General features: G+C 40.4%; 1 protein-coding gene across 1 annotated transcript; it reads right to left on the reverse strand.

Annotated features, from left to right (window-relative positions):
* Positions 1 to 9072: 9072 nt before the first annotated feature.
* LOC118837111 (glycerol-3-phosphate dehydrogenase [NAD(+)], cytoplasmic-like) lies at positions 9073 to 44123 on the reverse strand. The gene is made up of 8 exons (XM_036744093.1): positions 44017 to 44123; positions 40909 to 41086; positions 35916 to 36056; positions 17366 to 17504; positions 16179 to 16291; positions 15643 to 15876; positions 13989 to 14095; positions 9073 to 9178 (listed from the first exon to the last, which is right to left on the reverse strand). Exons 1-8 carry the CDS (start codon positions 44121 to 44123, stop codon positions 9073 to 9075), a joined length of 1125 nt encoding a protein of 374 aa, XP_036599988.1.
* Positions 44124 to 53313: the final 9190 nt, after the last annotated feature.

A 53313-nucleotide genomic window follows, 5' to 3' on the forward strand; every position in this document is an offset into this window, starting at 1 on the left:
CTTTGGGAGCATTGTTTCAGAGCATGGTGCTTTTATACTTGAAAGATACCTTGATTTATTTTTATTAATATAATTATATTTGCACTAACTACTTTCTTGATGATATAGCTGACATTTTTACTTCTGTGTATATTTATTACATTTGCAATCTGGTAACCCAGTGTTGTGTCTGCACAAATATGAACCCTGATAAGCTTGGGGTGGAGTGTTGACTTCCCTAAGTAATGAGCTGTATTGGTGTCTTCCTCTCTGTCAGATGATGGCTTGAAAAGTGGTTATCACTTTGTATTGTGTTCTGCTAGTTGTAGAATATGTGTCAACCGTGTTTAGAAGACTAACCCTCTATAGCTTTTCCAGGGAGGTTTTAAGAAGCATTTCTTGATCTGCTGGAGTGTAGCAATGGAATAAAGAATGGTTTTAATAACCTGATATTTCAATTCAGGTTTTGTGAGAATGTTTCCTTTGGGGGCTAGAAATCCTGAAAGCTAGAAGATGGTAAATGGCTCAGCTCCTGTGGAAAACACATATCCCATGGCAGGTTATGTCACATTAGAAAAGACAAAAACCAAGTTGCTATGGGGATAGCAGGTAGGATGAAAAGGCTGCGGCTATAATGAAAAGGAGGTGGGGATGGGGGGAATAGTGGAGAGCAGCAAAGGATCGATTCAACTGCTTTCTCACTTAGGAAGGGAAATGTCCTTGTAAAACTGACTACCTCAGTTTTCCTTGCAGTCGTAGATTCATTTTACTCATGTTAACTTCTAAATCATTTAAAGTATGAAGTAAAGTCTCAGGTTTTAAAGAACAGAATTCATAGGAAATAAAAGCCATTTTAGCAAACAAGATTTGAGTTGACTGCTTTGGAGAAACAAACAGGTATAGAAAGAATTTGACGTTGAAAGGGATGTTAAAGGTCATCTAGTCCCACCCCCTTCCCAGTGCAGGAACCTCACTATAACATCCCTTTCAAGTGGTCATCCCACTGCTGTTTGAATACTTCCAGTGACAGAGAATTCACTACCTCAGAAGACAACCCATTCCATTTTTTTCTGATAGATTTTAGATAGAAAATTTTAACGTAATTCCCTCTGCTGCCCACATAGAATTATCCCTTTGTCCTTTGTCCCCCACCTTTTCTTTAGTTACCACTGTGTACCTTCATTCCCAACTGGGCTTCTTTTTTTAAAGTTATAACAAAGGAATTTCTGATCCTTCTCAAAATAGTTTTAGAGAGAAGCAAGGTTCACCAGGATATTTCACAATTGGAATCTTCAATATTAACCTTGTGATAATTGAGAAGAAGAAGAAAAAAAATTAGCTGGTCACATGACCTTGAACGAATCATCTATTCTTTCTATAACCCAGTTTCCTTGCGTACCTTACAACTTCGAAGCATCCACAGAACAAAGATGGTTCTGCATCCCATTTCTGGAATATCCCTTACTGGCGTGCTATATTTGATAAAGTATGCTGTTGGTTTTATAGTGCTACCCTTTTTCAGCCATGATGTTCTAAGAAGTGAAATGGGAAGAAGGAAGATTATTAGCAGCTGAACAGGAGTAGTATGCTTTCCGCACTGGTCCTGAAGGCCCCATTGCTTGAAGTGAACTAGCCTTTAGTGCCAAGACCTTTCTGACCATACAGAAAAATGTCGGCATTTTAATGAAGATCATTCTACAGACCAAGGATTCTTTTGAAGAGGGAACAGACTTCAACAAGATTGTTTACTTTTTTTTTTTTAGCATAAATTACATTTGGGGTAAATTATTCTAACTTAGGGTTGCGTTTTTTAAACAAGATTGAAGATTTAAGGGATAATTTTTATTTATGGGGAACTGTAAATTTAAGATATTCTTGGGTAAAATGTATCTGTAACATTGACGTAATAAAATTAATTAGAAAGTAACTTGCATCTTGTATTTCCTAAGCATCATCATTTGTTTTAAAATCCGAATAAGGAATACAAATGCAAGCAATGTATTTGGAGGAAGAACAGGTAGTTTGCTTATTATTCTGGATCACAATTCAGCATTTATATCTTAAGTCTAACTGAGGACCCAGTTCTCCAGCCCAGAGCACAAAGAATTTTGTATAGAACTGTATAGAATTTCAGTGGGCAAGCCACCCTCAAATGAACAGGAGAGGGAGTGAGCAGAAGGAGACAGGAGTGGAGTAATACTGGCTAAAACTATTCCAGGCCCATTTCAAGACCCAGTTGGGTATGGTAATGGACAGTCTCTCAGGAACCAGCAGCAGAAACCAGGTCACTGACACTTTAGGAATATAGGAAGGTTATCATAGAACCACACCTTATGATGTAAGCACCACGTATACTGATGGGCACTGGCTCTGGAACAGACTTTTCTCCTTATAGCGGGAGTAAAAGAAGGGAAGGGGATCTAGGACACGTCTCTTATTTCTTTAAGGCAACTCTTTTAAAACCTCATCATAGAGAGGAGAACGGAACCAGAAGTACTTGGTGTGTACTTTACAAGGACATTTTTCTGCCTTTAATAGGAAAGTCAGTGTGGTTGGTGAAATTTACAGAAATTCAAAATGCCCTTTGATCTTAAAGTCTGACTATGGCCTTGAGTGTTTTATTTCAATTTTTTGTGTTAATATCAAAATAACAAAAACAGTCAATAATGCAATTTAAGGGATCTAGTGGTTGTTTGGCAACAATACAGCAAAGGTAAGAGTAGAGATACTGTTATTTTGTTGCACAGGTATGCTCCCATTGCCCTTTACAGGTTTAGACTATATGACTGTTCTCGTGTAATTATTTGATTTTTCCTACCAATAAAATTTAAGAAAGGCATCCAGTGTTCTAAGAAGAGAAAATGTTTTTGGGATGCAATACATTGCTGGAATCCCATATATTGCTGAAGCATTTGGATTATGAGCACTTTCTTTTTTATTCTCTTGCCAGGCTAGACAGAATTTCACAGCTATGGAAAGCAATGTGATGACATTCTCTTTGGAAGGTGAGCATGTAGGGTTTTGCTTTGTATATGTAGTAGTATTTAAACTGGTTCTAAGATACTGTTGTTCCAATAATGGACTTCTATGCTCAAATATTCTCAGCAGAAACTTAATTACCTTGGAATATCACCATTGTATCTGATAAAAACAAACCTTATCTCTAGCAATTTTGTTGAAATAGAATTACTTCTATGAGATAGACATCTCTGCTGCTGTTCCAGACCACTGGACCAACATCTTCAAGGCTTAGGTCTTTAATGTTCAAAGACCAATTTGTAGGCCATTGAATAAAATTTATGTCCAAGTATTCTCACTCAGGAGTCATGAATATCTTCCATTTTGCCATGTATTTACATAGATCTTTAATGGTTTACCTGCAGATAGTTGTATAACTTTGAAAATACTCTGTTGACTGTTCAGCACTATCATGGAAGAATGGCTCTTCTATTTAATGACTTTGGATAAGTCACTTCACTTCTCAGCCTCACTTTCTTCATATTTGCCAAGAAAACCCCAAATGGGGTCATGAAGAGTAAGACACAATTGAAAACAAACACAGAAGGACAACAAATAGATGTGAAATGGAACAAAGCTGCTGACACTTCACCTCAAATGAGGAAACTGAGGCAAACAAGATTAAGTGACTTGCCCAAGGTCGCACAGTAAATGTCTGAGGGTGGATTTGAATTCAGGAGGATGAGTCTTTCTGACTCCAGGCCTTGTGCTCTGTGCACTATGGCACTACCTACTTGCCAGTGATTCTTCCTACCTCCCCATAAGAAAGTAGAAAATCTTTTTCTTAAAGGGGAATGCATATAAAGGGGCCTTATTACCCAATTAGAACCAGGTGGGAATGGTCAAATCCCCTAATTTAGTGATTATTCTAGGACACCTGCCTCATCCTGTCCATTCTCAGTGAAGTTGTGTTCTTAGTAAGTTTTCAAATCTGTCCCCATTTGCCCTGGAGCCTGAAATTTCTTGGTTATGGCTTTGTTGCTTTGGACCATTGATTAGTCTTTTCAATTTCCTTCTAAAGTGCAAAGGCACTCCCTCCTCATCCTCCACCCCAAGAATAACATGTTAAATGGCTATTCTGCTGTGATAGGAGATACCCATAGTTCCTATGCATTGGGAAGGGGAGATCATAATGTTCATCTGTGTTAGAGTTCACAAATTCCCCAAAAGGTTGGGTCATCCTCACTACTGGTAACTCTTAAAGAGAGCAGAGGAGAAACTTGTAAGACTCTGAGGAGGTTACAGGAACAGATACCAGATTTTTTTTATTATTCCTATCTTATCCTAAGATTATGTTATCTGTAGACCCCTGCACAAACCATTTTGAAATGCCTAAAACTTGGATGGGCCAATCAGGAGAAAGACATTTTTAGCCCACTCTGAGCTTAATATACCAAAATGCTTTGTGTGCTCTGGTATAATAGACATGCCTTGCTCTCTGAGTGAACTCAAAATGCCCCTTCCTGTGTCAACTACAAAGCCAGATGAAGCTGACCAGGAGCATTCTTCTGTTTATGACCACTAAGGACTGGACGCCTGGGACCAGACACTGTCATGAGTAATGGGACTTTTCTTATCTTGGTATTTTATGCACATATGCTATGTAGGAGAAACACCGAAATCTGGGATTGTAATTTTAATTGACACTTACAACATTTCTCCTATCGTATTGTGTTTACAACCTATTCACTTAAGACATTCCTTTCTCATATCATGGTTAACCATATTGAGACCATAATTTTAGCTGACATGGGCACCCTGAGCCAGAAAGGGAGGGAGGGGTCAGAGGGAATTGCTCTGAAGACACAAGGTCTGCTTTGTCTGTCTATGCTTGTCCATTGTCTTACAAATGTCCATGTCTGTCCATTGTTTTACAATGAGCTCCCATGCATGTCTCTATACTCAAGTTCTGCAAGCTTTGAGACAAATAAACACTCGTGTTCAGCCTAATTTTGTTTGTCCTTCTAAGAATGAGCTTAGTAATGGTTGACACATCTTACTTTATATTACCTTTTAACATGTGTGTTGATTACCTTTGGACATTCTGATTTGTGGTTTTTAGTTTTCTTTTCAATATGATTTTAAAACAGTATTAAGTGCTCTAATAGTTAATATAGTTGTCATACCCTAATACAGTCACTGGATGATTTTAATAATGAGGGCAATAAAATAGCCCCTACAGTCCATGTGGCTTCTCCTCTTTGGATTCACCTTAGTCGAGGTCCTCTATTCTGAGATATGTGTATCTTCAGTATCTACCACAACTCAGTCCTCCCTTTGGCTCCAGACTTGCTCCAACCTCTGGAATCCAGAAGCTCTTTTACCTTGGCTCTGAGGAATGGGTCTGGGGGTGTTGGGTGTTTATTTCTATTCTATGTTGTTTGTCCTCCTCAGTTTCAGGTGCCAGAGGGATACTCATGGGATCCGGCATTTGAGCCCTGGTGACCTTGACACCAAGTCCGTAAAGGGGATGGTGTAGCCAGCCAGGGCATTGAAGCCCTAAGAAGCCAGAGTGCCTAGGACAAGTCTAAGGTGGGTGGGGTGGGATTGGACGTGGAGGTGGGATTGTGCTCCATAGTAATTGACCTAAATTGTTAACCTAATCCCCTTCCCCTCCCCAGAGACTGGGGTGGTGCAAAGGGGGAAAAGGATTGTGCTTTTCATGGGTTGGGGGCAGTAAGTGTGTATATTTGTGATTATACCTTTGGAAGTAAATATTTCTGCTTAAAAATGAATCTGTTAGTGGCTGATAGTCATTTAAGATCATTTGAACCCCAATAAGGGCCAAAGCCTGAACTAATCAACCAGAAGAAGAACCCCTGGCCTAACAGACATGCTTCATATGTTCTGGCATAACAGACATACTTTGCTTTGCTCTCTGAGTGAACTCAAAATGCCCCTTTCTGTGTCAGCAACTGAAGCCAACCAGGAACATTCTTCTGTTTATGATCACTAAGGACCAGACACTATCATGAATAATGGGACTTTTCTTATTTTGGTATTTTTATGGACATATGCTATGTAGGGAAACACAGATATCCTTAGGTTTGTAGTTTTGATTGACACTTTGTCACTTATCTTATTGTATTTACAACTTATTCAACTAGGAAACTTCCTTTGTCATGCTATAGTTAAAAACATATGGAGGCCTGTCTTTAAAATGAAGGAGCTGAACTGTATTTCTCTGAGGTCCCTTTCAGCTCTCAATCCTATGATCTCATAAGAGTAGCATTTTGACTTTTTATGAGATCATCTTGAATATTTTGTGGGAAAGGAGTTACTTCATTGAAGTAGAAGTGTTATTAAAGGGTCTGATCAGTCTTAGTACATAGTCACAGCATTGCAGTGACAATTAAATCTTTTAACTGATTGATATCTACCTTCTTGGAATTTCCACCTTAACAGCCTTCTCATAGTGTTTTCTCTCTCATGGTTATAAAGGCAATCAGTGAATGGGAAGATCCTCCCCACCCATTTGAGTGAGCTTCAGGGGCGGGTCTCTCAGGGTCCTGGGAGGAGTGGCTAGGACTGGAGCCATTGGAAGCCTGTGGCGGGAGGAGCTTGCTGAACGGTTGGAGCAGAGCTAAGAGGCAGTTGGTGAGAGCAGTTAAGAGCTGAAGAAGAGAGGAAGCAGTCAGCTAGCTAGAACACAGCTTGGAGATTGCGGCAGAAGCGGTGGAAGTGGCGGTGATGGCGGCAGGTGCTACCAAAAATAGCAGGACTGATCCTTGTGGAGACCAGAGAGTGCTGAGCAGGGGCTTGAGGCCAGTGGGTGGTCTTCTTGCTGGAGGGCCCTGGCATTGGGGGGGAAGCACCAGTATGGCTTTGTTTGCTGCCATAATGTTTTTCTGTGGCCTCCTGGTCACTATTGTGAGAAGGGCATACTGGTCTTGGAAGGTTCTTGCCAGGATGTCGAATTGGGGATACTGGTCCATGGGTCTGCTACTTTTGAGTTTCAATAAATGCTTTAACTCCTCTGCCTTCTACTTAGAGAATTTCTTATATCCCGCAATTCTGGACCATTCAGGCATATTCATGGTTATCTTTGAAGTCATGAATTCTGCCTTAATGATATAATGATGAAGGAGTCTGCCTTCCCCAAGTATTGATCTCCCTCCTACTCCCAGAAACCTATGTATCTTATTCCCTTAAAAGACTCATCTCTGTTAACTGCTATGCTGAAAGAGGAAGTAATTTACCTTAGGGTATAAATGACTGGTAAAGAATAATGAGTTACTTTCAAGAAGTATTTACATTTCAAGGAGGGAAAAAATCTTGGGAATTAAAATCTTTGGAATTTTAGGCACTGAGGCTGGGAGATGGTGGGGGGGAAGTAAGAGGAAAGACCCTTCCTATGCTCTAGAAAGCATACCATGTAAGCAAATGTCTATTCTACTTACATATATGTAAAGCCAGTCCTGAACATGACATTCAATAAAAATAAATCTTGATAGTAAAAAATAAAAAAACAAAAACAACATATGGAGGCTATAATTTTTGAATGCCACAGACATCCTGAGTTGGGATTGCTCAAATTGTATAAAAAGTCTTCCATAACTTGGTTATCTCAATCAGAATTATCTTCTGACTCCATGTACATGTCTGCTAGCTTAAGGGAATAAACAATATGAATATATATCACCTAGCTTGTTTGCCTCTTTAACAAAACTTCCAGGTTAACATGGCTAATGGAATTGACCTGCAAAGGAGTCTACACTCCCAACAATGGGAAGAACACCATCAGTGGAGGCTGGAGCCATTTGCAGAGAGCCTAGACACCCTAAATCCCAGGGGAGAAGAATAGAAATGTAACATACCTGGCCTCCAGGGAATGAGGGCCAGGGTAGTCAGCATTACACACACTTAGTGGTATCTTCATTCTGACCTCCCTTCCCCACCCCAGGATCTTTCTTCACCACTGCAGCTGCAGCTGCTGCTGTTCAAGTGGCAAGAGAGGGTCAGCAGTTTGTCAGGAAAGAGATTACCTAGGACAAACACCAAAATGACCTTCTAAGAGCCAAAGCTCTTTTCTGTAAGGCTCAGCTCAAATGCCACCCTTTTGCAGGAAGCCTTTCCCAATTCCAAAGCTGATAGTGCCTATCTAAAATTTTCTTCTGTATGTGTCTTATCTGTACCTATTAATATTTATGTTTAGAGGTAACTAGGTGACATCGAGTTCTAGACCGGGAGTCAGGAAGACCTGATTTTCAAATCTGACCTCCGATACTGACCAACTATGTGATTCTGAGCAAGTCAAGTGCCTCTTTTTCCCTCAACTGTAAACATCTGCAAGTGGCGATAATAATAGCACCCCGTTCCCAGGGTTGTTGTAAAGTTAAAATGAGGTATTATTTGTAAAGTGAACCCTATATCAAAGCTAGCTATTATTATTGTTGGGCAGCTAGGTGGCTCTGTGGTTAGAGCATGCTGGGTTTGGGATCAGGGAGGCCCCTTTTCCTGAATTCAAATTCAAGCTCAGATACTTACTAGCTGTGTGACCCTGGGCAAGTCACTTGACCCTGTTTGCCTCAGTTTCCTCACCTGTAAAATGAACTGGAGAAGAAAATGGCAAACCACTCCATTATCTTTGCCAAGAAAACCCCAAATGGGGTCACAAAGAGTTAGATATGGCCAAAAAATGACTAAACAATAAATTATTGTTATGTTGTTGTGGTTTCTCCCTTTAGAATGTTAGTTCCTCGAGGACAAGGACTATTTTTTGCTTTTTCTTACAGTACCTAGCCCAGTGTCTGACATAAAGTAAACACTTAATGTTACCTGAACTGAATGATTAGTTTAAGGAAAGTCACCTCTTTTCCAGAAGGTTATATTCTTAGAGCCTTTCTCCCGACTGAGGAAAAAGGTATTTTTATCTATGGTTATCTTAATAACCAGATATTCTGAATCTGGCCTCAGATACTTGATACTTACTACCTGGATGATCCTGAACAAGTCACTTAACCCTGATTCTCCCCCCCCCCACCCCGCCAAAAAGAAATAGTTGGATATTCTCAGGCTTTATCTCCCTTTATTAGTGATTAGAATGAATGGAATTATCCCAATCTTTTGTATGAATCAACTAGCTGATTTATGTTGTGGAAGATTCCGCAGGCAACAGATGAACTCATTCACTGGCTTTCCCTCACAGCATATTTCATAGATGCAGACAAATATTGGAAACCTAGAAGAGAGAGATCACAGATGAAGAAGAATAGCATAACCAGGAAACCAGGAAACCTGCCAGTCATGCTTATTCCCTCTAAAATTAAGAAACTGAGGCAGCTACGTGGCACAGTGGATAGAGCACCAGCCCTGGAGTCAGAAGGACCTGAGTTCAAAACCGACCTCATACCAGACACTTGACGTTAGCCATGTGACCCTGGGCAAGTCACTTAACTCTGATTTCCTCAAAAAATAAAAATAAATAAAAGAAATTATGTGTCAGAGTAGAAGGCTATGGGTCATAAGTACCAAAGAACCATGAGATGTTTCTGTATCCCGTACTCTGGTTTGGGTTGGGTTCACAAGGAGTCCGATACCACTTAAAGAAATCCACTCAGACTATTCACTGGAAGGTCAAATACTAAAGCCAAATCTTAAATCCTTTGGCCACCTAATGAGAAGACAGGATTCATCAGAAAAGACCCTGATGTTGGGAAAGATTGAAGGCCAAAGGAAAGGGAGATGGCCCAGGATAAGACGGATAGATAGTGGCATGGAAGCAGTGAACCATGAGCTTGGAGAGATTTTGGAAGATAATGGAGAACAGAAGGGCCTCGCGTGCTGTGGTCCGTGGGGTCACAAAGAGTCAGGCACGACTGAATGGCTGAAGAACAACAACTGATAACATTTGTATAAGTGCTATAAATGCTAGATATTTTTTAAAAAATTTTAATTTACACTCTGTGTTCATTTTGTTATACTGTTCTTTTGATTCTGCTTGTATCACTTTGAATTCGTTCATATGAGTCTTCCTATGTTACAGATTTTTTCTATTTGTCATTTAGTATTGTAAAACAACATTCCATTATAGTCACATACCACAATTTTTACAGACATTTCCTAGTTAATGGACACCAACACTTTGTTTCTAGATCTTTATTACCACACACATGCACACGTGCACACAGACACATAATGCTTTTATGAAAATTTTGGTACATTTGGGACTTTTCTGTCTTTAACCTGCTTAGAGTACATGCCTAGCGCTGGAATCTCTTGGTCAAGGTGTATAGACATTTTAGTCCCTATCATTCCAAATACCATGTCATACCTTCAACAACAGTGTTAGTGTGCCTATTGTCTTTAAGTCCTGTAATACTATTTTCATCTTTAATCACAAGTCCTACTTTGATAGATATGATGGGAAACTTAAGAGTTGTTTTCGTTTGCCTTCTCTTTAAGTCTGGAGCAATCTTTCATATGATGGTTTTCAGTTCATCAGAGTTGTTTGTTCATGTCCACTGACAACTTTTCCAATTGATGATTCCCCTTCTCTTAAATGCATTGATTTTGATTATTATTTATTATTATTATTATCATATATTTTTATTTTTGCTTTTTGAGTAGTCAAAATTATTTGTTTTCTCTATATGATCACTTCTATCCCTCATCTGGGCTGGTCCTGCTGCGGCTTTCTTTGAGTATTGAATGCTCTGTTGAACCATCATCTCAGGGACTGCTCTGGCTGGAAACCTGGAAGCTTTCAGTGCTTCTAAAATGGCCTAATCCAGGACCAAACCTAAACACTGCCCCCTTGATTTGAGAGTTACTGACCTAGGTTTGGGTCTGAGCAATGATTGTAGAATTGTTCACAGTGGGGTTCCATTAGACTGCTAATGAACTCAGTCACTAGCAGTGGGCTGGAAAGTGCTTCCAGTTTAGAGTCATAGAACCACAGATTCCCCTTTGGTCTGGACTTCCTTCCCTAGTTATTCCACTGAACACTTAAGATTGGATTAGAAATCAAACTGACACCCCCACTCAGCTCCTGGGGTGTGAGTCACAAAGCTGCTGCTGCTTGATTCTGAACTTGCTCTGTCCTTGGTACAAAGCCTAGGGACCATGACCGCTCCTTCTCCTGAAATGCCACTTTTAGGCACAGGTCTCCATCTCTGTCATTCCTGGATCTTTGACCCAGAACTGGGTAGTGAGTGACAAAGCCACCGAGTTGCAACTATTCCTGGCTCCCTGAACAAATTTAGGGCCCTTTCTGTTGGGTTTGGGACCACTGCTTGCCCTGGTGCACAGCCTCTCATGGGGCTGGAACGCTCCAAGTGACCTTGGCCAGCTCGATCCAGGTCCTAGTGTTTGCTGACATCTCTGTCTGACTTCCTACACTGATCTGGGCAGAAAAAAATGACGCACTGTGATATTTTTTCTTGATTTTCCAGATGAAGACTCAGTTTTGGGTGTCTTCTAGATCTCTTTGGAGGAGTTATGTCCAGGGTAGGGCAGAGCTTGTTGTAATTCTTTCTACTACTTTGACATCGTGGCTCTACCTCTAGACTCCCAGTTATTTAATGTATTTTTGGGTTATTTTAAATGGTATTTCACTTTTGTTTTCTCTTGATTTTTGTCATTGCTATATAGAAATGCTGTCAAATTTGTGGATTTATTTTGCATCCTGCTACTTAATGAAAACTATTAATTGACTCAATTAGTTTCTTTGCTGATTCTGTAGTTTCCTAAATAAATAATCATATGTCATCTGCAAATAGAAGTAATTTTGTTCCCTTTCTGCCTATGCTTATGCTTTTAATGTCTTCCTTTTATCTTATTGCTATAGTAAGCAGGTCTAGCACTATGACAAATAGTAGTGGGAAAAGGATTTAGTCACAGATAATGAAGTTTTAATGTGATAACAAAGTATAAACTGTCTGTAAAGTGTCAGGCATGCCAGGTGATCCCTTTATGAAGTGTGAACTTTTTCTCTGATGGAATTAAAGGGAGAAGAAACACACTGGATAAACAAAAATTGGACATGTCTCTTCCATTTAAAATTGCTAAGCCCTGGAGGTTTTAAGTAGCTAAGCCCTGGAGAGATCACAAATATAGTCTCATGAGGGCTTTGTGGAAGAGACTCTTGCAGGAGAGAAGAATGAGACTTCTCTTTTTTTCCTCCTCTCATTAGCCCTAGTGTCTAGCAGTGACTTGTCCAAAGGGAGCCAAACCACCTACCAATTCTAGACTTCATTGCTTTGAGATAGTTCAAAGTTTAAAGTTGTCCCCATTCTTTCCACAGGCACTGTGAATATTTGTAGATTTGTGTATCCCAAGTTTCTGCTGGGAGGATACTTTATAACTACCATTTTTAATATTATTTTAATTTTAATAGTATTGCTGTTTTAGTTAATGCCTTTGCTAAGAAATAATTGTATCTATTGGCTCATCAGCTTATGAACTCTAGCATTAGGAGGTTGACCCGCCCCTCCTCTCCCATTAGTCTAAGATACTGAATAATAGCAGCTACACTTTGGGGACCCAAACAACAAATTCAAGTGAAAGTTAGGAAAAATAGCCCACAAGGGATGCTATCTTAGTAAATTCCTTTGCTAAGAGCTAATTGTACCTAGTGGCTGACTGTTAAGGGGGATTCCACTAGTGGGGACTTGTGAGCTCTTGGGCACCATGATTACCTCTCCAGCTGTCATTTGAAAAGCTGTCACTCATGGACCCAGGCTCTGATTCTGTTTACTAAGTCTAAAGGTGCATCTCTAACACTGTTGTTTACTGCAGTCCCTAAAACTGTGCACCTTTCTTCTTGCCACTCTTGTTTTGAATGTCATTACTCTTTTAGACTTACACTGCTCAGGCATGAGTCCTGGATCTTGTGCCTGGGTATTATTTCTACCTCCATTCTGCACTGTTGGTTTTGGGGTTTCTTCCACCTGCCTCACACCTCTGTCTAGATGGTGCTGAAAAGGACCTCTCAGGCAACTGTGAGAACACTCTCTTGTCCCTTCACAAAGGATCCCAAGCCCTCACTCCTAGCTGGGTAGGATGAGTCCTTTTCTCTCATTCTATACCTCAAGGGAGAGGTGGCATGCTTCCTTAATTGGTCTAAATTTCATGTGCTTCTTTCAAACTGGAGATAAACACATCCACCTCTCTTTGTTGGCCTTTTTGATGCCCATTATGCCTCAGTAGCAGCCCATATACTGTCATGCAAATTATCTTTAAGCTTTGGTTGGCCTCAAGAAGATGCCAAACCATTGGTGGTAAGGGGAGGAGCTGAAGCTGTTGGTCTCTGTTGTTATTCCTCCAGTCATGGAAAAGTCCTTGTCCTCTAACAGTGAAAAACATAATCATCTGTGCAAAAATATTCAAAGTGACTTTATTTGTAATAGCAAAATACTAGAAACAAGTCATATGTCCAACAGCTGGGGAATGGTTAAATATATTGTGTCATGTCTATTTAATGGAAAAGTTTTACACCAGAAATAACAACAGATATAAAGAACAGAGAAATATGGACAGACATAGAATATGATAAAGAAGGAAGGAAGAAGCAGCAGCTAGGTGGTGCAGTGAGTAGAGCACTGGCCCTGGAGTCAGGAGGACCTGAGTTCAAATCTGACCTCAGATGCTTGACACACTTACTAGCTGTGTGACCTCGGGCAAGTCACTTAACCCCAGTTGCCCTGCCTTCCCCCCAAAACAAAACAAACAAAAAGAAGAAGGAAGGAAGAAAAAAGGATCATAACATTGGCTTCAAAATGTCTATGTACAAAAATAAAAGCAACAAAATCTGATAAGTACACAAACAAAAAAGAGATTGAGAGGGGACACAGATTAAGGCTTTATTTTATTAAAATTGATATATATTTTCCCTTTTCTGGAGAGTATATTGTTTCAAGCTTATGGTTATATATGTAATTTAATTGCCCATTTTGCTTATTATTTGTTTTCACTGTGATTAAGTTTATAATAAAAATAACTCCTAAAAGAAGGTTCCACTCCCTATTTATTAGTTATCATCAGTCACTTACTTATTTTCCATGTTTTTGCTTTTCAGGATCTTGTATATTTCTCTGACAGTTGGAGGCCCCTGAAGCTTTTGTCCATTAAGTATCTCTTTTTCTAACTCTTCAATGGACTAGAAGGAATAGGATAAAAAAATAAGGAGGTTGAATTAGATGACCCCTAAGATCCTATGATTCTATGTATTGTCAATGCTTAGAATGAATACTCAGCTGATTTAGCATTAACTAAAAGGCTTACTAAGATGCAGAGCCATAATTAGCAATATCTTGGTACCGGGGGCAACCAGCACCAGTGTCCTCAAATCAAATTTGTAATTCATGAAACAAGTAATTAATTCAAACTCAGTTGGACTTGGAGCTCCCAGGACATCATATCTATAGGGAAAGAGATACTAAAGCAATAAAAGTCCATAGGTCCATAAAGGGGAGATCTTAGCATACTGGGAAATTGGCCCATAGAAGGAAGAAACCCCAGGATATCACAAAGTCACTACTTGGGAGACTTTTGTCAGGGAGGGACAGGACATGTCAGGGAAGGGCTGGACTAGCCAGCACACATGCACCAAGTGTGTGATAGCCTGGGTAGTGGAGAGAACTATCCCTAGCTCTTGAAACAGAAGACCTGAATTGGAGTTTAGCTTCTAACACTTTCTAGCCATGTGACTATGAGTAAGTTACTTCAGCTATCTAAGCCAGTTTATTCCTCTGTAAAGTGGGGACGCCAATATTTTCACCCTCTACCCAACATGACTATTATGAAGAAGAGGAGGATTTGCAAACTTCTGGAGACCTAGAGATGTGAGCAATATATCATTATTGGTTCTAGGAGGCTCTGGGTTGGGGCAGCAGACTTAGGGAATATTAAATAAAAGTATTCCTCCCCAGGAAGTTTCTCAGTTGCTGAAAAGGCCAAAGCTGCAATGACCTCTTTTACCTTCTTCCAAAGTTGGCAAGGGGCTTGAGTCAGGGGTGGGGGGAGATCAACCAGGGGTGACAGCAGGTGGGTGCTGGCTCAGCCAGAACCAGGGGTTCTCACCCATGTTTGCCCTTTGAGGGGAGAGAGAACAGGAACTGATTCTAAGTCATACTTTCCAGACCAGGACAAGGAGGGAACTTAACAAAGCTAAAAATTAGTTTGGCAGTCAAATGCTAGCATGTTAGTTCCGCCAGGGACTTAGAAGTCACTTAAAGTCCAACTCATACTACAGAGGAAGAAAATGAGGCCCAGAGAAATAAAGTGATTTAAGGATCATAGATTTGGGGCTGGGAAGAGACTTGTAGTCCATCTTTTTCATTTGCCGGTGAGAAAACTGAGGTAAAGATTGTTCCAGGTCAGCAGCCTCCAAATTCAGCGTTAGCTGCACCATGTTGCTTCCTGAGCAGGCCAGGGGAGAGGCAGGCCAAGACTCTAACCCAGCCCCATCCACTGCTTCTTTTATTTGTGCTACACCTGGCTGTGGATAGAAGACAAGACTTGGAGTCAAAGACCTGGGTTCAAATCCCACTCCCCATAATTATTATGGCCCTAAGCAAGTCACGTAAGCACCGATTTGTCCTTCAATTTCCTTTTCTGAAAGATGAGGCAGACTCCTCATACCTATCAGAAATCTCTTGGTCTGGGGAAAGCCTCAAGTGCCCTCCCCTCACCATGAATCCTCACCTTTCCCGTTCGTGCAAAGGCTTCAGCCACTTTCCTGCTTCGACCTCCATAACAGGTGGTGATGAGGTCGGCGATCCCACAGCTTTCCAAGAAGGTGGTGAGCTGTACGGGCCTCTTGCAGAAGATCTTGGCAAAGCTTATCATTTCCAGCAGTCCCAGGCGGATGACTGCTGCCTTAGTGTTATCGCCCTGTTCCAAGCCATCAATGAAGCCGGCTCCAAGTGCCACAACATTCTGGAGTGAAAGGTGGCAAGAAGAGAGATTTTTAAAACGAGGGAACGGGATAAGGAAAGATGAGGAGATAAAAGATGCCAACCCATGGATGTCTCCAAACCCATCAGCTCTAGTCAGGAGGCCAGTAGTGGGAAGGGGTCTAGCCACTGCAGCCGTGTCAGTATTCTCCGGTCCTGCTAAGTAAGGGCTACTCATTACATTTTGGGCTTCCCATTTCTGGAGGCTGGTCCAGGGAGGGTGCTTTGGGTGATACTAGTCGGGGCACCTTGGCCATCGCTCCTCAGCCTCCCCCCATGACTCACTTTCAATGCTCCACAGAGCTCCACAGTTTCATCGTCTTCTACTACAGTCATTCGGAAGTTGTCCGTTTCAAATAATTCCTTAAAGATGTTCCCGTGTTTCTTGTTGGTGCATCCTGAGGAAGAAGAGCCGACAGATGTGGCATCCTAAGCTATTGGCGTCCATTACAGATAAGTCACAGCAAGGAGGAATCAACAGGACCCTGATTTCCCTTATTTTTAATCTCTTCTGAAGAGATTAAGAGATCTCTCATCTATAAAAGGATATCAATATCTACCCTGCCTGTCTCACAGAGTTTGTTGTTAGGATCAAGAGAGATGATGGATGTGAAAACACTTTGTAAACCACATAGCATTAGGAAGCACTATTATTTTGAGGGGGAAGGTGGGTGGTTTCCCTTCAGTGAAATGCTTGAACTGAAATTGCTGAGCACATGATAGAACATACTAAAACAATAATGACTCACATTTCCGTGGCACTTAATAGAGTTTGCAAAGTACCTTCCTCACAAGAAAACTGTGAGATAGGGAGCACAAATGTGCTCATTTTACAAGTGGCTTGCTCAAGGTCACACAGTCTCCTTACTCCACGTCCAGGGCCTTTTCCACCATCACAAGGTGTTGCACCTCACTAAAGGATACAATCCAGGGGCACAGAGACGATAATTACCTTACCACCACCACCACCACCACCACATTAATAATAATTATTATTCACATCTATATAGCACTTTAGAGTTTAAAAAGCACTTTTCTCAAAATCCCTGAGTAGTACAAGTAATGTCCCCACTTGCTGATAAGGAGGTGCTGAAATGAGTTAGCTGAGGGCTCATGGCCCACAGTGGTGGAGCTGGGACTTTGTCCTTGGACTCCAAATCCAGGGCTCTTTCTGCTGAATTAAGTGCCATTGAATTGTGTACCTGGCTGCTTTCTCACACTCAAAGTGAGGCATTCAGTGTGTGTACCAGATTTGAAAAAAAAAAGTCTTTCCCTCAAAAACAAGGGATAAGTGAAATGCTGCCCCACGAGGCATGAGGACTCTTCTTCCTTTCCTTAAGAGACATTTAAGTACTTTAGACTGGACATTCCTTCCCTTGAAGTTCCCAACCCCAGGCCCTATCTATCCCCACCTTCATTCTCTGAGAAAGAAAAAGCATGAGCTTGAATGAATTGCCTAGAACAGTCCTTACCGATGGTGGCCTCACAGAACTTCTCATCAGCCACCTCCTTAGCAATGTTAGCCCCCATCAACACACTTATTTCAATACCAAGCATCTCTCGGATAATGTCAGTGGATAGTCTCAAAGACCCAGGACTTTCTTGAATTCCCTGGTCAAAAAGAACAAGTTGGAGAAAAGAAGAAGGTAAGTTGTACTGCAGTTAGAAGGAAGAAATGATATAGAGATGTAGCTAGACTCAATAAACCCGGCAGACAGCACTGGAAAGGGTTATTTTAATACATTTCCTTTCATTTACTCAACTTATCCTTGGGTGAGGAAGGACTAGGAAAAGGCCCGTGGGCTGGCTGCAGAGCACGAATGTGCTTTCTCTTCCTCAGTGTCCTCACTAGTTATAGATTTAAGTATGATACCCTATGTGTGTCCTCCAAGGCCTTCTGCTTTTGTCCCTCTACCAAAGTGGTTTCCAAAAGTTTAGATTCTTAATCTACTTCAGCAGAAGAAATGACTTATAGACTATCTCCTCTTCCTATCCACCCCCTGCCTTTCCATGACAAAAAATAACACACACACACCCAAAAAGCCTTTATCAGCCAGTATCACTGGAAAGACCAACATCAGGGCTGCTTTTCCTTCAACAAGGAGTATATAATAAGTTATTAACCTGTGACCAAAAGAAAAGCACTGCCGTTGTAATTATACAAACATTAAATCTATTTAAAATTGGTCTGTTTTCCAGACAAGGGTAATGGGGATGGTTAAGGGTCTGGAAATCATCCCATTGTAAGGACTAGTTGAAGGAACTGGAGGAGGGAAGACTCAGTGAAGACATAAAAGATATAAAAAGTATTAAACTTGTTCTTTGTGGCTTCCTATGGCAGACTGAGAGTCAATGAGGAGAAGTTATATCGAAGCAGCATTCAGTCAACAATCGATTGATCAACAATCATTGATTAAGTACCTAGCATATGCCTGGCACTGTGCTAAAGTGCATTTTCAGCTCAGTATGAGGAAAAAGTTATGTCAGAATTAGGGCTGTCCAAAAGTGGGATGTATTTTCTCATCACTGTAAATGTACAAGAAACAGATACCTCCCAGGAACGTGGACCAACTACATACAAGTTAGCTCCAGAGTGAGAAGGATAGTCTTTCCTCAAAGGCCGTAGAACTCCCATTTAGAGTGACTGTGAAGGGGCCCTGTCTGCCGTTTTCTGGGAAACCTTACCAGGATGGAGTTTATATCAATATAGCATAGCTAGATCCAGACTCCTGTTCTCCACACCTGGGCCCCTATGCTCCAGTGCTCTCTTGGAGCAATAACTAATATCTAGCATTTATCATAGTGTTTTAAGGCTTGCGAAGTGCTTTACAAATATCATTTTATCCTTATAACAACCTGGGAGGTAGATGCTACTATTATTCCCATTTTAAAGAGGCTAGAAGAGATTAGGTGACTTGTCCAGAGCCATAGAGCTACTAAATGTCTGAGCTCACATTTGAACTTGGTTCATCCCATTTGTATGCTATTGCAGCTGCTCTAGGACATAGGATACATTAGAAAAGTTTACCTGGGAAAGCCGCCAACTCCCCCACATGTTTACTGACTGCAGGAATTGTAATGCAGAAGATGAAGGCAGGTATTACCAGTATGGGAAACAAGTTTGCATAAGCAGCATTTTCTGAGTGAAAATGAAATGAACTGAATTATCTTTAAAAGTTCCGCAGTGGGTAGTAGGGTGGCTCGATTATCCCAATAAGACTTGTAACATCAGAGATAATGTTTGAAGCTTTGCTTTACTCACTCTATCTATTCATTGGATTCAATGTGATATGAGAGGCAGTGTGGCTGAGTAGATAGTCTACTGGACCTGAACTTTAGGAAGAGCTGTATTCAGATCTTGCCTTTGACACTAAACTGGCTGTCTGACTGTGGACAAGCAAATTAACCTGAACCTTGATTTCTACATCTGTTAAATGGAGATAAGAATACCTATGAGTATCTACCTCACAGGGTTAAAGGCTTGAATGGGATCACACACACACACACACACACACACACACACACACACACACACACAGAGTAACATCTCTAGCCACTAAGTCAGGGCCTTACTATCACCACCACATTAATAATACTTATTATTCACATCTATATAGCACTTTAGGCTTGAATGGGATTTTATATATATTATATATATATATATATGATACTTAGCAAGCTTCAAAGTTCCATGTAATTTGTAAATTATTATTATTGTTCCATGGAAAAGTGAATCTTTACCTAGACAGTCATGAATATTATAATATAGAATTGTTAGATAAATTGGGGCCCCTGATTATAGTTGATATGGGAAGGAAGACCAAAGGGATGAAACTTTTTCCCTAAGGAACAGATGTTGGTTTTATCTATGCTGAGAGGCCCAGCACAAGGAAAGAAATCAGCCATCTTGGTCAGGCATCAAATCCCTGAAAAGGGGACAGATTTACAAGGAAATCCAGGATCATCACTGTCCAAGGACAAAGGAGAGTCAACAAGAGTTTCAGTAAACCTACTGACCACTCCACAGAGTACTTAACCCAAGTACTTCTTTACAACACTGGACACATAAACATGTATAGCCTTATGATAGATCTAAATAATTGGAGAAATATTAATTGTTCATGGGTAGAACAAGCCAATATAATAAAAATTACAATTCTTCCCAAATTAATTTACTTATTTAGTGACATACCAATAAAACTACCAAGGAATTACTTTATAGACTAGAAAAAAATAATAATAAAATTCATCTAGAGGAATAAAAGGTCAAGAATAGCAAGGTAAGCAATGAAAAAAATGTGAAGGAAGGTAGCTTGGCAGTACAGATCTCAAATTATGCTATAAAGCAGTAACCATCAAAGCAATCTGGTACTGGCTAAGAAATAGAGTGGTAGATCAGTGGAATAGACTAGGTACACAATACACAGTAGTAAATCACCATAGTAAACTAGTGTTTGATAAATCCAAAGTTCTGAGTTATTGAGGCAACAATTCACTATTTGACAAAAACTGCTGGGAAAGCTAGAAAGCAGGATGGCAGAAACTAGGTATAGACTAATATCTCACACCATTTACCAAGATAAGGTGTTAAAATGGATACATAATTTAGACATAAAAGGTAATATAAGCATGGAAAAAAGTTACCTGTCAGATCTATGAATAAGGGAAAAATTTATGACCAAACAAGAGATAGAGGTCATGGGATGTAAAATGGATAATTCTGATTGCATATTAAATTCAAAAGTTCTTGCACAAACAAAAAAAATGCAGCCAAAATTAGAAGAAAAAAAGCAGGAAACTGGGGGAAATTTTATTGCAAGTTTCTCTGATACAGGCTTCATTTCTCAAATATATGGGGAACTTTAGCCAAATTTATAAAAATAAGAGCCATTACCCAATTAATAAATGGTCAAAGGATATGAACAGGCAGTTTTCAGAAGAAGAAATCAAAGCTATCAATAGTCACATGAAAAAAAAGCTCTACATCATTATTGATGAGATAAATACAAATTAAAACAGCTCTGAAGTACCACCTTATACCCATCAGAGTGATTAACATGATGGAAAGGAAAATGGCAAATGTTGGAGGGGATGTGGAAAAATAGGTACACTTATGTACCATGGGGTAGCTGTCAACTGGTCCAACCATTCTGGAAAACAATTTGGAACTATGCCCAAAAGGCTATAAGACTACATATCCTTTGACTCAACAATACCACTGTTAGGTCTGCATCCCAAACAGATCAAAGAGAAAAGGAAAAAGACCTACATGTAAAAAAAGATTTATAGCAGCTCCTTTTGTGTTGGCAAAGAATTGGAAATTAAAGGAATGCCCAACATTGGGGAATGGCTGGATAAGTTGATTTGATATGATCAAAGTTGATTTGATTCCATATGATTATATGGAATACTATTGTGCTGTAAAAAATGACAAAGTGAATGGCTTCAGAAAAATCTGGGAAGGCCTATGATCTGATGCAAAGTGTAGTGAGCAGAACCATTATATATACACACAGTAACAGCAATATTATAATTACAATTAACTGTGAAAGATTTAGCTACTCTGAGCAATACAATGATCCACAACAATTCCAAAGGATTCATGATGAAAAAATGCTATCAGCCTCCAGATGAAGAACTCTGAATGCAGATTGAATATTTTCTTTCACTTGCTTTTTTTTTTCCAACATGGCTAATATGGAAATATATTTTGCATGACTTCATATTGCTTGCCTTCTCAATGAGTGGCGGAAGGGCTGGAGAGAAGGAGAGAATTTGAACCTCAAAATAAAATCACATGAAAAACTTTCTACCCATACTTCCACTTCCTTTTATCTTTGCATAGGAATTTTAATATAATCATCAAGGAGGACATTAGAACTGTGATTTTGTTGGTAAAGGGATTGCCCAGTGAGGAAACTCCCTCTATCAATGCAGATCATCTCTTGCTATGCAACTTCTAATCTTAGAGTTCTCTGGGGCACTAAGAGGTTTAGTGATGTGCCAGTGTATGACAAAGTTACAATTTGAATGACCCAGGTCTTCCGGAATCTGTAGCCAGCTCTTTATCTACAATGCCACAATGCCCCTTACTTCACATTTACACCTGTAATAAGTGACTGGCCAATTAGCCCAGACTTTATAAGCAAGCATCAGTGCTATGGGCTGATGTAATTCCTCACATGGAAGAGGCTGGGAACCCTGTTTCTGGGAGATATAATGGAAATACACTGGAAAACTTGGAAGGATGCACAGACATTCTGTAACTGACTCTGGTCTACTGGCTGCAGTTGCATAGCCAGAAATGGGGTATGTTCAGAAGGCACTAATTGATATCTTCTTTTCTTTCTTAGTTTGACTTCTTTCAGGTTGGCAGCATTCTGAAGAAAAGCAATCCTGTGAGGGAAGAGGCCTTGGGCCTTCCCAATCTGAAGCAGACATGTGGCCTGTGACTATGTCCTTGGTTGCTGCCTGCGTATTTGGTTTTTTCATTTTAGGTGAATATAATTAGAAAGGACTACAACCTTGTGAGTTTCAAGAAGTCAGGAGAGAAAGTCTAGACATTGAGTCCATTCTGAGTTTTTCATTCAATCCAGTTCTGAAGTCCTGAGGAGGAACTTTCAGGACCCAACCAAGTAGTGGCTGAGCAGGACCCACCATGCTGAATATGGTGGGGCCAGTGAAATTGAGTTAAGTCTGAGTTCACTCTCCCAAGAGATGGCAGTGCTATAGGTGCAAGTGGGCTCTCTTGGGTCATAAGAGAATTTTTCTCTATTGGCTTTATTATTGCCATTTCTTTAAGACAGTAAGCCACATAACTAGCTAGCACTTGCATAATTTTGCTGACATCAGATTTTAGCTCTAGGGATTAACTAGTTAGTGAAAAGAGAATTTCAGGCTTAGCTTTAAATAAATAAGTAAATAGATTTACTTAAGATGAGCAAGTCAAGTAGCTAGGTATAGCTCCGATGTTGATAGTCAAGTCTGCAAATTTCTAGCTATATTCCTAGAGTTTATGAGCCAGTTTATTATTTTACCTGATATAGATCTTCTCCCCCTTCTGCTACCTGTTCTTTGATGTGTAAATCTTTACCTTCCCCTTCTGCCCTCTTGTAGTAGCAATTAGATTTAAAGATCCCAGGCAATTTGGGATAATTTGGCAATTATCTTCTACATTATTATTATTGCCTTACTGTTTCATTTGGCGACTAGGAGGATGGGATCACAAAGTATAAGATCTCTATTCAGAGGTAGAAGAACTTTAGAAGAAGAAATGGTTGTCCCAGGACAAAAAGATGTATCTTATTGCTCCCTAGCAAGGGAATGGTCTAAGGGCACTGGTCTCTGTGAGAACTGGAAGAAGAAGCTACAGAGTGGAGGATCTAGAGATTTGGAACGATGTCTCAGAGAGGTTACTGTTGAACCAGGAATGGGGATCCCAAGAGCGATCTCTAGACGAGGCTGGATTTTACTCACAGCCTATCGTATTGTATGTGAAAGCAGGGACAGATTGTTACAAGAAAGGAATCAGACAGTTGCTGACAGGTCTAATAATTCAAGTCAAAGTGCTTCTTCTATACCACAGCAAGATGGAGAAACTCAGGTGGCAGAACAGCCAGGAAACTAACAGTCTTGTTGTAAATTCAGGTAGAGGGCAGAGGGAGCCAAGGAGGTCAAGAGTACTCCTCAGTTCAGCCAAGGTTGAGCCTAGCAGGCTGTTTGGTTACCATGGTAAAAGAGCAGAGAATCTAGACAGGAGGATACAATGTCAGAATCTCAGGTACAAGGTGATACTTTGTTCCATGGTACTTATCACAGAGTGAAACATTGGTACACTCTCAAAGAGAAATGAGTCCCATACAGCAGAGGAGACTGGAAATACAAGACCATATAACTCAGTTTAGAAAGGCTTTAGAGGATTTTACACAGCAGAAAATCATAGGTATCTTGAGTAGGTTCACCCAGAGAATGGGAGAATCGTTAATATCTTGGATGGTGAGAATCAATGAGGAAGGGGCTGCATGAGTGTCTGTGGATTCTGTGGATTGTACGAGATTCCTAAGTATTTGTCAGAATCCTTTTGTACAGCAAGCTTTTAGGGATTATCATTTGCAAAGAAAAGCAACCAATTTGTTGGCTTTGGCTGTGACAAGCTATAAAGAGGAATATCCTGCTGATACTATGTGGTCTACTGCAGATAGACCCTGGTATTCAATTAGAGACTGTACAAGAAAGTTAAAGGAAGAGGTAATGAAGACTGCTATTATGTTGGGGAATGCCAAGTTTATTATGAAACTCCCTTGGGAGTCTCTCATAGGAATTTGATAGTTAAGATAGCACCCCCACTTACAAACATGTGGTTCTGTTATTTTACCCGATATAGATCTTCTTCCCCTTCTGCTACCTATTCTTTGATGTGTAAATCTTTACTTTCCCCTTCTGCTTTCTGTAAAATATCATTGTGCCCATCCTGCCTATGTAACTAAGACCTATATAAGGCTATTGTTCAGGGTCCACTGGTTTTTGCATTTCATAGGACTACACTCTGAGCATATGATAAACTGATTACTAAAATATTTCTGTGTGCTAATGAGTATGATTGGCAGCAATACCTATCAACAAATCTTTGGACATTTTTTTATGTCAGCCCCAGGTGCTGAGTGCAGGGCAATGTTTATACTTTGGTTGCTGTTATATCTTTGAAGTAAATATATCTTTAAAAACTAAATTATTTTAATTGGTTAAATGGAACTGAGGTGCTAGTCACTGGTGGCTAGCAGTTGGGAGAAAGCAGATGGAATGGGGTGTTGAGCCAATAACTATAGATAAAATAATCCAAGCCCTCATGGGTACCCCAAAATGCTAAGAGGACAATATAATCAATCTTACTCTTGGCCAAAGATACATACAAATAATGCATCATTATTAAATTTCATCTTATTAAAATTGGCCCATCATCCTAGCCTTTTGGGATCCCAGTTGTCATCCAACATGTTGCTTATCTTTACTAGTTCTGTGTCATTTGAAAATTTGAGAAGCCTACTAACTATGCCTTCATCCAAGTCATTGAAAAGATATTGAGCAGAAAAGGTCCAAGGATAGCATTCTTCTGAGAGTTCCCTCCATGTTGATATAAACCCATTGAAGTTATTGCTCCTTAGGTGTGGCCTTTCATCCAGTTCTGAATCCACCTAACTATTCATATTTCTTTTTTTTTTTTTTTTGCAGGAGGGAAGGCAGGGCAATTGGGGTTAAGTAAATTGCCCAAGGTCGCACAGCTAGTAAGTGTGTCAAGTGTGTGAGGCTGGATTTGAACTCAGGTCCTCCTGACTCCAGGGCTGGTGCTCTACTCACTGCACCACCTAGCTGCCCCAACTATACATATTTTCATCTAGCTCATGTCCCTTCCCATAAAATGATATCAAGAAATATTTGGTCAAAAGCCTTGCTAAAATCCAGGTATTCTGTGTCTATGGCATTTCCCTGATCTACTGGTCTAGGAATCTTGTCAAAAAGTGAAAAATGTTTAATCTGGCATGATGCATTGTTTTTTTTTTCTTTTTAATATTTTACTTTTTCTCAATTACATGTAAAAACAATTTTAGCCTTCATTTTTTATAGTTTTGAATTCCAAATTCTCTCCCACCTTCCCTCCTCCTTCATTAAAAAAGCAAGCAATTTGATAAAGGTTATACATGTTCAGTCAGGCATGATACATTGTTGCTGAACCCATGTTAGCTCAAAGTGATCACCAAATATCTTCTAAATGGCCACAAACCATTCTTTCTAGAATTTTGTCAGGAATATAAGTCAAAACCACTGCCCTACAGTTTGAAGAATCTATCGTCTTCCTCCTTTGAAGATCAGGTCATTTGTCTATCTACAATTCTGCAACAAACATTTCTTTTGTTTGCTTTTTAAAAACAGAACATCAGTAGCCCAGCAACTGCATTCAACAGTTATTTCAGTACGCTGGGAAGTAGGTTGTCTGGGTCTGATGATTTGAATAGACTAATACAAATCATAGGCTCATAGATTCAGGGCTAGAAGGGACCTAAATCATATAATCCAATCCGTCCATTTTACAAATGGAGCCCCAGGGAGGTGAAATTATTTTCTCATTGCCAAGATGACAGTCAAGAGCAGATAGAGAATTCAAACCCAAGTCTTTATACTCTAAAACTAGCATTCTTCATTGCGCCACAACAGCTAAGCACAATAGCTTCGTTTACCACCAAGACACTTACCTTTATCAATTAATTACATAAGAGTATGCCTTTAAACAGAATGTAGTTGAAGTAGCCTTTGACCTTTATACTGGGAGCCACCTAGTTCCTTTTTGTTATAAGACTGGACCTGGTGGTTTTGAGACCACCATGACAATCTCCCCTTAAGGGAGACTGTAAGCTTATAGAATATTCTCATGGAAAAATACTGACAATAACACTTTTCAAAGGTTAGTACAGTTATGTATCCTAAACAATATTTTGCCTAGTACACCTCCATGTTGTCCTGTTTGCCTCCATGATAACAAACCCCCAAAATAATATTTTCCCCTGATTCCTGATATGCAAATCAGCCAGGGGCTGCCGGGGCTGCCTGGGCCAGCCAAAATCAGAGTATGAGAATCCTGTTTTCAGGAGAGCATTTTGGAACATACCCTCCCCTCCAATGGGAATACATCTTCCCACTGGAGCACCCCCTCCCTTCCTGCTGAATGTGCTCCCCAATGCAAAGCTGCCTTGACATGAGTTATATCTATGACAGTGCATGTGCACAAGTCCCTTTTTCCTCTTCTCCCTCTTTCTCATTGCTTGCAATAAAGTCTTGCATTCAACTAATTCCCATAGTTTAACATGTTATTTTCAGCATCCCAGCCTCATTAAGGACTTGTTTTCCCAAGGCCCCCAGACCTCTCCTTAGACATAAACTGGGTACCCAGACAAGGACTTAACCTATTAATAACCACACCTTCAATAGAAGAGTGTGACTATAAGCCCAGTTGTAGAAAGCAAGGGTCAATAGAAGAACTCTATGTATTCCCAGGAAGGACTTCCTTATGCCAGAGAATTGTCACAAAACACTTATGTCTTAACCAATTCATTCACATAAGAGAACAGATGGATCTGAGACAGGGAATGGTTAGAGAGCCAGGCTTGACTTGGGAGTCAGGAAGACCTCAGTTCAAATCTGGCCTTGGACACCTACTTAACCTTCATTTCCTCCTTTATAAAATGAGGATAATAACAGCACCTACCTCCCAGAGCTGTTGTGAGGCTCAAATGAGATAATAATTGTAAAGTGCTTAGTACAGTATCTGGCACATGGAAAATAAATGCTGGTTGAATGCAACCATCAGAGGGGCTACCTGATGCTGATCCCACGGTGAGAGTAGGTAGGTTCAAATCAATTGGAGCCGGTCTTTTGGTCTCTTTGGAAAGCCCCTGCTGCTGCATCTGGAGCCTCCTATTTTGACCAGATGTCATCATTCCCTGAGCCTGCTCAGCTTTATGGACTTTTGGCTGCTATGCAAAATAACTTATGTAACAGATTCACAAAGCTGTGCCTTCCTTGAGACTCCCCCTCCCTGTTGGAGCCTATTTAAACCCTGTTCCCTCTGCCCCTCCTGGGCACTCCAGTACTCTGGTGCTATATGGTATCTTGGATTACAATTCCTTTGCCTTGATTAAAGACCCTTGTTGTTAGTACTTTGGTAGTCCTCTTTATTTCAGATTGACATTTCTGGTGTCAGAAGTGGGATTCAAAGACTCTTGCCCAGCCAGTCAACCTCATCTTCAACATCAGGAAGCCTGGTACCAGCACGGACCCCTGTTCAGTCCAGATTCAACTTGGTGGTTCAGTGTGGGTAAGTGATCTCTCAAATTTCTCTACTCCCATCTCATTTTGGTTGTAAATTATATGAGATTTCTGCCTATTTTTCTAATAGATTATATACTTGAATTTTTGAGAACTGTTTTGCTTCTTGCCCACAAAAGGAGAAGTTTATTTAAGAAAGCAACTTGAAGTTTATATGAAGTTTATTTGGATATCTGCTTTATGTTGCTTCTCTGAATAATATACCAGAACTTAATTGTTATTTAAATAGACCAAGTTTTTGTAATCTGTTAAAGTTTTTGTAATTGCTAAGAACACCTTAAAGGACTTTTGGTTCTTCCATTGCTTAGGGAATAACAGAATTATAACTGATTGACAATAATGAACAATCTTAAGTAAAGTACCAGTAAAGTCTCAACTATAGTGAGTCTGAAATACTCTGGAATATGAAGGAAATAAGAAAGGTATGGGTTTTCAGACCACGGGAGAGACGTATAAAGAGGAAAAGAAGGTTCGAGTATGTTAAAAGAGAGGTTTGAGAAAAGTTTTGGCTTTGTTTAAGTGGGAAGGTTGTGCGCAACTTTACGTATTTACTTTGTGGAAACAGCAGTAATAATAATTGCAGCTTGATTTGAAAGTAAATAGAGAAAAGTTATAGAGAGCTATGAGTAAACTTGAAAGCAAAGGGTTCAAGGTGTAATTGAATTTATTCTCATCTTATTTTAAAATGATACCTTTCTTCTAATAAGATGCTTATGATAAGTCAGAATTTATTGTACTATTTGGTATTAAGATAAAGTGTTGGGAAAATGCATGAATCTGGAAATTTGTTAATTGTGCAATCTTAAACCAATTTACCTCAGCTTAACAATCTATAATGCGGATTTAAAGAGAATACTTCGCATTGATCAGATAGTTCTTTTTAGATCAGTATTCTTTTGGATTATAGATTGAATTGTTAAAAAGAATGATGTTGAGTATTTGAAACTGTTCATTTAGAAATGCAATAGATATTTATAATGTTTTGACTATAAATTTGGTACAGCAGGAATCTCTTCAAGTTGTCCTCAAGTGTGCAATGAAGAATTTTAAGATCTTACCAACTTTGCTAACAGTTTGATGTAATTAGGTTTGAGAAATAGTGCTGCGTGCTGGAGCCTGGCAGCAGACTGACCTATGAGCAGTTTTGATACTCAGGGTTGGAGTACACTGATTTAGTTTTAGTTGAGAACTAGAAATTACAAAAGGAAAAGATTCCATTCCTATGCCTAATCATTGTACCACAGTAATCCTAAGAATTTTTCAGAAGCTTTGACTTCTTAGTCTGCTACAAGTAAGGTGAGATAAGCATCTGGTAGTCCTGTCACTCACCTGTGAGAATGGTTTGTAAGAAGCCCTTGTTTATAGAGTAATTAACATTAGGCTTTGCCCCTATTATACAACAAGCACTATACTGGCTATTATGATTTTCAATGCTTCATTCTGTTTCAGTTGTAACTACCATGTAATACCTGAAATGTTTCCTTATATCATGGCAAATTGAGAATTTGTATTAAATCATTGATTATATTAACTCTTTGCGTTCTATGAAAACTCTTAAGGACATGAGATGGGTCATACCCTGCCACTGGCGGACCAAACTCCTTAGACTTTTTTGTCTGGGCCCAAAATCAGTCCTCCACCCAGAATCTTAATGAGATTCTAGGTGTGGCTAGGTGGCATGGTGGATAGAACACTGGCCTTCAAGTCAGGAGGACCTGAGTTCAAATTTGGCCTCGGACACTAGCTGAGTGATCCTGGGTAAGTCACTTAACCCTGATTGCCTAAGAGAGAGATCCTAACAGCAATGATAACAGGTTATGGATTCAAACTGGTAAAGTCGTATATATGTATTTTTAGTGCTATTAATATAAGATTAAACACATTGAGAAAAATGATTACTTTTATATTAATAGTCAATTATTAAATTAAGATTAAGGGTTTCCTTTCCTATTTCCTCAATCAAACTAGCCTCTGAAAGACAGGGCTGATGTTGAGTCTGGGTTTAATCTTGGGTGGGACCCCACCCAACTGGGAAATCTGAGTTCTGATTAATGGGTAAAGACCATCTTTTATCTAGGTGGCATTCTTACCATAACCCCACCATTGTTCTACTCAGGTAAGAATAGAACCCAAGGGGGGGGGTAGTCTAGGTAGAGATGAGTCTCTTTGTCCATCAGAATAAGCCGACCTTTCATTATAATATTCATTTAACTGCTAACCAATCAGAGTTGATCTCTGCTTGTGGGGAACATCCACTCTTCCAAGGGTTTTTAAATGCCTAGCAGCCCTCAAAAGTTTATCTTTGGTTTCTAAGAGTACCGCTGACCTTATTTTTTAAATTATTTGCTAGCCATGATTAATAATTGCCCAGAAATTGTGTGTTTCTAACTTTTCATTTGTCACAACATGCTTATATTGTGAAACTTGCTAACACAAATATAGTTAGAAAAAGGACTTTTCTTGTAATTTAGATACTGTTAGATTATCAAAACTCAGCTGTTAAAGCATTGTCTAAAAGCAGCTAACCATTTTCATTGTATTTTATTTTATTAAGATTATTATGATGTTTTTAAAAAGTCTTAATTGTTTTATCTTATTAAATGTTCGAGACTTGCTTTTTGACATGGTTATAAATGTTTCAGCTCTGCGGGTGATATCATGTAAGTTCTTTAATGCTTAAACCTGAGAGCTATGCGATCCAGAGGTGGCTAGAGAGGGAAAGTTTATAGATCAGCTCATATTATAAATCACCTTATGTTGAGGAAGTAAGTTCCACCTATATGTGTCCAGCCATATTAAAGATGGGATAAATAATTTTCTATGTAAGGTCATTTGGAAATACATCTGACTAAATTAATACCATCTTGTATTGTGAAATTTGGTAAACTACTATATTGGATAACGCTGTTAGGAATGCAGCTTCTCTCCTAGTCTGAATGTTGTTAGAATATGAACTGAATTGTTAAAAGAAAATAAAATATTTGAAAGCATTAAAAAAGTGTTTCAAAAGTGTTAGCCAAAACTGAAAAAAAGACTGAACAACACCTCCTAACTCTAAGCTTGGCTTTTACGCTGAAGTCAAATTGGAAACCAAGGGCCACCTCCAGGGAGAAAAGTCATTCAAACAGCCAATCTCACAGTGAACTTTGTAAAGTGACAAGGAGGTAAAAAAGGAAGATCTTAGATAACAGAAATGCATAGATGTTTTAACAACCCAGCTAGCAGCTTCGGTGGGGGCGTAAGATCCCTCCCCCACAGCTGGCACCCAGGGGGCTGCCGGGACCCAGGAGGCTACCGGGAAAGCACAGGTTCTTTTTATCTGCTTAAACAAGGAAAGCACGGTGAAGGGGTTGACCAGCTTACTTTAATCCAGCATTCACTTAGCATACAGACAACATTCATTTAGTTCAGGGGAAAACGCCAGCATTCAGTTAGTTCAGGGGAGCATACAGACAAGCATCAAGAGACAGACCAAATACAGATTCATTGACTTACTTCAGGGGAAAAAACCAGCATCCTGAGGTTCAAAACATTCATTTAGTTCGGGGGAAAAAGCAAACCAGCATCCCGAACCTCAAAACCAAAATACAAACAAATTACAAATATCAACAGACAGACCCAATACAATTCATAGTTACCAACATCTGGGCTCGGCCCGAGGGCAAGGGCTGGCCCAGAGTCACGCTTGCTTGCCGCTGCGTCCCACACCAACCGGAAGAGGAAAGAGAGGGCTTCAAGCTGTCCTCTCCCCTCTTATAGAGTTTTTGACATCATCAAGCACCACCTGAATGACCAGGGCCAATTGGTTCTTGACTTGGTCCCTCCCCCTAGCGTAGACCGGGTTCTGCAGCTAACACCTCCCCTCAGCCAGCCCCATGACTCATCACACAGGAAATTGATTCCTGGTATGGTCGCTGGACTTCCTGCCCCGGGAGAGCAAGCCACAGCGTCCAGAGGCTCAATGAGGTAAGCTGAGTCACTCAAAGAAAAAAAGGCCATTCCAGTTACAATAGATAATTGCAAAACTTAATTTTTAGTGCATAATAGCAAACTCCCCCCTCCCTTTGCATTAAAAACTTCTCCTCAGAGTTGCTGTGAAAAGTTCACAGTGCATATCATCTATGATTTTCCAGGTCACCATTGTCGTTTTGCTGTTCAGTAGTTTTCAGTCATGTCTGACTTTTGTGACCCCTTTTAGGGTTTTCTTGGAAAGCATACAGGAGTGGTTTACCATTTCCTTCTCTAGCTCATTATATGAACGAAGAAACTGAGGCAAATGGGATTAAGTGACTTGCCCAGGGTAACACAGCTAGGAAGTGTCTGAGGTCAGATTTGAATTCAGGAAGATGAGTCTTCTTGACTCCAGGCCCAGTGCTCTATCTACTGTGCCACCTAGGTCACCATTAGGGAAGTAGTAAAAAAATAAAGAGGCCTAGATAATTGAAAAAATGGCTCATCTCCCCCGTAATAACAATAACAAGCATTTCTGTAGTGCTTTAAAGTTTGAAAAATGCTTTACACATATTATCTCATTCAAGCCTAATGACAACACTTAAAACATAGATGTGACAAGTATTATCATCCCCATTTTACAGATGAGGGGGGGAAAAGGCTCAGAGACATTAAGTGATTATAATGAAAACCTTTTCAGATCCTTGATCCAAATGGCATATAGATTATAAATCACATCAAAACAGGATTCTACCACACCACTCCTGGATCATTTTTGTTCCCTGGTTCTCAAAGATTCAGTGGAGACTCATATTCTTAGAGGCTAAGAGCTAGGTTGCTCTTTGGTAAGGAATAGAACACCTGACAGATTGGTGCGGCTCAGGGCAGTTCCTCTAATTGTGTTGCTGTATAAGCCCATGGCAATATGGCTTCATATATCTGCCAAAGGTTGGAGGAGACCATAGAACTTGCACATTCATAATGCTACTTGCGGGGGGTGGAGCCAAGATGGCGGCTAGAAAGCAGGGACTAGCATGAGCTCCCGGCCGAGTCCCTCCAAAAACCCATAAAAAATGGCTCTGAACCAATTCTAGAACTGCAGAACCCACAAAACAGCAGAGGGAAGCAGGGCTCCAGCCCAGGACAGCCTGGATGGTCTCTGGGTGAGGTCTATCCCACATGGAGCTGGGAGCTGGGAGCGAGCGGAGCAGAGCCCAGCGTGAGCAGTGTGGACCAACCAGACCAGGAGCCGGGTGGAGCGGGCCCTAGCGCCCTGAATCAGTGGGTTGCAGAAGTTACCAGACTTCTCAACCCACAAACACCAAAGACAACAGAGAAGGTTAGTGGGAAAAGCTGCTGGAGTGGAAGGAGTTCAGGGTTCAGCCACCACCCCCGGGGCAGTGGAGGTGGGGCAGCTACAGCTGCAGTTGCTTCTGGCCCCAGGCCCACCTGGTAGGAGGAATTAAGTGGCGAATCAGAGCAGGAGTGCACAGCCTGCTGAAGATCTAAGCCCAGTCTGGACTGGGGGTTCTTGGGGAAGGAGAAGTGCTGGTGTGGCAGAGCTGGTGCATCCTCCCCCAAATGTGGAACATAGAACTCTTTAGTCTACAAGCAGTCATACCCCGCTGAAAAACTCAAGGGTCAAGTTAGTTGGTTGGGAATATGGCCAGGCAGCGAAAATGCACCCAGATTCAGTCTCAGACTTTGGATTCTTTCTTTGGTGACAAAGAAGACCAAAACATACAGCCTAAAGAAATCAACAAAGTGCAAGAGCCTACACCAAAAGCCTCCAAGAAAAACATGAACTGGTCTCAGGCCATGGAAGAGCTCAAAAAGGATTTGGAAAAGCAAGTTAGAGAAGTAGAGGAAAAATTGGGAAGAGAAATGAGAAGGATGCGAGAAAACCATGAAAAACGAGTCAATGACTTGCTAAAGGAGACCCAAAAAAAATACTGAAAAATACACTGAAGAAAACAACACCTTAAAAAATAGACTAACTCAAATGGCAAAAGAGCTCCAAAAAGCCAATGAGGAGAAGAATGCCTTGAAAGGCAGAATTAGCCAAATGGAAAAGGAGGTCCAATGGACCACTGAAGAAAATACTACCTTAAAAATTAGATTGGAGCAAGTGGAAGCTAGTGACTTGATGAGAAATCAAGATATTATAAAACAGAACCAAAGGAATGAAAAAATGGAAGACAATGTGAAATATCTCCTTGGAAAAACCACTGACCTGGAAAATAGATCCAGGAGAGAGAATTTAAAAGTTATTGGACTACCTGAAAGCCATGATCAAAAAAAAGAGCCTAGATATCATCTTTCAAGAAATTATCAAGGAGAACTGCCCTGATATTCTAGAGCCACAGGGCAAAATAGAAATTGAAAGAATCCATCAATCACCTCCTCAAATAGATCCCAAAAAGAAATCTCCTAGGAATATTGTTGCCAAATTCCAGAGCTCCCAGATCAAGGAGAAAATACTGCAAGCAGCCAAAAAGAAACAATTTGAGTATTGTGGAAACCCAATCAGAATAACCCAAGATCTGGCAGCCTCTACATTAAGAGATCGAAGGGCTTGGAATAAGATATTCCAGAGGTCAATGGAGCTAGGATTAAAACCAAGAATCACCTACCCAGCAAAACTGAGTATCATGCTTCAAGGCAAAATATGGATTTTCAATAAAATAGAGGACTTTCAAGCTTTCTCAGTGAAAAGACCAGAGCTGAATAGAAAATTTGATTTTCAAACACAAGAATCAAGAGAAGCATGAAAAGGTAATCAAGAAAAAGAACAAGAAGAAGAAATTGCAAGGGACTTCCTAAAGTTGAACTGTTTTGTTTACATTCCTACATGGAAAGATGATGTGTATGATTCATGAGACCTCAGTATTAGGGTAGCTGAAGGGAATATGCATATATATATATATGTTTATGTATATATATATATATATATAAGTGAATGTGTATGTATGTATATATGTATGTGTATATATATATATATATATATATATATATATAGAGAGAGAGAGAGAGAGAGAGAGAGAGAGAGAGAGAGAGAGAGACAAGTGGACACAGGGTGAGTTGAAGATGAGGGGAATATATAAAAAAGAAATAAAATGAAATTAAGGGATGACAGAGGAATATATTGACAGAGGGAGATAGGGAGAGATAGAATGTGGTGGATTATCTCGCATAAAGGTGGCAAGAGGAAGCAGTTCTATGGGAGGAGGGGAGAGGGCAGGTGAGGGGGGAATGAGTGAATTTTGCTCTCATCAGATTTGGCCTGAGGAGGGAATACCATACACACTCAATTGGGTATCTTACCCCACAGGAAAGAAGAGGGAAGAAGATAAAAAAAAATGGGGAGGATGATGGAGGGGAGTGCAGATGGGGGTGTAGGTAATCAAAAACAAACACTTTGGAAAGGGGACAGAGTCAAGGGAGAAAATTCAATAAAGGGGGATGGGTTGGGAAAGAGCAAAATATAGTTAGTCTTACACAACATGAGTATTGTGGAAGGGTTATACATAATGAAACACATGTGGCCTATGTTGAATTGCTTGACTTCTTAGGGAGGGTGGGTGGGAAGGGAAGAGGGGAGAGAATTTGGAACTCAAAGTTTTAAAAACAGATGTTCAAAAACAAAAAAAAAAGTTTTTGCATGCAACTAGAAAATAAGATACACAGACAATGGGGTGTAGAAATTTATCTTGCCCTACAAGAAAGTAAGGGAAAAGGGGATGGGGGGAGTGGGGTGACAGAAGGGAGGGCTGACTGGGGAACAGGGCAACCAGAATATACACCATCTTGGAGTGGGGGGGGAGGGTCGAAATGGGGAGAAAATGTGTAATTCAAACTCTTGTGAAAATCAATGCTGAAAACTAAATATGTTAAATAAATAAATATAAAATAAAAATATTACACATCATAATGCTACTTCAGCTGGTCTCTAGCATCATCTTTTCATAGAGAAAACAATCATCTTCATTTCTCTTTGGACTCCCAATCCCACAGAAAAGTTTAAGAGTTTGTCAACACAAAGCCTGTGGATTAGAGATTTGATTGAAGATAGCTAGTCTGGAGGCTGGAGCTCAAAGAGAAGCGCATTGGATTTTGAAGGGCTGATGTTTGTTACCACCCCCCACCAAATGTAGACCTTATTGAACTAGGTTAGGACGATGACTTAGACTGTACCTTGGAGAGGGAGATTCCAAATGCTTCAGGTTTCAGATGACCCGCTATCTCAGAGCAGGTTTTTGAAATGAATTCATGGGGTGTGATGAACACGAGGATGTCAGCATTGCTTACCGCTTTCACCAAATCTGGAACAGCCACCTAGAACCAGAAGGCGCCATTTATTCCACCTGATAACATATCACTATGAATTGAGCTGGCATATAGTAGGCCCTTAATAAATTTTTATTGATTATTGGCAACCTCTTCCTATAAAGTATGAATGTAGGCCAAGAAGCAGGTGACCCACATTCTTATTTTGACTCTGACCTATGGGGAAGCATCTCCATTGTTGCTGTTGCTGTTCAGTTATGTCTCATTTGGGGGTTTTCTTGGCAAAGACACTGAAGAGGTTTGCCATTTCCTTCTCCAGCTCATTTTACAGATGAGGAAACTGAGGCAAACAGGCTTAAGTGACTTGCCCAGGGTCACATAGCTAGGAAGTATCTGAGGCCAGATTTGAACTCAGGAAGAGGAGGCTTCCTGACTCCAGGCTTGGCCTTCTATCCACTGAGCCACCTAGCTGCCCATTAAAGTATCTCCATTAAGGCTTCTTTTTATTTTAGGAAACAATAAGAAATAATATTTTAACTGAGTTTTAGTCTGAAGTCCTTGGTCTCGCTTGAATCAAGGACCCCATGAATTTTCAGTAATTCAGTAAAACTATTTAAGAAAGGAATTCAAATTCCAGGAAACTCTGATTAGATAGAAGGAAGGTCCCTTGGTTAAAGCAATGGAGCATCTCTTAGTTTATAGTTAACCAGAACAAGAGAAGTGATGCTTTTGCTTACCTTTAAAGAGTATTAGGGTTGTGTGCTTGTTTAATTCAGCTAAGGGAACTATCTCTTTGTTAACCAGTTGTTAAAGATTGGCTACCTTTTCAAAGAGGGTTTTAGTCTTTTCTCAAACTGAGAAGCAGTTAAACTATTGTGTGGTTTGGACCCAGAAGGGTCATGCCAACCCAGAAATTTTCGAACTAGCATGTGAGGAATGATAGGAGAGAGAATGACTGGAGAAACACTGAGCAGGGAAAAGCAGTGGAAGATGCTTTTCAGGGGAAATACCTCAAGACTGGGCAGCTAGGCGGCACAGTGGATAGACTCATCTTCCTGAGTTTAAATCTGGCCTCAGAGACTTACTACCTACATGACCCTGAGCAAGTCACTTAACCCTGTTTGCCTGAGTTTCCTCATCTGTAAAATGAGCTGGAGAAGGAAATGGCCAAACCACTCCAGTATCTTTGCCAAGAAAAGACCAGATGGGGTGATGAGGAGTCAGACATGGCTGAAAAACAACCGAACAACAACTCCAAGACTGCATTGGTTGGAGTCTTGTTTTGATTCACTGCAAGCACTGAAATTCTTGGAGAAGCCAATGGAAGGGCGATGATTCTACTCTCTTCCTGTTTCTCCCCTTTGTGTTTTATTGCTACATACAACAAGATGGCACTGTTTCACTAAGTTTAAAGGCTCCTTTTAAAAATTTAGTTATGAGTTGTTTATATTTTAACAGTGATTTTCTAGATGAAGAAAAAATAATTTTTATCGTATCCTGAATACTATAGTGTCTTTGCTATAGAGTGTAGATAAGGGGGAAAGCCAGTGGATAATGGGCTACACCAAATTTAACCTTCTAGGAAACTTCATTTATTTCCTTCCTTCCTTCCTTTCTTCCTTCCTTCCATTCTTTTTTTTTCTGAGGAGGGGAACCTCATTTCTTTCTTTTTGGGGGGGCAGAATTTGACAAACCTCATTTCCAGTCTGTGATCAAAAGACTGCTTTGGAGCTCAGAGCTTTTATTATTTGTATTAATAGTTTGTATTTTGATACTCAATTTGAAAAGAAGCCACAAAGAGTCCAACCTACAGTCAGAAAGACCTGAGTTCAAATCCAGACCTCAGATATTTACTAGCTGTGTGACCCTCGGCAAGTCAATTAACTTCTGGCCCTCTCAGTTTCCTCAACTTATAAAATCAAAATAATAACACCGCCTATCTTCCAGGGTTATGGAGAGGTTTAGATGTGATCATGCATGTAAAGGGTCTCTCCCCTCCATTTCCCTAGGCTTAAAAACCTCTAGAGCTAAACTCTATCTCCTATAAAAGAGCTTGTTTTGCAGAAGTGGAACTCTGGGGCTTTCTCCACCCCACTTGGAAGAGAGGAGAAGAAAGACAGAGACTCCAAGAGAAGGCCTTGCTCTGAGTTAGGCCCAGTGATTTCAGATAGGCACGGTCACAGAGAAAAGTTTCCACCTACTCCCACGAAGGGAGAGATGGAAATGTATTCTCCCAGCCACCCTCCAGGATGACCTTTTGTTGGCCACACCCAGAACTGAACAGAACTGAAGAGTGTGACCAGGACAGAGCACGGCAGAGTTATCTCCTCCTTTGTTCCGTGAAGCCAAGCCTTTCTGAATTTAGCCTTAGATGCCGTTAGTTTTTTAGGCTGCCTTTATTTCATTCACGCTGTTGACCTGCGTTGACTTTGTAGCCTACCAAAAACCCCCCATTTTTTTTACTCAGATAGCTGGGCAATTGTTGTTGTTAGGTTATTTCAGTTGAGTCCTACTCTTCATGACCCCGTTTGGGGTTTTCTTGGTAAAGATACTCCAGTGATTGGCCATTTTCTTCTCCAGCTCATTTTACAGATGAGGAAATTGAGGCAAACAGGGTAAAGTGACTTGCCCAGGGTCACACAGCTAGTGTCTAAGGCTGGATTTGAATTCACAGAGATGAATCTTCTTGACTCCAGGCCCAGCACTCCATCCACTGTGCCACCTAGTATAATACACTTTATATTTCACCCTATTAAATTCCATCTTATTTGATTCCCTCTAGTGTCCAGGGCCTCATGATCTTTGGGTATCCTTGCTATTATCCAGTGTCTTAGCTCTTTCGGCTGTATCATTTATAAATTCCATAAGTCTGCCATATAAGCTTTTACCCAAGTTACTGAGAAAAATAAATATTAAATAGCCAAGACCCAAGTACAGATCCCTGGAATCTCCTTCCAAATTGTCACTGAACATTTGATGATTGCTCTTTGCGTCCAGCAATTCAGTCTATTTTAAATCCAGTCTAAATAGACTATCCTCTAGCCCACCCCCTCTCCATCTTTTCTAGTTAATAAACATTTATTAAATGCTTACTATGTGCCGGGCAGTGTGCTAAGCCTCATAAGATAACAAGAAACACTTCATAAAATACTTTGCTAAAATCTAGGTAAACTATATGTATAGTTTTCCCCTGACATTCTAGTTTAGCCAAAAAAAAAAAAAAAGGAAATTAAAGTCAATTTGACCTAACTTGTTTTATAATTTTTAAAAAAATGTAGGCTTTGATACATAGGCAAATAGCTCAGTGAAACAAATACCCAGATTAGCCAAGTAAGAAATGTTATGTTTCCTGCTTCTTAATTTCCTCACCTCTCTTGTCAAGAGGTAAGTGGCATGTTTCATCATCATTCTTCAGAACTTGTGTTTTCTCATAGTATTGTTCAGAGTTCTAAAGTCTTTCAAAATTGTTTTTCTTTATAAATTGTTCTCCTGGTTCTGCTTCCTTCACTTTGCAACTGCTCATAGTGGTCTTTTCACAGTTTCCTTTAAAATTGTCAATTCCATATTTGTAGTGATTCTTATCATAATAGCCCAAAATTAGAAACCCTAAGGCAATGTCCTGACTCTTCATGACCTCATTTGGGGTTTTCTTTGCAAAGATACTGGAGTGGTTTGCCATTTCCTTCTCCAGCTCATTTTACAGATGAGGAAACTAGGGCAAACAGGGTAAAGTGACTTGCCCAAAGTCACACAGCTACTGAGTATCTGAGGCCAGATTTGAACACAGCTTCCTGACTCCAGACCCAGCATTCTATCCATTGCAACACCTAGCTGAATGGCTAAATTTTGTACATACAGATCCTTTTCCTCTTTCTTTGAGTTCTTTGGGGTGCAAGCCTAGTAGTGGTATAGCTAAGTCAAAGGATTATGTACAATTCTGTAACTTTCTGGGCTTAGTTCCAAGTTGCTTCCACTAAAATCTTTTTCTCCCTTTTCCTCAGGCCTAACCCCTTTACCTTGCTTTTAGGAAAAAGGCAAGAATGGAAGCTAAGGCTCAGAAAAAGGGATTAAGGGTGGTACCCAGATTTAGAAAGAGAAATACCTCTATGCTTGTTACTAGAAAGATTAAGTGACTATTACCCTATTTAATCAGGTAAAATGTTAACTGTGAACTGTATAATTATTTCTTTTATCGTTGTAAAATTTGCCTACATTCAAGAATCTTATAATTGAGGCAAAAGATGGCCCAGTTTGTCCACTTGAAAGAATCAATCTGGGATAGCCATTGAAGAACCATTTTGAAAGAAAGTAGATGCCAATTAACTAAGGATTGGCTAAATAAATTGCAGTCCATGAATATGATATTCCATGAATAATATATATATAAAATGGATATAGAGAAGCATGGAAAGAGACTTTTTTTTAAGTTCAGAGACCTCAAGATTAAAAACCTGCTCTAAATGAAAAACAGGGTCTACACATGTACTGGGACCTATGGTTATGGCGGTCCAGCGGCTCAGTAAAGATGACCTGAGCTCAAATCCAGCCTGAGACATTTACTAGTTGGGTGACCCTAGGCAAGTCACTTAGTATCTCTTTGCCTCAGTTTCCTCAACTATAAAATGAGAATAATAATAGTTCCTACCTTTCAGAGTTGTTGTAGAGATTAAATATTTTTAAGATGCTTAGCACAGTGCCTAATAAATAGTAGATGCCTAATAAACACTTATTTCCTTCCTTCCTTTCCAATGGGAACTCAATCAATGGGACGGCTGAACCTGCGACAAATACCCAAGACCCCTAAATGAGGTTTCAGGCCGGCTCTGCTCGAATTGGAGCAGAACAGACTGAGTTCTAGTTTCTCTCGGGGCCTGAGGGGATGTGGGCTCATCTTGCTCACCACGTTAGGAGTTAACTTGTACCCCGGCAGGTACTTCGTATTCTCGTGTTCCTCATTGATGATATCTGACAGATTCCTTCCATCGACCGTCTCTTCAAATACCCAGAGCTTCACTTCTTCGTCAAATGTTCTCGAATTCATGACGTTGCTGCCGATGATTTTTGCGATGGCGGATCCCCTTCGAAAGGAGAGAGGAAAAGGAAGGGAAGGGAGTGAGTTTCACAGAAGTAACGGCTTTCCTAGAGGTGACAGAGTGAGCTCAATCAATGGCTAACTTATTGTGGCTTAGTGGTCCAGTTAAGAATATAAGAAATCACCAAAGTCCCACCCCCAGAAGTACCTACTGCACACCAAGAAGAAGGATACGTATTTCTTAGGAAAGTCTTCCATCAGAATCAAAAAGCATTTATTAAATAAAGGATGTTTTCACACAGCCACTACTTTAGTTCAGGCCCTCGTCATCTCTTACCTAGACTAGTGAAACAGTCTAATAATTGATCTCCTTGCTTCGAGTCTCTCCTAACTCCCATCCTGGGGGCAGTTAGGTGGTACGGATGGATAGAGTTGGGCCTGGAATCGGGAAGTCCTGAGCTCAAATGTGGCCTCAGACGCTTCACTTGGTTGTGTGACCTTGGGCACATCCCTTAATCTCAGTTTCCTCATCTGTAAAGTGGGGATGAGAGCACCAAGTGCTGTTATAAAGTTCAAATGAGATCCTAATTGTAAAGCACTTAGAGTAGTGTTTGGCAGACAGTAAACACTGTATGTTGTTTAGTTGTTTTGGTCGTGTCCGACTCTCTGTGATCCCATCTAGGGTTTTCTCGGCAGACGTTGGGGCAGCTTGTCATCTCCTTCTCCAAAATACTATGTAAATGTTAGCTATTATCATCATTTTCTATTATCTGTCTTCTATACTGCTGGCCGGATGATTTTCCTTAAGCGTAGGTCTGACCGTATCACTTCCCTATTCAGTCTGCTGTCTCCCTATTGCCTCTAGGATCAAACAGGATTCCCCTGCCCAGCTACACATTTATGTCAAAATGGCCTCTTTCTATTCCCCACACATGGCATTCCATCCACCTACTCAATGCCTTTGCAGGGCCATTCCCCATTCCAGGAATGCTGTCTCTCTCTCCTCATCTCTGTTTCAGAGAATCCCTCTCTTCTTTCAAGAGATAGTAGCTTAAATACCACCTTCTACACAAAGCTATTCAGGATATCCCCATCCCACTTGCTAGTGTCCTCCTCCCTCCCTATCTTGTATTCAGCTACCTTGTGTTTATTTCTTTACTTATTCTTCTGCATTTATATATATATATATATATATATAACATATATGCATATGTGTACCTACATGTGTGTAATGGACGCATGTACATATATACACATAAATAGATACGTCTGTGTATATACATATAGGACAGTTACATGGCTGTGTGGATAGAAAGCCAGGCCTGGAGTGAGGAAGATCTTCCTGAGTTCAAATCTGGCCTCAGACACTTACTGTGTGACCCTGGGCAAGTCACTTCACCTTCTTTACCTCATCTGTAAACTGAGCTGGAAAGGAAATGGGAAACCACTCCAGTATCTCTCCAAGAAACCCCAAATGGGATCAAGAAGAGTTAGACATGACTGAAAATGACTAAACCACAACAATATATACATATGTGTGTGTGAATCTACACATGTATACCGCACATTGTTTCTCTTATTAGAGTGTTAGCTCCCTGGGAATAGGAATTATTTCATTCTTTGTATTTGTAACCCTAGAATTTACTATAATGCCTGGAACATAACCGACACTCAATAATGTATATTTTAGTTCAGGAAAGGACCTTAGAAGTCATCCTCAAGTTCAATTCTCTTTAATATCAGGTAGGATGGCATGGGGTGGGGTAGAGAGGAAGACTCTGTGTCAGGTGGTAACCTCTCTGAGGATCTTTGGATTTGATGCTATATAGAGTTAGAATGAACCTCAAAGAAAGGTTGTTGAGTTGATAGAGGCAGTCTAGAATGAAGAAGGAAGAGGGACTGGAGTATGTCTTCTCTTCCTCTGAGCTTCGTGGAGTCAATTTTCCTGAAGAATTTTAGGCTACAGGATCTTCCTCTTGCTTTATATGAATTCTGAAGTCTACTCTCCCAAAATCTATAGGGTATACGAGACTCCTGATATTATTTCCCTTTTCGATCCAAGATCTTATTTTTCATTTCTTTTCCAATTTTGTTATTTATTTATTTTAGCATTTTTTTTGTTTTGAGTTCCAAATTTTGCCCCCCCCCAGTCCCTCCTCACCCATGTGGAAGGCAAGCAATATGATATCAGTGATATATGTGAAATCATGAAAAGCACATTTCCATATTAGCCATTTCACACAAAAAACAAGAAAAATAAAGAAAATGAAAGTCTGCACTCGAGTTCATCAGTTCTCTCTTTCGAGGAGGATAGCATTTTTCATTATGGTTCCTTCAGAATTTACTTGGATCAGAGATCAAAGATTTTAGGAGAGAGTGATCACTTTTCTCAAGGTTGCCATTATTAGGCAGAATTAGGTGAAGAAAGGTAGTGGTCTGTCTCCCAGCTGGCATTCTATCTCCAGTATCCATGCCTTTGCCCTGGCAGTCTCCTCATGGACAGAATACGTCCCATCCTCACTCATTGGGCTGAAGTGACTTACCCAAGGCCACAAAAATATTAAACTATGTAGCAGAGCCAGGACTAGGTCTATTTAATCCTAGACCAAAGCTTCTGGATTCCCCCTTGCTGATCTGTCTGTCAGAAATAAGCCCTATCCTCTCATCTAGAACATGGATTCTTATTCCTTTTTGTATCACAAACTACTTTAACAGCCTGGTGCAGTCTATAGACCCTTTTTCTCAGAATTAAGTTTTTAAATACACAAAATAAAATACTTGGGACTACAAAGGAAAGCAATTATATTGAAATACAATGATCACAATATTTTTTTAGAAAAAGTCCCCAGACCGTGGATTAAGAACTCCTACTCTGGAAGCTTAAATACCACAGGAAAAACTGGACATACAGAATATAGTGACTTCCACGGCCAGATGGGAGACAGGGCAATTCCTTTAGGGCATCAGACTTCTTACCTTCCACATTCACAGTGGGGAAACAGAAGTGTGACGGGCTCTTCTTTTCTGGGGAGACCTTCCTGTCCTTGGTATGTCTCTCTCTGCTCCAGTTTTTCCAATAACATGGTTGTTGAGATGGGAGGTGGGAAGTGGGATTGGAAAAAGAGGGAGGAACCCTCAACCCCGAAGAGTGATTCTCTCTCATGGGCCTGGCTAGAGCTCTTCTACTGAAAGGTATGGGCCATATATGACTGGCCCACTGCTGAACTGACCAGCTCTTTTTATACTAGCTCAAGAGGTATGATCTGATTCTTTCAATTAATCATCAGTTGTATCCTGGTCATCTACATTTCATTCAATGGCCCAAAGTCCCAGGCTCCTTTCAAATTGATTAAGTATTTGTTCACACATCGTGATGAGGTTATAGGGAAATTCCTTAAGACATAGGTTAAGGCTATGCCAATATAATAAAAATGACAATATTAGCAAAGTTAATTTACAGTTTGAATGCTATATCAATCAAACTATAAAAGGGATACTTCACAGAACTTGATTCAATAATCAAAAATTCATTTGGAAAAACAAAAGATCTAGAATAAAAAGGGAAAGGTGACAAAAGATGGAAATAGTAAATATTGAAAGGTTTATGAGAAAATAGGCACACTGGTGCTTTATTGGTCAAGCTACACAACTATTTTGGAAAGCAATTTGAAATTATGCAAATAAAGTAATGACAATATCCATATTCATTGACTCTGAAATTGTACTATAGGCATATAACCCAAGGAGGCTACTGATAAAAAAGAAAATCCCCATATGCACCACAATATTTATAGCAGTGTTTTTCTAGAAGCAAAGAAATGGAAACAAATTAGATGCCCTTGGATCAGGGAATGGATAAACAGATAGTGGTACATGAATATAATGGGATATTACTGTGCTATGACAAATGAGGAATATAAAGAATATGGAGAAGCATGGAAAAACTTACAAGAACTGACAAAGAATGAAATAAATGAAACCAAGAAAACAATACACACAATGACTACAACAATGTAAATGGAAAGTTGGCAACTGCAAAACAATAAAAAACAAATGCTTCGAAATTTCCAAGAAGAAGCATGGCCCTAAAATGAGACCTGAGAAGGCTTCCTGAACTCCTTTGAAGAGGTAGGAGCTCCATAAATATGGAACATTTCATAAAGTTTCAGATTTTTTTAATGTATTGGTAGGTTTTGCTGATTTTTTTTCTTTTCCCTAATTTTCTTTTCAAAAAATATCCTTTATCATATGCAGCAGCTATGTGACAAAGGAGGAAAGGAAATACAGGGGAAAATTCAGGTGATATAAAAACAAAATATACCATTAAACACCTGCCTTGGAGTCAGGAGGGCCTGAGTTCAAATCCAGTCTCAGACACTTGACACACTTACTAGCTGTGTGATCTTGGGCAAGTCACTTAACCCCAATTGCCCTGCCTTCCCCCCTGCAAAAAAATATATTTATTAACATTATTTTTATTTTATTAATATATTTATTAACATTTATTTAAAAACAGAAATGATTTTTAAAAAGACCTAGTTTCACTCTGTTAATTGTTGTGGTTGTTCAGTCATTTCAGTCATGTCCAACTCTTCATAAACCTATTTGGGGTTTTCGTGACAGAGGTACTAGAGTGGTTTGCTATTTCCCTCTCCAGCTCATTTGACAGATAAGGAAACTGAGGCAAACAGGGTTGAGTGATTTGCCCAGGATCACAGCTAGGAAGTGTTTGAGGCCAGATTTGAACTCAGGAAGATGAGTCTTCCTGAGTCCAGGCCCAGCACTCTGTTGACTGTGCCACCAATTAAGGTGTCTATGCCTCTTGTGATTATTATATTTATTTGGATGGGAGGCTGAAACCCACATCTTTACCTGTATTTATTCTCTTTATATTTATTATGTATGTACTTATATATGTACTTCTTGTTCCTCCCTTGAGAGCAGGGATTGTTGCATTTTTGTATTTATATCTCCAGTACCTAACACTGTGCCTGGCACAAAGTAGGTGCTTATAAATGCTTTTTGATTGACTGACCATTTCTTCTAGATTTTTGAAAAATGAAATTACCATGAAGAAAGATTTTTTAAAATCATCCATTGCTCTGATTTTGTCAGATAGCTCTGACAGATGTCCAAATAGTTGAAGTCTACTATTACTATTTAATTATGTTTTCGATCTGTTTTCCAATCTCCTTGTTCATTTCCCCATTTTGTCTACAGTACACTCGCATGACAATATTGCTTCTAGTTCTCCTGACGTGAGTGCTCTCTATCATAGATCTACTGAATTTTCTCCTTCTTCCCTTGGTGGGTTCAGTACCTGGCTTATGGTCTTGCTCTCTTCCCGTCACCTCAGCTTTTTATCAATATCAGGGAACTTCAACATACATATTGATACTTTGTCTAACGCCTTAACTTTCCAATTTCCTCAATTTATTCATTTAATTATTTCCCACTATCTTTTCATTCCACATAGAGATGGTCATGACATTGATCTTGTCATCACTCAAAAATGTTCTACTTCTTTGTTATAAAACAAAACAAAACAAAACAACTCTGAAGATCTTTTATCTGGTCACCACTTCTATCATTTCGTCCTTTCCCTTTGTTTTACAACCCCTAAATCTCACCATAACCTCCATTCCTTCTGCTTCTCCGTTCTCTCCCTGGCCATCACACACTGCATTGACTACACTCTCCACCCTCCCTTATCTTGACTGCTTGGTGAACCTTCTACACTATCCTCTACTCTCTAATCTTTGGCCACCTGGTCTTATTGCCAGTCACTGCTTGCCAAACCATAGTCCTGGATTATTTTGCCCACTCATCTTCCTTCCTTCCTTCCTTCCCTCCCTCCTTCCTTCCCTCCTTCCTTCCTTCCTTCCTTCCCTCCTTCCTTCCTTCCTTCCCTCCTTCCTTCCTTCCCTCCTTCCTTCCTTCCCTCCTTCCTTCCTTCCTTCCTTCCTTCCTTCCTTCCTTCCTTCCTTCCTTCCTTCCTTTCTTCCTCCCTTCCTTCCTTCCCTCTTCCCCCCTTCCTTCTTCCCTCCTTCCCTCCCTCCTTCCTTCCTTCCCTCCCTCCTCCCTTCCTTCCTTCCCTCCTTCCTTCCTTCCTTCCCTCCTTCTCTCTTCCCTTCCTTCCTTCCCTCCTTCCTTCCTTCCCTCTTCCTTCCTTCCCTCCTTCCTTCCTTCCCTCCTTCCTTCCCTCCATCCTTCCTTCCCTCCTTCCTTCCTTCCCTCCTTCCTTCCTTCCCTCCTTCCTTCCTTCCCTCCTTCCTTCCTTCCCTCCTTCCTTCCTTCATTCCTTCGTTCCTTCCTCCCTTCCTTCCTTCCTCCCTCCCTTCCTTCTTTCCCTCCCTCCTTCTTCCCTCCCTCCTTCTTCCTTCCCTCCCTCCTTCCCTCCTTCCTTCCCTCCTTTCTCCCTTCCTTCCTTCCTTCCTCCTTCCCTTCCTTCCTTCCTTCCTTCCTTCCTTCCTTCCTTCCTTCCTCCTTCCCTTCCTTCCTTCCCTCCTTTCTCCCTTCCTTCCTTCCTTCCTCCTTCCCTTCCTTCCTTCCTTCCTCCTTCCCTTCCTTCCTTCCCTCCTTCCCTTCCTTCCTTCCTTCCCTCCTTCCTTCTTTCCCTCCCTCCTTCTTCCCTCCCTCCCGCTTTCCTTCCCTCCTTCCTTCCTTTCTTCTTTCCTTACTTCCCTCCCTCCCTCCCTCCCTCCTTCCTTCCTTCCTTCCTTTCTTGCTCCTTCCTTCCTTCCTTCCCTCTTTTCTCTCTTCCTTCCTTCCTCCCTTCCTTCCTTCCTGCCTTCCTTCCTTCTTTCCCTCCCTCCTTCTTCCCCCCTCCCTCCTTCCTTCCCTCCTTCCCTACTTTCTTCTTTCCTTCCTTCCCTCCCTCCTTCCCTCCTTCCTTCCTTTCTTGCTCCTTCCTTCCTTCCCTCCTTCCTTCCCTCCTTTCTCCCTTCCTTCCTTCCTCCATTCCTTCCTTCCTTCCCTCCCTCCTTCTTCCCTCCCTCCCTCCTTCCTTCCCTCCTTCCCTACTTTCTTCTTTCCTTCCTTCCCTCCCTCCTTCCCTCCTTCCTTCCTTTCTTGCTCCTTCCTTCTTTTCTTCCTTCCTTCCTTCCCTTCTTCCTTCCCTCCTTCCCTCCTTCCTTCCTTCCCTCCTTCCTTTCCTCCCTTCCTTTCTTCATATTGAATTCAGTACAAATGTATTTGATCACTTTGACTGACTTAGCTCTTCTCAACAATACAATGATCTAAGGCAACTCCAAAAGACTCATGATGGAAAATGCTAACCACATCCAGATGAAGAACTATGGAGTCCGAATGCAGATCAAAGCAGACTATTTTCACTTTTGGCCGGGAGGGGGGGGAGGTTTCTTTCTCATGGTTTTTCCCTTTTGCTCCGAGCCTTCTTTCATAACATTACTAATGTGGAAATATGTTTAATATGATTATATATGTATTGCCTATACCAGATTGCTTACCACCTAGTGGAGACGGGTGGGGAGGGAGGGAGAAAAAAATTATTTGGAACTCAAAATCTTATAAAAGTGAATGTTGAAAACTATCTTTACATGTAAGTGGAAAAAAATAAAATATTATTAAGTATGTGTGGGGGGGTATAGTTTATTTAATCTACTCTTAACTGGGCCCCTAATGCAGCAGCAAGGCCAACATTCCATTCCTCCCTAACTGATTTCCTAGCCAACTTTCCACAGCTATTGTTCCAAACCTCATCTTTCTTCAGGCCTCCCACAGAAGCTCTGGCCCCCACTTTGTCAGCTGAAGACAGCACCACCTTATGCATAAGGAAAAAAAATGAGGCCATTCACTGAGAACTTCCTCCTCTCCAATCCTCTTTATCTCACAAGTTCAAATGTCTTCTCCCTCTCCCTTCTTCACTCTAGTCTCAGATGAAGCAGTATCCCTTATCCTGGCTAAGGTTAACTGCTCTGTGGATCCCTTGCCCTCCCAGCAGAGAACTCCAACTACCATCCCCACTCTTTTTCTTCTCTCTGGTAGCTCCTTATCTATTGGCTCCTCTCCTTCTGCTTACAGATATACCCATGTCTTCCCTATCTAAAAGAACTCTCACTTGATCTAACCACCCCTACTAGCTATTGCCTCATATATCTCCTCCCTTTCATGACTAAATTCCTAGACAAAATTGTCTACTCCTCTCACTCTTCTAAGACTTCAGCAATCTGGCTTCCACAATTCCATCATTCAACTGAAAATACTCTCTCCAAAGTAACCAGTGATCCTGATCTTTTCCAACCTTTTTGCATCATAGGGATTACTCTCTTTTTCTGGATGCTCTCTCTGGGTTTTCTTGACACCCCTTCTCTCTTGGCTCTCTCCTCCTATCTGTCTCACTACTCTGTCTCATTCTCTTCTTTATGTCATGACCAATAACTTTGGGTATGCCTGAAGCCCTTTCTTGGGCGCAATACTCTATACTACTTTACCTGGGAATCTCATCAGGAAGGAAAGGAAGGAAACAAAAATTTAAGAAGTATCTAATATGTGCTAAGCACTTTAATGATAATGACAACAGCTATCACTTATATAGCATCTACTATGGGTCAGGCACTGTGCTAAGTACTTACAAATATTATTTTATTTAATCCTGTCAACAACCCTGGGAGATAGATACTAATATTATTATTCCCAATTTATAGTTGAGAAGACTGAGGCAGACAGGGGTTAAGTGACTTGCCCAGGGTCACATGACCAGTAAGTGTCTGAGGCTGGATTTGAACTTGTCTTTATGATCCACTGTTCTATCTAGTTGCGCTCGTGAATTCCATTATCATCCCTATGCAGATGATTTCCAGATCTTTATTCAGCCTTAATCTCTCTCCTGAGTTCCAGTCCCACAGCACCAATTGCCTTATGGACATCTAGAGTCTCCTATAGGCATCTTATATTCAATGTATCCACAACAGAACCCATTATCTTTTTCCTTAAGCTCTCGTTTCTTCTTAATTTCCCTTTTTACTTTCAAGGGCACCACTGCTCTCTCAGTCACCCAGGCTGACAACCTAGGAGTTGTCTGTGGATTGTGAGGCCTGGAAACTGCCACTGCTGCCGCTGATTCAGGCATACCCCACACCCCCAAGACCTACTGCTGGTTGGCTGGGGTGCAGCCTGTGCTCCGATCTTACTCAGTGCAATAGACTTTTCCTGCTGACCTAAGTTGTCTTGGCTGAAAAATTGTTTCACCCTATCCTTTTGTGGGTCCTGCCTCTCCAGAAACTGTTTTGAGGCATTATTTAAAGTTGTTGGGAGGGGTTGGGGGAGAGCTCAGGGGAATCCCTGACTTTTATCTGCTCAGCACAGTCAGTTTTTGGATGAAGAAATCAACTCTATATATAACATATGAAAAAATGTTCTAAATCATTATTAATTAGAGAATTCAAATTAAAACAACTCTGAGATATCATCTCATACTTGTCAAATTGGATAAAATAATAGAAGGGGGAAGTGACAAATGTTGGAAGGGTTATGGAAAAATTGTGTCACTTGCACATTGTTAGTGGAACTATGAACTTATCCAACCATTTTGGACAGTAATCTAGAATTATGCCCAAAGAGTTATAAAACTGTGTTTACCCTTTGACCTAGCAATACCACTATTAGGTTTGTTTCCCAAGGGGATCAGGGAAAAAGGAAAAGAACCAATAGGTTCTAAAATATTTACAGTAGCTCTCTTTCTGATGGCAAAGAACTAGAAATTTTTTAAAATTGTTTTTAAAAAAGGAACTGGAAATTGAGGGGATGCCCATCAACTGGGGAATGGCTAAACAAACTGTGATGTAGAAGATGGTGGCTAGAAAGCAGGAACTTGTGTGAACTCCCCACCAAGTCCCTCCAAAAACCTATAAAAAATGGCTCTGAACAAATTCTAGAACTGCAGAATCCACAAAATAGCAGAGGGAAGCAGGGCTCTAGCCCAGAACAGCCTGAATGGGCTCTGGGTAAGGTCTATCGCTCAGGGAGCGGGAACGGAGCAGAGCCCAGCGTGGGCCACACGGACCAACCAGACCAGGAGCCAGGCGGAGCGGGCCCTAAAGCCCTGAATCAGTGAGCTGTGGCAGTTACCAGACTTCTCAACCCACAAACACCAAAGACAACAGAGAAGGTTAGTGGGAAAAGCTGCTGGGGACAGGGTGATAGAGGTCACAGTTCAGCCGCTGCCCTGGGGGCAGCAGAGGTGGGGCAGCTACAGAACTACAGCTGCAGTTGCTTCTGGCCCCCAGGCCCATGTGGTGGGAGGAATTAAGTGGTGGATCAGAGCAGAAGTGCAGAGCCTGCTGAAGATCTGAGTCCAGTCTGGGTTGGCGGTTCTTGGGGAAGGAGGAGGGCTGGTGTGGCAGAGCTGGCTGTAATAGCTCTGAAAACAACAGCACATCCCCTCAAGCTTGGAACATAGTACTCTTCACTCTACAAGCAGTCATACCCCGACGAAAAACTCAAGGGTCAAGTAAGATGGCTGGTAACATGGCCAGGCAGCGAAAGCGTACCCAGATTCAGTCTCAGACTTTGGAATCTTTCTTTGGTGACAAAGAAGACCAAAACATACAACCAGAAGAAGTCAATGAAGTCAAAGAGCCTACATCAAAAGCCTCCAAGAAAAACTTGAACTGGGCTCAGGCCATGGAAGAGCTCAAAAATGATTTGGAAAAGCAAGTTAGAGAAGTAGAGGAAAAATTGGGAAGAGAAATGAGAAGGATGCAAGAAAACCATGAAAAACAAGTCAATGACTTGCTAAAGGAGACCCAAAAAATATGGAAAAAAATACTGAAGAAAATAACACCTTAAAAAATAGACTAACTCAAATGGCAAAAGAGCTCCAAAAAGCCAATGAGGAGAAGAATGCCTTGAAAGGCAGAATTAGCCAAATGGAAAAGGAGGTCCAAAAGACCACTGAAGAAAATATTGCCTTAAAAATTAGATTGGAGCAAGTGGAAGCTAGTGACTTGATGAGAAATCAAGATATTATAAAACAGAACCAAAGGAATGAAAAAGTGGAAGACAATGTGAAATATCTCATTGGAAAAACTCCTGACCTGGAAAATAGATCCAAGAGAGATAATTTAAAAATTATTGGACTACCTGAAAGCCATGATCAAAAAAAGAGCCTAGATATCATCTTTCAAGAAATTATCAAGGAGAACTGCCCTGATATTCTAGAGCCAGAGGGTAAAACAGAAATTGAAAGAATCCCCAGATCACCTCCTCAAATAGATCCCAAAAAGAAATCTCCTAGGAATATTGTCGCCAAATTCCAGAGCTCCCAGATCAAGGAGAAAATACTGCAAGCAGCCAGAAAGAAACAATTTGAGTATTGTGGAAACATAATCAGAATAACCCCAGATCTGGCAGCTTCTACATTAAGAGATCAAAGGGCTTGGAATATGATACTCCGGAGGTCAATGGAGCTATGATTAAAACCAAGAATCACGTACCCAGCAAAACTGAGTATCATGCTCCAAGGCAAAATATGGGCTTGCAATAAAATAGAGGACTTTCAAACTTTCTCAATGAAAAGACCAGAGCTGAATAGAAAATATGACTTTTAAACACAAGAATCAAGAGAAGCATGAAAAGGTAAACAAGAAAAAGAAATCACAAGGGACTTACTAAAGTTGAACTACTTTGTTTACATTCCTACATGGAAAGATGATGTGTATCATTCATGAGACCTCAATATTAGGGTAGCTGAAGGGAATATGCATATATATATATATGTGTGTGTGTGTATGTATGTATATATATATATATATATATATATATAGATGGAGGGCATGGGGTGAGTTGAATATGAAGGGATGATATCTAAAAAAATAAAATTAAATTAAGGGATGAGAGAGGAATATATTGAGAGAGGGAGAAAAGGAGAGATAGAATGGGGTAAATTATCTTGCATAAAAGTGGCAAGAAAAAGCAGTTCTATAGGAAGGGAAGAGGGTGCAGGTAAGGGAGAATGAGTGAATCTTGCTTTTATTGGAATTTGACCTGAGGAGAGAATACCACACACACTCAATTGGGTATCTTACCCCACAGGAAAGAAGGAGGAAGAAGATAAAAAAGGGGGGACTATAGAAGGGAGGACAGATAGAGGGAGGAGGTAACCAAAAACAAACACTTTCAAAAAGGGACAGGGTCAAGGGAGAAAATTCAATAAAGGGGGATAGGTTAGAAAGGAGCAGAATATAGTTAGTCTTTCACAACATGAGTATTGTGGAAGGGTTTTACATAATGATATGCATGTGGCCCATGTTG

The sequence above is a fragment of the Trichosurus vulpecula genome, chromosome 2 (genome assembly GCF_011100635.1).
Source record: "Trichosurus vulpecula isolate mTriVul1 chromosome 2, mTriVul1.pri, whole genome shotgun sequence".
NCBI lineage: Eukaryota > Metazoa > Chordata > Mammalia > Diprotodontia > Phalangeridae > Trichosurus > Trichosurus vulpecula.

Excerpts from the sequence above, each read along its gene's own strand:
- LOC118837111 (XM_036744093.1), bottom strand. The coding sequence starts at position 44,123 with ATGTTATTGGAAAAACTGGAGCAGAGAGAGACATACCAAGGACAGGAA. Across the intron at positions 17,505-35,915 it reads TTGGAATCTCCCTCTCCAAG|GGAATTCAAGAAAGTCCTGG; the intron begins GTACAGTCTAAG and ends CTTTTTGACCAG. Across the intron at positions 9,179-13,988 it reads AGCAAAAACATGGAAAATAA|GTTTCCAATATTTGTCTGCA; the intron begins GTAAGTGACTGA and ends TCTCTCTTCTAG.